Below are 71,611 nucleotides of genomic sequence, written 5' to 3'. Positions count from 1 at the left end.
ACAGCAGTAAACATTGGATAGAGAGGAACTCAGTTCATTTGCTTTACCTTACCTTATTTATGGAAACTGAAACACTGCTAATGCAAGCAAAAGTGCAAGGGAGGGTACCAGCTCACAGCAATCCCCTCTCCATGGTCACCATGGCTATTTGTGCTTTGTTTCACTCTATTTACAAATTATTAAGCATATTGACCATGGCTCCGTGTTTTGAAGCCAAGAATCCAAAGAATCCATATTTATTCCTTTATTAACCTTTTTTATTTAACCTGATAATAAAACTACTCAGCTGTGTGGTGAAATCTCAATTAAAATTTGCCTCTCCAGGAGCCACAGAGCCAAATGCTCCAGCAGTTATGAAAGTTGTTTCCCTGTAAAAGCAGTGCTCAGTTATCAGATTCTGTTATCCAGTACACAGATCCCTCCTTTCCAGCAAGCATCGTTTCAGGAGGTGCTCTGAAAGCTTTCTGGCTCTCCCAATGATTGCCTCTCTTTTCTTTCACAGCAATTACAGTCTCTTCATTTAATTTCAATGGAAACTTTAGTGTTTTAGACCTTGCCCATGGAGCTGAATGCTCATCTCTGGATCTTATTTCCAGTCCTCAGGAGGACCGGTTTTGATGACCTAGTCTGATTACAGCATCTTTGACAGCTTTAAAGGAATTTGCCCTGGGGAAGAAGACAGCTGCTGCCCTGATGAGGGATTTTTCTGAGCAGGCCTCCCAAGCCAGACACGTCAGTGTGAGATGCTGCCTACATTTTTCATCCTGACCAACAGGTACGTCCAAAAAAGGTTGTGTGTTCTAGGCTGCACAGGCCAGTGTAGAGAGAGCCTCTGTTGTTGAACTGCTTAACCTCTTCCTGTCAAAACACTGCAGCTTCTTGACTTCTTTTCCCTAATGTTCTATATTCAGCCTCTCTGAAAGCTGTGGGCCAGATCTTTGTGCTGGTGTAAAAAAAAATGTGGCATTGCTCCTTCAGTTTATACAGACTGCAGAGTAGGAGCAGCCTCTTTGCCAGTGTCTGCAGCTCTTGTACAGCTCTGGTCTTAAACAAGGCTGATGAAATTGAGCAAATTATTTATGAACAACAGTAACCCTTGTTAGGAGCTGCAATAAAATAACTCATCAGATTTTTAGAGTTGAATCAGTATAAAAGCAATATGGTAATCAGTTTCTCTGGAGCCTGTTTTTTTCATGAATGTTGAAAAGAAGATTACTAGCATTTCAAATCCCAAATAACTCATTTTTCCTCCAGAAAGGAGGTTTGATCTGCTTAACATGGTGCGGATCAGGAAAGCTCCATGTTCCCTTCCTAATGGCATACCCAAACCTGGAAATTAAACTCTATTTTGCTCAGATAAAGTACCTAGAATGAATGGATCATGATTCAGATGAGCATGTTTTGCAATAAAAGATTTTGAGAAGTATCTGAATTTACAAAGTTCTAGATATTCATCCTGGAGCAGCTACTTTACCTTTTGGGGAACAAATAAAGTAAAGATTTCAGATAGAGAGGCCAGAACTACCACTGCATGAGCTGGGACAGTGCCAAGATTTAGAAGAAATCATCCCCAAGACATTTTCAGCCTTGGTTTTGTAAAAGAGAAAAGTAGATAGCTTGGAGTGCTGTGAGGTGTTTGCTACATGGAGCACTAACTTCTCTCCAGTGCCAGCCCATTTCTACCACATGCTGCCCCAAAATCAAACTCTGAACTGACAAGTAAAGGTGGCAGTTACCAATGCCACCTGCTCTAAATTCTCCAAATTCACTTTTTCGTCCTCTGTATTTTTAATTTATTTTTCATATTTTAAAAATTATATTTCATAGGAAAAAAAAAAAGAAAAAAAAAAAGGAGTGTCATGGTGTCATTTTGCTGCCTTGCAGTTATTTGATTTGTATCTGGTAAAGGCAAAAGAGCTGAAGGTCTCCTTTCTGAAATGGCAATGGAGAGCACAGAAAAGAGCAAACCCACCAGCTTTGATTAACCTGGCACTTCTTAGTCTAAATCTCTGACACTGATGCTGGCTCACACTGGATCCTCCTGAAAGACAGGACAGTGGTGGCTCCTGGAGCATCCCTTGCAAATAACCTTTTGGTTTGGTCTGTCAAATGTACCACTGAAGAAACTAATAGTATTTCCCAGTTCTGGCATTATCCACACAGCAAGTAACAAACCTTGCCAAAAGCAGGAGTGTCAGGAAAATGTGTTTCATATCTACAGAGGTGTCACAAAGGCAGGAGAGAACTTCTGGGAAGAAGGAGTGGTGGTGTCACTTCTCCATCATCTTCACTTTTAAGTTTCAAAGAGCATTTTGGCCCAGTACGCTCTGGAAAGAATCCAATATTTTCCCAGATTTCCAAACATAGGAAGAAATGCTTCCAACTACAGGCTGGAAGTATAAGAACACTCCAGTCTCAAAACTTCTCCCAGAAACACTTGCTGGAGTGGGTATAATGCATGAAAGAGAGAATGCAAGACACTGCGCCAGCTCAGTGTACCCAGAAGTTTTGTCTTTGTCAGGGAACAGCCATGTAGTCAGAATCATATAATAGAACAAGAGCTCTGCTTCCATGCTTCTCCCTTCAGACACCATGATTTCAGCATCTCCACAGCAGCCCCATGAAGCTTCATTCCTTGCCTTTGCATTTCTCTGCCTTTAAAAGAAAAAGCAATTTCCATTGTTTCATTGAGGAGACTGATTTAAGGGCTCGTACATTTGAGATGATGAAAAATATAGCCATGAAAATGCTCCACATTAGAAAAAAATATGCATTTGTTGAGGCAGAGATGATTCTGAGCAGCATATTAATTTAAGCTGAGAGGTTTCCTGGTCCTGGACCAAATTTCTGATAAGAATGAAGGAGGGAATGGGGCAAAGAGAGAGACAGCTGAGCTGTTAGCAGGCAGCTAATAAGAAACTGCATCTTAGGGGCATTGCACTTGAAGGTTCTGATTCAAATCTGCCAGGGGTCAAAGCTGGACCACTCCGCTCTCAAAGCACATCCTGCTCTCAGCTACCCCATTGTAAGACACAAATTGTCTTGGTGTGAGCAGGATCCTACAATCTCTTGCAGGGATGCCAAAGGATGCTCTGCTTTGGGATGAAAGCACAACTTAAATATTCAGTTTGCCTCTGCAAAACATAACTGGCTTTCAACCTGACTTATCTGTATAACCTGATGCCAACAAGTGCACTTTGATGTTCTGCCTGAATTTTCCCTTGCTTATTTTCTTTGCCTCAGCTTAAACTGAAACGAAATTGAATATAAACTCCAGAAGCTCTCAGCCAGTTTTGAAAATTGTACCAATTACTTTTTGTTAAACCTATTTGTTTTTCTCTGAAATCACCAGTCTCCAGGGCTTGGAGAGGTGGAGAAGAGAGATTTACATGCTAATTAGAAAAACAAATATCATCATTAATAGACTTAACATTAATGTAAAGCAGCTGCCAATGACAGAGGAATTTGCCACTTTCTTTTTATAATTTTTATCATCCAATATCATCATCCAAATGCTTTCCAATTCACGGGGGTTTTTTACTCATTTGGGGTTTCGTTACACTTCAATCTGCTCTTTTCTCCATTTTTCTGCTCTTTCATGTCATTAATCTAATCTAATCCTCTTCCAAGGTGACACTACAAATGGAGCTCAAGTGCATTTACATCAGTGCCCTCAAATCATGTTGTGCAGTTGCCTGTGTCTTGGTGCTTTGTGATTCCCTTGGCTCCTTCCCTTCCCATTGCTGTCAGCCCTGCTTGTTGCCCCTCTTAGGGACAGTTTGGCATTAATGGCTGCCAGGTTTCTAAAATCCTTTTTAGGGGAGGCACGGTGGCTCACAGAAGTCAATTGGAGTCTTTTGATACCTGGGATTAAGACAAAACCACTAATCCCCTTTTCAGGCTGTAACCTGCAGTCATCCTTGCTGGATTTCTCCTCAGGTCAAAGCTCACCAAGGAATGTGGGCAGTGAACACAACATCAAGCACAGAGTGATTACTGCTAAAATACAACTCCTGAAGATAATTCCACTTTCCCTGTTTTTAAGGAGTTTTCTTTGCATGCCTTTTCTCTTTCATGCCAGCTCAGATGTCCTCCTGCTGGCAGTGGTTTCTCCTAATTCATCTCATGGCTGATGGCAGCCCTGCCATCAACAGCAGCCCAAATGCTGTGGGCAGAAGTTACAGCTCCACTAGATTTCATTCCTAAAATACAAAGAGTGTGTAACAAAAGCTGACTAAGAATGACCTCACTCACTCCAGCCCTGTTCATCTCCCACATCCCACATCAACAGGACTGATTGATTTGGAATCAGTGAGACAACAGCAGAAATTAGCATTTTGTTCCTTGGTAACTCTTACTCGATCAATACATATTTTACATTTTAGGTCCCAGTGACAGGATGATCAGAACAAATTAGAAAATCTCAGGTGGAATAAACCTAATGGCTGTGGGACATTTCTAAAATAAAAATGCACGTTGAATCACAAATAATAGCTTGGCTGCAATCTCAGGAGTCTAATTATGAAATGGATGTGGAATCATTCTGTAATTATTTAGAAAGTTCATTTCAGCAGCCAGAAATTCTCTCTATGTTTAATATACATCATCACAAGTCCTCTGTGGTTATTTGTAACATCTACCTGGAAAGACACATGAATAAGAGAGGTAATTTTAAGAAATGGAGACAGATTCATGCCTTTTATAAGTCAATGAACTCATGCCAGGAATAAATTGAGACCAAATTCCTCAACAGAGTTAAATCACTTCCAGTCAGTCCAAATAAAGCAGAGTTTGCTCTGCCCTGCAGCAGGGATGTTCTCACCATAATGCAAAACCCTGCAACACTTCTCCTCAGTGCTTCTATCTTTGTCTTAAAAAAGAGCCCAGTTTAAAACAAGGAAAAACCTGTGCACAATATGGATTTTAAACTGGTGCCACAGCTCCAGGAGCATGATCATCACTTTGAAGAATTTGCTACATGGTCCCCCTGTACTCAGGGCTGGTAAGGCTACACCGTGAATCCTGTTTCAGTTTTAGGCCCCTCACTACAAGAAAGGCATTGAGGTGCTGGAACAGGTCCAGAGAAGGACAATGGAGCTGAGGAGGGGTCTGGAGCACAAGATTTATGCTGAGGAAGCAGCTCCAGTTTTGACTGGAGAAAATTAGGCTCAGGGGAAACCATCTCACACCCTACAACTACCTGGAAAAATATTGTAGATGGGGGGTGTTGGCCTCTTCTCCCAATTAACAACAAATAGAACAAGAGGAAAAGGCCTCAGATTGCACCAGGGAAGGTTTAGATTGGATATAAGGAAAAATTTCTTCACCAAAAAGGTTGTTAAACACTGGAATAGACTGCCCACAGAAGCTGTTGGGTCACAGTCCCTGAAGATATTTCAAAGACATTTTGATGTGGCACTTGGGGATGTGGTTTAGTGGTGGCCTTGGCAGGGCTGGGTTAACACTTGTACTCACTGACCTTAAAGATCTTTTCCAACCAAAACTATCCTGAGATGCTACATCTGCAAATAGGGCCATGACTCTGCCTTCAGAAGTGAGTTCTGCTGTGATGGATCAGATGGCCACATGCAGTACCACGGCTCCAACCCAATTTTTACAAACTTCAGCAATCCAAGCCCACACGTCCTGGGTGAATGGCCCAGGTCTGCCCACCTCCATCCAAGGGGTACTTACAGAACATGAAAACTTCCAGCACAGAGCAGTAATAACTGAAGGGCAAAAAGGTCCCACTGGGAGGGTAATCCTGTGGGTCCTTCATGGAGCACCACAGGGATTGTTGGTGCTGCACTTTGCACTGATCACAACTGCACTTCCCTGGGAAAAAACACTCCTGGATTCACAGCTCTCTGGCCATCACAGGAACTAGCAGATATACAGGAAGCAAAACTGATTGCTTTCATCCTGGCTGGCTACACACACCAAGTGTTACCAGATCATCTTCCCATTCAGTGCTCTGTTTCCATTATGCTTTGCTGTTGATTTTTTTTTCACCAACTCCATGAAAAAAACCCATTTTGGATTGACCAACAGACAACAGATTAATCATGATCCTTCTGGACGTGGAATGGAAACATGCAATCCAAAGAACTGATTTTTGTCTTGAGGCTGGGATTTACACAGTGCTTTCTTTACTGGAAGGTTGAGGAGAAGAAATGGTGCTGTATGATATCTCATGGGTGTCCCAGAACTCTCAGCAGTAAATCTGTTTCTCCAGAGGCAGAAAAAGGAAGGAGGCAACAGCCAATTATACTTTGTGGGGCAATTTGCTGTTTTATTTCCTGATGTACTCGCTGACTAGTGGAAAATCACTCTTGGCAAACACAAAATTTACCCTGCTTCCAAAAGGTGCACCTCTAAATTATTAATCAAGAGTACACAGAACCGCGAAAGGTGGAATACTGAACAAAGGCTCAATTGACACCCTGGAAGTTGAGGAAGATATGGAAGACTCCCCTCTAATTTATTTATTCCTTTCTGTTCTGTTATCCTGATATGCTGCTTCCAGTTACCACTGCACCCCACACTGTATGGGATTACGTGATTTTGTTTTCAGATTGTTGGAGATAAAGTTACTTCATTATTAATATATATGCACTGTGCATATCCATAAATATTGAATATATACGCGTGTGTGTGTGTAAACCTACTGCAAGTGTTAATAGTTAAGATAAACGAAGTCCATTATTGCAATGAGTGACTATTTCTATGACCCTATTTGCAATAAAAGCAGATTCAATGATATGAGAAAATTGCCGGGTTTCAGAATAATTGAACCAGGCCAGACGAATCCCCACAAAGGCATCATTTACAAAGTACTTTGCTTGTCTAAAATATTTATTCCCACAGAAGGAAATGGAAAAAGAGTTCATATGGTTACACGGCTATCCTCTGAGTGCAAAATTGTTTTATCATGTTATGTTTATTTCCTAGACATCTTCCACTGAGGTATTGCAGAAAAATATACTGGCTGTGCAGTTAATTCCTTTGCGTGGACTGTTCATATTTATTCTCTGGGAAGTCAATCATGTTTTGTTTAGGCATGTTTTGTTTTTCTGCTGAGCAAACACTTAAGCTTCCCTTTTCTTGTAAAAACTTATTTGCATATACAATGTGCACCATTCAATGTCAGTGCTACACAAAGAGTTTAAATGTTTTTGCTTTCTCTCCTATGTAGCATGGGAAGTAGTGGATTTCTTGATTAAAATGTTGGTGTTGCTCTTTAAAACTGCATTATATTGTTCGTGTTTAGGGGCTACATCAGTAGTTATAGATAATTTTAGTTTGTCTTTTATTGAAAGCCTGGATAGATTTTTACTATTAAATGTTCACAGCAAAATGATTCCAAGCAATCTACGGACAAAGAATTACTCCCAGCAATTATCCACTGAATAAATCTGAATAATGAATACATTGACAAAAGTCACTATCTATTTGTGAACAATTAGCTGAAAGAAATAGAGGTGACACTCACAAGCTAAATAATTCATTTATGAATTATTTGTCCAGCTTTGTTTCTGACGTACTTTGCATGAAATGAGATCAAATCTTAGATGAAAAATTACTTTAAAAAGAAGGGCAATATTAAAGGAAATTCTTACAGCTTTTAATGCAGAAATCATCCCACTATAGTAACTATTATTTATTATCAGTGATTTCAGAGGCTAGAGAAGTTATTTTCCTGGATTCTTTTACTTTAGGCATTTGGGCTGTGTTTTATTCCTAACATATATCCAATTTTAGGTTGTTAAACTACAATCAAAAGCACTTAGTAGGAATGGAACTGTCCCTGTCATGAGATTTGAACTCCTGACATCTTTATCCACTGAAACTTGAGTGCCCAGGTAACTACTAATTATTCAAGCATTTACAACCATTACTATCAATATAATTAGCACATCTTGAGATAAAAGTGAAAATGCCATGATGAAATTATCATCCCTGGCATTTAAATAGCAATCTTTCATGAAAACATTTATAAGCTGCCCAATTATTTTTCAATCAAATGAACAAAAAAAAAATGTTTACATTTAAGGGGAATCTAGAACTGAAAAGAAATTATTTCTGGCATGAAAAATTATAAATGTTGTCTCCCTATGTCCATTTCTTGAATACAGTAAATCCCATTTGGGGTTTTTTTGTGTTTTTGTGGTTTTTTTTTTAATTACCAAAATATCTTTGACCAAATACTTAGAAAACTGTAAAACCTTGCTTTGAACAAAGTCAGGTTCAGTGAAGAAGACATGAACAAGGTTTTTTATTCAGATGTAAAAGCTGACAAATGCATTGTCCCACTCTGCAGAATAAGAGGCTGCACAAGACCTTCTTATGTGCCTTGCTGGGTGACACTAATAAAATAAATGAGACAATTCCCAGGGACAAAGCCAGAGCTAGATGATTACTAGACTTTGACTTCCCTAACCACACCTTCATCAGTTTTGCTGGCCAAAGCAGGCAGGTAAATTCCTTCTTACATGAATTAGTAGTAGGTGATTATCACAACAGGAGGAAGGAGGAGCCAGAGAAGCCAGGGACCATGGTTTGACAGGTTTTGTCACCTTTCTGTCTAGGATATACTATGAACAAAATTTAAAAGACTGTCTTTTCCCCACCAAAAGATTTCCTGAAATAACTTCTGTGGAACACTTGCAGGACACAGCAGAGAGGGGATTTTGGAAGCATTTCACAAGGCTTGCAGCTGTGAGCTGGTTTCAGCATGAGGAAAAGCCCTCCATCACCCCAATGCACAGGAAAGAGAAGGTAAGGTAACTTTCTTCAGGGGACTTTTTAATGTGGTGCATTCAGTGGAGAGCCCTAGACCAGCAAAATGTATTCCTCTCCACGTGGATGCTGATGTCATCAAGGACAGGTTTGAGGACTGCACCCATGCAGAGGCTGAGCTGCAGGAGGGCAGCAAGTCCTGAGGGGTTTGCTGACCCCACAGCAGCCTCAGAAACCACCTCTGCTGCTCTGGCCCAGTTTTCTCTGGAGGAGGATCCCAACTCTTTCCATCTACTCACCCATTCCCCAAATCCCTGAAAGAAAGTGAGTGAGTAGTAAAACCCACAGAGCAGCTGTGCCCTCTGGTTCCCAGTGCCAGTATGAGCATCTTGCCACCCTCTCTGCCCTGCAGAGCAAGGGCCAGCCTCAACATGACATGGAAATATCCATCCAACCACCTGCTATAAAACCAAACCATGTCCATTACACATGGCACTGCAAATAAATAGCTCCAGAAAAAGAACAAAATAAAAACACAAGGTTGTGCTTGCAGGGACAACAAACCAGTATATATCAGCAATCATGGCAGGTATTTCTAACTAGAAATTGTATATTTGATGATGCCCAGCCTCCAGTATTTGACAAGGGACTGTTAAAGTCTCTTGAACAGTAAATCACCTCTCTTTCTATCAATAATCTTATTATAATATGAGTAGAAATGTCAAATGTTTAAATCCCACTTTATTACTATAATAATGGATTTAATTTGTAAAACATATAAAGTGAGGCCATAATTGTTCTGGAGGGAGATATCTGTCTTCCCACTATATTTGTATAATTTGCTGGTGACTTTACCCACATCTTTTGAACAGAAGAAGGATTAAAAGCAATCCCACTTGCAAGGTTTTTGTGATTGGGAATGGATTCTGGAAAGGAATCCAACATAATCACAGAAATGCAGCAATTGCTATTAAAAAACCACCCCCAATTCACATTCCGGCAGAACAAACACGTAGGTGTTTATCTGTGACTTGCTCCATTCAGGCCCTCTCCCGCTGCCAGAGCAGCCCTGCTTCCAGCTGCACAGCCAGTGTTATCACTGGGTGCTATTTTTGGCTCCTGAGTACATCTCATCCTTCCCACGCCAGCCCTGGTACAAAGGACACAAACTCCTCTTCCCCCTCCTCATCCTCCTCTCCGCTCCCGTCTGCGCGGTGTCACTGCTGGCTCCATCCCCCTGCTCAAGGGGCTCCTGAAGCTTTTCCCTGCTCCCTCTCTTTCTGGGCAAGAGGCTTTCCATCCAAATCTTCATGTGGGAGGCTTCATGTTGGCATCCAGAGTACATGTCCCAAGTATGTCCAGCCTCACTTCCTGATCCTAGTGCCAAAGAGCTGCAGGTAAGTCATCTTCTCATGGGGGATGAGGTCCCTGTGTGCAGTGCCCACAGCTTGTTACAGATGGGTTGTTTTTAGGGTCATAAAACTGCCCAGCTATCACTTTGGTAGGTTTCTAACTCTTGTCACACTATGCTAACACCAGATTTCTGTCTGAGGGGGCAGTGTTCTGTTCATTCTGACAATGCGTAGCTTTGATTTCTGTAAGCTATTAAAGTAGTGAATATCATGAAATCACTTCCTTTTTAAGGTCTGCCTTGGCTAGGTACTATCCAACCAGCCAGCTGTTTCATGTTTTTCTCTTCTGATGTTCTGTCACTGCTAAGTGTTTGGAAAAGCTCATATGGGCAACAGCTGCACTTGGAGTTATAAATTTCTTCAAATACAAGGTTCAGTTTCCTTGGTCGTGCCACAGGAGAAGCCCTTATAGCTATAACCACCCCCAGCCTGAGCTAGGCTGTGTCTCCCTAAACCTGCTTCATTTTACACAGAATAATCAAATATTCATTATGTGAGTAATGTGTGTGTGTGGCTGTTGCAGAGGGATTGGGGTGTTCACCTGGCAGATGAGAGACCCTGTTCCCAGTGACCGCTCCAATGAATATTTAAGTATCACATATTAAGTATTCATTGGAGCAAGGATAGGAGCAGGCTTCTGCCACCCCCAAGGGAGCACCCAAACACGAGGCTGTAAAGTCATTCTTTCTTTCTTTCTTTAGCTCAATGAATATTTAATTATTCAAGGCCAAACAAGACAGCTCCAGTGGCAGAGACTGAGATTCCCTGCTCCCATGTGTGCACCATAACCCTGATGATGAAGGCGTGTATATAGACATAGCTTTGTATTTCTTTGGACTCAGAAAGAAGTGAAATCCAGGTTTCCCATAACCTGAATGGAGCTTCCAGACTCTTAGCTGCTGAATGAAAAACACAGAGCTCCAACACACACTGTACCCAGTCATGAGACAGAGGTGATATGACCTCTGGATCAGAGAAATCATCCTTATCAGTGATGAGGTTGGATTTATGAATCTCTTAGGAGAAGGGATCAAAGACATTGCTCACCCCATGGCAGTTCCTGCTAGCTATGCAATATGTCTTTTGAGGTTATCCAGAATGTGATGTGTAAGAAAACCTATTTATCCCCTTTACTCTGGGGTCTGACACCCCCGAATTGCAGTCACTGGGACCTAATCCTGCTCCTGCAGCCCAAGGAGTGGGTGTGTGAAATGGTGAGCATGGGGAAAGCATCCAACAAGAAGGAAAGGAAATGGCATTTGGGTCAAAAAAAGGATAAAAGTAGATAATTGAGGAGTAGAAAGATTAAAGCAAGGAGAAGAATTAAAGTAAGGAGCATGCATTCACTGAGTGGGGGAACAAACTACAAAGTGGGGAAAAAGGGAGCAGAGAGAAATCCAGAGGAAATAATAACCTTTATCTAGCACAGGAACAGAGGGGAGAGATGGAAAGAGCTAGAGAAGATTACTTCAGTCTTAAAATAAAATGTTAAGAATCTCTAGCCCTCACTTTGAAAAGCAGAAAATTTGCCATCTGCTCTCTACTGCCAGAGGACAGTGGGTGTCTGAATCAAGTTTCTTTGGATTCACTTTGGGCAGTTGACTGTGGGAGCACTCCCATGCAGAACAGTGAGTTATTAATGTTATTGCAGCTCTGTTTATTGTAATTTCAAAGAATCCACAGCATTATGATTCTGTTGTCAAAGACTAAATGTGGTTTCCAAGCAAAAACCAGAGCAACATCATAATTGTTATATTGAAATGCAAATAAATTACCTTCTTGTACCCATCAGGAGTGTCTAAACCCAAGTCAGCACAGTCCCAGTTGTTGAAATTGTAATGCTGCATTCTGAGTAGAACTGCTTAGCTCAGAACATTTCAAAGGTGCTCCAAATGATATGGTTCATATATTTCATATCACATTTATGTTCTTCTAAGAAGAGCCCAAGGCTGTTGAGCAGCCACCTTCAGCAAATATTTGTTACAATTTAGGAGAAATCCTTTCTGAACATTTTGCTGTCCATTGCTTTACCTATCCTTTTCCCTAAGAATACAGCTTTAAGTACTGCAGATCTATGGCAATGTAGAAATATCCCTTTTGTTTGGCTGTAAATATGACAGTGGTCTGTCCAAGAAGAGGTGTTACACATCGTATCCTTCAAGGGACACAGTAACACATCCACCAAAGATCAAAACTTCACCCAAATGCTTCACCCTGTTTGGATGGTGACATGTTTTGTGTTTTGATCAACTCTTTAGGCAGATGACAGCAGCTCTCCTCCTTCCATACTGAGGAAAAGGCCACCTGTGGACCCAGCTGTGGGGGAGAAGCGGAGAGCAGAGCGCAGGGTTCGGTTTCGTGAGCCAGAAGAAGTCATTGAACATGGTATGCTCAAGCTATCAGGAATTTTGGCATGACCTTTCCAGCTTTTAACATCCAGCCTGTCTGTCCACATCAGCTTCCCCCTGTGATAATTTGTGATTTTCAGCTCAGCACAGAGCAGAGGATGGATGATGTTTGCTCTGTGCTCTGCAGAACTGCATCTGGTCCATTTGCCTGCCTGCCCTGGGATGGACAGACTCCTGCCTCACCCTCAGCTGCTGTCACAGTGACTCCTGAGCCAGCCCCCACAGGGGTCATTGTGCACTCTGGGCCTGGCTGGGCCCCAGGGCTTCCCCAGAACAATGTTTCCACTCAGACCAAATTTAAACATAATTATGTCACTGTGTATAATGAGGATGCCACAGAATACAGCAGCAGAGGTCTGAGCCTAGCAGCCAGGATGTAATAACTTCTGCCAACAGAGGCAACCAAGGACTGACACAGCTAACAAAACCTTTCATTCATGAGCCAAAATATTGCAATTAGGTCAGCTGGGAGTGACCTTCAGCAGAGGTCTGGCACAAGGATCCAGTTTGCACCTCTGCACGTGCTGTATGCCATACCAAATAATAATTGGTGTTACCTTCTGACTTTCCCAAACCCATCCAGCCAAGAAAATTGTATTTATTGGTAGAGAACTAAAATTATATGGGTTTGATATGTCAGTTGGTCAAAACACAGGTGACAGAATGGTAAAATTTCTGTCAGCCACCTGTTTGGACTGCTGCAGCTTCTGAAAATAAGGCTTGGCATCTGCTGTGTCTATAAACAGAACTCTCACTTGTTTGGCAATGCATTGTTTGGGATGCCTCCTGATGCATGAAGGGGAAGCTGTTTCTTGATGAGCTTGTTGACATGGCCTGGGCTTTCCCATCAAAATTGAGCTCCTGGAGAGACTCAGTGAGTCAGCCTTAAATTCCTCAAAGCTCATCTGAGTGCTCAAGAGCAGGATTCTGATGGGAATAATAACTCCCTCAGCTCTGTGCCAGAGTCCATGCCCCACATCAGCACTGGGAATCCTGCAGTCAGTCCAGGGGACCAGGTTGGTGTCCCCCTGGCTCTGAGCTCAGCAAAGCCACGCTGGAGCTCATGCAGGGAGCTGTGAGCATGGAGAAAACTCTGAGACTCCTTTTCATGGAGACAGGAGAAATGTTCCAACCCATAATTAGTATTCTGTGTTGCAAACAGTCTGTGATTGAGATTGTTTGCTGTTTGTCCACACAATATTACTCACATTAAGGCTGGTAAAATGAAGGTTTCTGGCACCACTGAAATTTTTCCGTTTCCAATCCAGGACTTTTCATCCTGGATTGTGTCTGGGCCTGGCTGCCAAGCAGACACATTTCCAGGATATTGTTGATGAAAGTTAGCCTGACAGTGCTTTCTTAACTTTCATTCTTTCAGCCTGCTGGTCTAAATCCTTTCCTTTCTAGGAATTATGTGGAATAGGGAGGGGTTTTAGCAGAGCTGTTTCGTGACCTCTCTGCAACAGCAGCAATCCTGCCTCTGAATTCTCTCACACAATAATTTTTCCTCACTTTCCTGAAGTGCATCTGCATGTTTGCATGGATTGGGTAGGTGCTCACCCAGAGCCAAAAGTGGTGTAAGAGGTTGCCCAGCATCTCCAAGGTGGCAGCAATTTCAGATACACTGCTTGGTCCTGGCTTTTCTTGTTCACCCGCTGCCAAGAGACCTTTCCAGACAAGTAAAAACATTTTCCTTTTGTTTTCCAGTAATTTCCTGCTGTGACTACGTAGTGGGTAAGTTGAATTTTTCACATTATAACTGTGAGCCATCCATAGCATTAACCTGAGTTTGCTTTTGCAGCTGGTGGGATGCACTGTGCAAATACACCCTCCATATGCACAGCAGTTTGTGCTGTCAGTGGTTGCTGCTTTTTCTTCTCAGCATAAGCAGCACAAGGTGCTGATGAGGTCTGGTGCATTTTTAAACAAGACATCTAGTAAGACAAATAGTGGAAACAAAAATTAAATCCCTGAAGCTATTTTTAATTTAAATATAATTAATATATTTTATGGCATTGGAATAGGTGCAGGTTTCTCACTAAGATATGCAAGAAAAGCACCCCAAGCTAAACAATAGCTCTCCCTGCTGAGCTTTGTATGAGGGGAAGAGACAATTCATTTATATGCTAACAGCAGGGTAGAAATAACAAAAATAATCGGGTTTTGAGGCCTGGCAGCCTCACAGACCCCCAAGATGAGTGTATGTGGATATTCTGATGATGGTGATAATTTCTAGAGGGCCTGGGCAACATGTAGCCCTTGCTGTAGGCAGTGAAGGGGAGAGGGGCACCTATAACATGTATATATACATACACAGAGCTGTACTTTTGGGAGGACAAAAATCCTCTCAGGGAGATGTCCCCATATCCCTCAGCTTTTGCTCTTGTCCAGAAATGGGGGCTGTGTGTTCATGACAATGGTGGCATCATCTAGGGTTGTTATTGGGCTGGAATCAGGGTACTACAGCCAGAAAGGGCCTGGGGGAAAGCAAATATCAAATATTCTTCAGGGCACGGCAGAAATGTGTACCCAAGGCAGGAACTGAAACAAAATCTCCCGTATTCAGGTCCAGTGCTCCTCTCAGATGAGTTGCCATGAGACTGGGCACAGATCTGTGCTCTTCCAACAAGCAATTAACTAACAAATTTAAGCATTAAATTTCTAATTGTAATCTAGAAAAGCAAATTTGATTTTCAACATCTAAATGTAGTGATGGGCTGAAGCTGTTGTGAGCTTAACTCATCACAATTTTGCAAGTGGAATTATCCTTCTGCATTATTTTCTTCCGTTCATAGATAGAACATATTTCATGACTGAGAGGATATATGGAAAACCCAATTTTACATTTGAGATTGCCCAGAAATCTCACATGGAAAGTAACTTTTAAAAAGTTGAAACAGGTTACAAGCACTTCATATGAAAGGGTTGATGTGAAAAGCTGTTCAGCTTCCCCAGGAAGGTTTCCCTGCTCCCACATGTGCTCATCAACCAAGCCCCACATTGGAAAAGGCAGGTGGGGCGCCCAGTCAGGAGCTGCAGCCTGTGGTGTGGGAAATCTCACAAAGGGAAACACCAATTCCCAACTCACAAATCTCTGCAAATCCAGAAAGTGGTGAGCAATTCCCTGGCTAAACACCTTCATATCAACCCTGCATAGAGTAATGCCAAATAAACAAATTTATAAAATCTGAAGCCTGCACATGGATAATTTGAAAACAGAAAGAAGGGCTAAATTCAAATGAATAAATTACTTGCTGCAAATAATTCACTCAGGTCTATTATGGGACATTGATTTGGTTTCTGGTTAGCTATAAAATGACTGCCTATTAACATTTTACCTTTTCCCCATACACTTTTTGATACATTATTATGTGTTTCTGGCTTGGTTTTATGACTTTTACCTTCCTCTCTGTACATCTGTGTGACAGTTTAATTGACTGGTGTGTATTCCAGGGCTCGGAGTGGAAGCTAATTTAAATATGTTACAGCTAATGTTGGCCCTTTACCCATAATAATACACTCCACATTTTTATCTCCTTATTGATTATGTGCATATGGCAAGAAAATAGCTGCACACTATGGGTTTTATTCAGGCATGAATTTGGCTTTATACTGCATGTTTAATACTCTAAGTGCTTTATGAAATAGCGCCGAGTGTGCAATGGCCATGCAGTCAGACAGAGCAGCCAGGGCTGAATCAAAACTGGGTCCCCAAGGCCCAGGGATGGATACACAGGCAAGGGCTGGGACACAGCAGTCAGCAGGTTGAATGCAGCCCTCTGGTTTCCACATGTGTGCTGTGCCCAACCTTTAAACACGTTTGAAAAATATTTTGAAGGCAGGAAAAATCTTCACAGCGTCCTCTTGCTGAAGAGGAAGTGCAGAGGATGTTGTGGTGTAATTAGCACACATAGCACTCAAACACAGTGGTTCAAACTGCCAGAGTTTTCTGAACATGCCTCTTGGTTAATGGAGCCACGTTTGGGTTCTTCCCAGAATTAGCAGGAGTCCCGAACAAGCTGACTTACCAGGGAAAAGGACAGAAATCTATAGCTTCTCTCTTTTATGGGGCATTTGTGAACATTAAATAATTAGACCAAGTAGCTTCATATTCTCCTATCATTCAACTTAACATTTAGGGTAAAGGTATAAAAATAATTGCTGTAGGGGAAGTTGAGATCATGCATTAGCTATGCTAATCCTGTTCTTATTGTATATAATTAAACTCTCTAAATGCTCCATTAGATGATATCTTTCATACTCACCACCTTCCATGAGGAGGTGTGACTCACTATCACTTAACTGATGCCTAGAGAAGTGCTCACCACCAGAGCCCTCTGTACCCTGCTGCTGCCACAAAACTGGGACAAAGGCATCAGCAGGGGATCAAATTTGGGAAGCATTTAAGATGGCACTAAAATAATGCTGCTTCCTTTTTTTCTTCTCATCACCGTTCAGCAGATGACAGGACATCATCTGGATTGCCTGTGCTCCTGTGGCTCTTGCTTTGTGCACTGCTGATCCTTGCTGTGAGTCTCTACTACACCAGCATGAAGCAGGATGTCACAGTCCTGGAGGAATTTCAATCCCGACTTGTCATCTTCTTTCTGCACATAAGACACGTTGCTCAGAGGTGCTGGACTTGGTTTCTGAGGCAGTAGCAGCATCCTGCAGCCTGGCACTGCTGAGAAGCATCAATGCAAAGCTCCCAGCCTACTGCAGCCACATGCAAGGAACACATGAGCATCCACCTCAAAGAGCAAGGAAATCAGCCCTGCTGTGCACCATCCAGCAAACACTTGTTCTCCTTTTTCCTTCTTTGTTGTTTTTCTTTGTTTCACATCAATGAACATTCAAACTAATGCCTTGAGGTCCCACCAAGCTCGTGCTCCATCCACCCTGAACAGCAAACAAGTATCTGGATTTGGTTACCCAGAGTTTATAAGCTGCTGATATGAGGAGCAAAAGCAGAAAGAGGAATAAATTGATCTGTGCCGGCAGCAGCAAACTCAGACAAAAATTCTTCTGGGTCAAGACTTTAGATACCAAACCATCTTTCTCCTCAAGTCTCCAAAGAATTACTCTGCAAAGATTAAAATAAAGCTGAGCCATTGCACAGACACTGCTCTGGTGGCCAAAGGCTTGGCAAGCTGCTATATTTATACACCTGAAATGATTATTTGTAAAATCCCAGCAAATGGCTTTCTTGTTTCCTTTCACGCATTTTATTCATCCGTGGGCAAAAGCTGGTTCTTAATGCTTCACTTGACTCCCAGGTGTTGAAAAGAACATGGAAACTCATTTAAACAGAAAATAGTTTATTTGCCTAACATAATAAATAGCAGCATTGAAACCCAGGTTAATCACAACAGCAGTTTAATCCTCTGGGTTTGATTCAGTCCATAAACCCCACAGGGTGACATGCAAGGTTTATGACAGTGCTTGTATTCAGACAGAGGCTATGCCTGAGTATCCAAGGCCTTATGTCATGATAATATGGACTGCTTATGAAGGTGTTGGATGCACAGTTCCTTTATCATTGTCCCACCATACTATGCATTTCTCTGGAAGGAATCCTTTTAATGGAGATCATGTGAAACGCTGCTCTGGGTATCTGAGAGGAGAACAAATGACTGCAAGTTCATGAGCTTCAAAGAACCAGCTCGACCAGCTTTTTAGATCTTAGATTCTGCTCAGCTAGCACCTGATGTGTGCTTGGGGTTATTTTGTATAGTGAGATTGACATCAGAACCTGTAAGTAAAAGAAAAAGGGAAAAAAAGTGTGGGGGGGAACACTGCAGAGAAGATGAAGAGATGTCTGCAAGACCTTGGCTTATATTCCCCCTGCCATTGCAACCATCAAAAAGAAAAAATGGTGCTTTATTTCTAGGTTGTTTTTTTTTTTAACTGAGGGCCATACATCTGCCCCAGCCACCTTCTCCCAAGCAGTCCAAGAACTTTAACCAAGAGAGGATAAACAGGAGCACAACCTGCAACCTCCTCTCAGGAGCAGAGGGGGCAGCAGCTTGATTGAAACAAGTCAGAAAAATTGCAGCCAAGACAGAAAGAAAGAAATGCCTTCAGTGACTGCTCTCCTGCCCCTCCTAAGCCGTCAAAGCCCCAGGCAGGCATTGGGCACAGCTGGCCTGGGAAGCAGGGATTGCTCTGGCCAGGGAAGCAGAGGGTGCTGCAGGAGGAGCAGGGTTTGGCTCGTGGGCTGTGTGCAGATCACTCAGGTACCCCAGCTCAGAGGGTGAATCCCACCCCTGCCTCCCTCCCTTCTACCCTGCCTCAGCCCTGCTGTTTAGGTAATAAAGAAGAAAGGTTCTAAACCTGTGTGCTGGTGAATCTCTGGGGAAAAGGTTTAGATTGGTACCTGCATGGAGCAGGGGAGTGATTTCGACTTCTGTTCGCATTTTTGGAATATTTGTGATCTTTTTAATGTCCAGGTTGAAACTCTTTGGCAAATCAGTGGTGTTTCTTTCTGGGTCTGGGCTGACTCCTCTTAGGACTGTGAGGGAAAACATGGAGGTGGTGTGAGGACCATCCATGTGCTCACCTTCCTGCACAGCTCCCCAGTGCATGGAGAGAGGACCACATTTACACTGAGCCTGCTATAAAAGGAAAATGTCCACATTCTTCTTGTTGGAGCACAATTTGTTGGTGGGAGGGAGAACTGCTATCACATCTGGGCTGTCAGGGATATTCAGCAGAGGAACAGCTAATTTTGGCTTTTGTGTTGGCTCTGTTTGGGACGGTTTTGGGCATGGGAAAAGGCAGCACTCGAGTTATCTTGAGACCACTGCTGAGGTCTCACCATGGCTTTACAAGGTCTCCTGGGTCAGGATTGTTTACTGTGCTCAGTCAGATACTTGGCAGGCAGCAGAAAGCCAAACTAAAATTGCCTTGAAGCCAGAAGGTTTGAAATAAATGAAGGCTAAAACCTGTTTCTGGCAGAGCAGTGGCATCTTGTAGGTGAAGAAACTGAAGTTAAGAAAGCCATTGCATGTGGGAGTGAATGAAGTGGGTCAATAACATGACTGAGAATTGGAGAAAAAAATTCCATTCCTGGGCCTGCATTTCTTTACTGCTGCACAACTTCACTGTGGACTTACCTCTTTTATTTCCTTCTCACACTGAAGCTCTTTTTCCATTCATCCATACTGTATAAACACACATAACCCCCTTTCCCTCTCTGCACCTTCATTCTTTAGCCATCACAGCTTTATCCTCACCACTGTGAGCTGGATGTGATCTCTCCTTATTCTTGTTAAACAATGGTTTTTTTGGGTATGACACCTTTGGGAGTTTGGCTCTCTAAAGTTAAATAAAATTATCTGTGTTGGGTAATAATCCCCTTGCTGGCCATGCTGGGCAATATTTGCCTTCAGTACAACTCCTGAGAATTTCCCAATAGAGGGTAAAAAAGATAGAGAGTTCATAATTTATTGCAAAAGGTGGAGATGCTCACCTGAATTCACACTGGAGCCACCCTGGTGAATTGCTTCAGAAGTCAAAAGTGCTGCAGCCAACCAGCTCTGGGCAATTGTATAATGAATGCAATTGCACTGTAAATATATGAATTGTAAACGGCTGTGTTTTAGATAGAAAGGGCTGAAAGAGTGAGTGATGTAGGACAGGACCTGTGGTGCAGTTTTTGAAGCAGACAGTGGTAGAGGCATTCCCAGGAGCAGTGTCAGGGTGGCAGTAGACAAAAAAGGCCAGGGAAGGGCAGCAGGTCTGTGCATGACAATGGACTAATTGCAGTCCCTAGGGGTAGAAGTGCTGCTTAAATCCCCTGATGCAGAGAGTATGTAACTAACACACAGCAGAAACAAGCAGACCACAGCAGAAGAAGGGTAAGTGTTGTTTTGACAGTGTTCAGCACATTCCTGCAGTGTGAACGGATGGAGGGCAGCTGCCAACACCCTCTCCAGGCACATCAACAGCACCTGATTGCAGCAGCAGCAGGATCCATACCCACAGGATCAGAGGAGACAGAAAAAGACACAGGGAGATGACACTGGATGGTTTTGCATTAACCTTTTGATGCACTCAGCATTAGCACCAGTGAAAGGCAGTCCCAAAGATTGCCTCGAGTCCCCTTCCTTCCCTTCATCTCTCCAACCCTGATAGTCTGGAAATGAGCCCACAGCAGCAATTGTAATTGTCATTTCTGCCTTTTGTCACTTAGAAACAAGCAGAAGTGCTGGCAGCTTGTGACTATAAATGCGACTATAACTGCCCTCAAGGAATAACTCAGGAACCTCTAAGATAATAGTGTGGACTTGTTTCTTGTTAATTCTTTGCTCCAAGATAGCTGTTGGGAACCTTTATGCCCACCTCTGAAGAGAAAGACTGATGCTACATGAAGGAAATTAACCAGCTGGCATTTGGAAAAATGGCCTGACCATGCAGTCTGTGGTCTCCCCTTACATTTGGTAACAAACCAGCTGTGTGTTGACACAGGACCATTTTCTCCTTGTCTCCAATGGCATTAGGGTGAACTGCTGGAAGAGGATCCAAAAGGGCTCAGGCAGCTGAGGATGGTTGGACGTACCCTTAACTACACAAGTTGTGGCATGGAGAGGCTGAGGAATGACTACAAAGACTCTACCACTGACTTTGAGAACATTTTTTTAATATTATAACAATTTAAACTCACCTTCAAGAACAGGCACAGAAACAATGAATTTTCAAATAATTTATTTTTATATTTCACCAAATCATAAAAAGCCGATGCACTGTTCAGCAAAAAGCATCAATATATAAAACACATTAACTCATCATCAGTAATGCTGGAGAGTACCACATACACTGAACCCAGCCCAGCTCCTACTAAAGCCACAGGAAACTCAGTGACTGCACTAGCAGAAGGATTGGATTCAGTATTTTTCTTTGCTGGGTGTTTACAAAGGGCTGTATTAAAATGCTAGTAAAAAGCTTCCCTTTTGAGACTGTATCAAAACAATAATAAACCTCACTCCCTTTCTGGTTTTGTCAAACACATGCAATTAAAGCAGTCATTACACTGCAAAACACCATACAAATAGAGATAATATTCAAAACAGGCCAGGCTCTACCCTCAGCTTCTGTGGACTGGTGTAGCTGCTCACAGGATAATCTATGTACACTGGTGAGGGATCTGCTCCTCAACTGCTTTCAGTGGTTAAACAAATTATGAAAAAGTGTTCTGTTTTCTCCCCAAATACCCACTGTAGGAACTTCTTAAGCAGCATTAAAAAAAAAATTTAAACATTTAAAATTGGATCATCTAGACTCTTACAAAGCTTTTCCCAGGTGGCTGTAAGAGACAGGAGCTCTTGAGTTCATACATCAGAGGATGCATATTTCAGAGAGGCTGAAATGCTTTCAGGCTCTGAACTGACTTACAAGCAAGAAAGATCTGCTTCAGATCTTTGCAGGTGGTACACACAAAACCACTAAACCTTTTAAAATTATGGGAGCTAATGAGCTGTCCTCACAAATGCCAACTCTACAGAGATTTGGGAACCGTCAGCGCTTCCCTGTGCAAATCACGAGCTGCACTGGACAAAGGGCAGCAGGGTATCTGGATCTGCTTTCCTCCAAACCTGGTGGCAATGTCAGCACCTTCACACCAGATACCTGCACAGCTGGCACAGCTGGCTCTCTCCAGAAGCTGACTTAAGGTCAGCACATGCTTCAAGAGGATGCTCTGCAGTTTGTGAGGCCACACAAGCAGGTAGGGGCTGAGCAGGCCAAGCAGAGGCTGAAAAAAGTGTCAATACCACTCCCTCCTGTCACAGCCCAAAAGCTGAAATCCCTCACAGGAAATGCACTGTACAGACTGATGCCACTGTCGTGTCATACCTCTGTTAGGAAGGGATGTGAGAGACAAGACCCAATCAGCTTGATAGCAATAAAATCCTCTCTGAAGTTTGCAGAAATGTTTTTGAAGATTTAAGGATGCAGAGGGAGGAAAGTTCAGTGGAACTGTTGGGGTGTTTTGTTATTTTTATTTTGGTTATAAACATTCAAAAACCTCTCTGGAGTGTACTTCAGATCATCATATATTGATTCCTCAGTTGTGTAGCTTGGGCTGTTTTAATTAGAGTGTGTTTGACCAGAGTTGCTCTGATGCCATCAGTGTGCACTGGCTGTGGACCCCAGTGGAGTGGTGCCCCCCAGAAGGATTCTGTTGAGTACAAAATTTCTCAGCACCCCAGAGCAAAGGGGCTGCCTGCTGCTCTCAAAGAATGGGGTTTAATAAGGAGGCTGCCAGAAGCTTATGAAGGCAAATGCTGAACCCTGTTTCAATAACCATGGCTAAAAGTGTTGCAGCAGCCTAGAAAATAGAATGGATTCACTGATGCAACCCAGATCCTGCGTGTTCCAGGAAGATGTGCTGTGTTTCAGACACAGACTGCTGGATTTCAGTGTTAATTGGGAGAAGAAATTCTCTCTGCTGCAGGAGAGATGGGCTGAAGAGGTCTGGACTGTGTAATGTGGGATACCATGACAGTTTTCAAACAGTTTTTTTATGGTTTAACATAGCACTCATTTAATTCCACCAGGTTCCTGGAGAGACTGGTGGCACCAGCCTTGGACACCTCCCAAGGCAACACACCACCCAAATCAGGCCTGGCTTATGTAAAGGGAAGGGTTCAGTGGCACAATCCAGAGAGGTTGAATGAGAACAGGGAAAATCCTTGACTGCTTTTCTTAATTTTTTGACAAAATTTTCCACAGAGACTGCGATTTTTCTCACATTCATAAATACACTTCAGAGTCTGTATCCACAGTGGAGTCAAATTTGCCCAAATCTAGGGGGAAACAAGGAGAAAATAAGGAGGAGATAAAGAGTAGTTTAGTCTCAGGACAGTTTACCCACTTGTGTGAGAAATCATCCAAGATGCCAACAGTACTTACAAATCATCATTCTCACCTCCTGGCAGGTTGGCTCAACCCTCACTTTACAACACAGTCAAGTGGCAAGGGGGAACAAAACCTTCTCACGTTGGGTTTCCACCACATACAAATAATTCCAGCTATTTCAGTGAGCAGCTCTTGCTTCCAAGTAGTTTATCTCCCTGATAAACACCAGAGCCAGCACTTTAAATAATTGTTATTTAGGAATTTCATTCCAAGTAGAAGAGCTCCAGCAGGAGGATTCAAGGGGGATCAAGGATAGCCTGTCACATCTAACAAATTGCTGTTGATGTCTTTTTATTTTGGTGAGAAAAAAAAAATTAAAAAATCCCAAACTAAAATTATATCATTATTTGACCAATGCAAAGTGCTATTCACAAGCACTTCTCAGGTACTTATGCCTGGTTTTTAGCAATGAGGATTTTACAGCAAGCTAATAAGCATGAAATCCTAAATCCTTTAGCTGTCTATGGAAATAGGATTTAAACTCTCACATGGATTCAGGGTTTTTTTTCTTTTTTTTCAAGCAGTTTCAGTAGCTGTGAGAGGTAGAGACCTTTAAGCACTGGGGTGCATACATTCACATTAATTTATGTTTGCAATAGCAGTTCAATTACACTCTTTGGCATGGACAAAAAAAAAAAACTAAAGAGAAAGCATGGCTATGCTAATACTCTTCCCAACAACAGGATGCAAAGACATTATTCATAAAGTACCTGCACTGAAATAAAGCAGTATTTACAATATCTTAAGTAAATTCTAGTTCTAACCTCCTGTTTGTTCAGAAACAAAGATAGTTTTTCTGAGAGAGTGCAGTTCCCTTCTACATCAAGAGAGCATCAAAGTCCTGTTTTCTGTGCAGTTCTTAACTTCATAAATCACAGGGTTGAATTTTGTCATTTAAAAAAATCAAACATTTAGGTGCATGTATGTGAGTACTAAAATACAACTCAGGATAGTTTTCCTCCTTCTTATGGAGGACAAAAATAGAAATATGTAATTCAAGGCACTAGTGCCATGAACAGAAATAGTCTGAAAAAAATTTCTGTGCTTAAGAAGTTACATGAGTATTTTGTCACTACAGGTAAAGCCTTCCTCTTTTCCCAGATTGCCTAACCAGAAGGAAAGGATATTTGTGGTCTCCTAAGCAAAGATTCCAAGAGATAAAAATGGGCTCTTTCCATCAGCAAAGGAAATGATCTGAGGCACAGATTTAGGATCTGGACACAGCCAGGATGCTCATTCACTCAAGGATACTCAGGCCATTGATACAGAAAAAAACCCAAAATTTTGCCATAATCCAGATTGGTTTTTCACAAGGTACTGACAGTCTTTCCAGTATAAATTACTGCCTGAATTTTTGCTAAAGTTATAATTTAAATGGTAAAAGTGATTTTACATACAATATGTTTGAGAAGGCTTTGAAAAAGGGAGATGACAAAACCCACATATACCCAATACCAGGTTTGTGTGCAACATGACTGTGAAGTGTCAGCTCCTCTTCCTTGCAACTCTGCTTCCATCCTGAACACTACACAGGTTAAATCAGCAATGTTCCATGCTGGGGAGTGAAGGCCTTGAAGGGAAATCTGACTTTGTTCCCACCTGGACTAATTTAGACTAGCAGCAGGATGTTATTCAGATAAAAGGGAAGAATTAAAACACCTGCAAACCTGCATTAGAAACTCATCTCAGCCTTTGGCAGGTTATGCATTGGCCAGTGCTCTCCTACTCTGCCCACATCAATTCCACCTCTGGGTATCATAATAACTATTGTCATCTTTTTCATTGTCATTGCACAAGTCCCAGTGCTGAGTAAAAGGAAATGTAGAAATTTAAGGCATTCTAACAACTAGTCCAGCCAAAGCTGCTTGTTCAGAGAAGAACTTGTATCCACATCACAGAAGAGCAGTGGAACTGGCATTTATCTGTGTACATTGTACACACACTGAGAATGCTTTCATGACAAGGTCTGTACACTCAATCATTCATCACTGGTTTTTATAACACCTCCTTTTTTAAGGGGCCATAGAATCACTGATATAGTACAAATGTGTCCTGCAGTTTTTACAGTAAATCATCATGCTCTTATTTTTGTGATTCCCACTGAAATTTCCCAGCTCAAAGATGCCTCATGAGTTAGTGGTATAAGATGTTTTGAGCATGAATGCACTCATGAGGAAGTTCTGTTCCAAAAGATGGCTCCAATTGTTTCTCCATTATAAAAAATAATAAGAAACAGCATTAGTCTAAAAGCTCAGATGATACTTGTTAGTTCAGATTCTCCCAGCCCAATGAGGACTGTTGGCAGGGAATTGGTGGGGAATTTAACCGCAGATGATAGCCAGAAAATTTATTTGGTACAACAGAGTAATAGTGTGGCAACAGCCCAGTGCCTTGGAAAGGCCACAAAGCTTTTTCCCCTTGCACCATGTGACAATAAATAAATAAATACAGTATAAGTACCATACAGTGTTCTAGTTCTTTGAATACAACTCTTGCTAGAGTGTTCCCTGCCTTTGGACATGGCAAATTAAAGGTATTGAAATGTCACAGAAATGCAAAATTTGATTCAGCCCCACGATATGCTGACTGGCAATGGGTGACTAAAATCAGGCGTCAGAAATGTACAAAAGAGAGAAGTGCATGAGAGAGAGCACAGGTAGGTATGTGTGTATGCATAAATTATACCACAGGTAGGTATGGATGTGTGCACAAATTATAACACAGGTAGGTATGTGTGTATGCATAAATTATACCACAGGTAGGTATGGATGTGTGCATAAATTATAACACAGGTAGGTATGTGTTTGTGTATAAATTACACCACAATTCTTACACATTTCCAGCTTGGCACCACCAGCTTGGCCTGAGTGCCTAAGCTTTAGGAGAAGATGTTGCAGAAAACTTAGTGCAAATAAAAAAACACCAAGTGTGTCCAAAAACTGGGAGTTGCAAGATACCCTTCCTCCCTTTGGGTCAGCCTTCTCACTACATGCTCGGCCTTCTGACTCACACAGGTGCTTCCATCAAAAACAGTTCTGCTTTTAAGCATCACTGATCTTGTCAGGAGGTACCAGCTCTGGTGAAGGCAGGGAAGCTGTGAAAACCAGACTGGTATGGGAAAGCTGTGAAAAACAGCCCCATTCACATGGGACTCATAGGAGAGCTTCAGCCTCTTTCCATTTTGCATGGCAACTCCAAACCCAGGACCAGCATTTGCTGTTCCTCAGGGAAGTGGAAAGGAGGAAAAAGACCTTGGGACAGGAGAGGTAGAAGAGAGCACAAGCTCCAGACAGCCTCACCCACAAGCAGCATCCTCTCTTTCAGAAGCAAAGTTTGGGCCTTGGTACCTCAGAGCAAGAACCACAAGAAGACACCTGTTATCTTCTGTCTCATGGTTCTTCAAACCCTCAGGAAACACCAGGAACAGTGGTCTCAACCCACCCCTCACTTCAGCTTAAGTCTGATTTGGCATATTCATAAAATATATTATACAAAGCAGCATCATGGTTCCACACAAGGAGTAAGGCATGCATGGAGGTAATTTGTGGCAAGAGCCATCACTGCTGAGTGAAAGTGAGACTGTCTTTCACAGCTGGAAAAACTGGGGCAACTGGGGAAACTGGGAAAACAGGCTAACTTGCAAGACCCAAGCTCTTCTTCAGGGTATGAAGAAGAACATTCCCTGGCAAGGGACTCAGGTACTTACAAGAGTGTATCTCCTACTAGAGACAGAGTAATTTAGGTTGAAAAAGACCTCTAGGATCATCCAGTCAAACCATTAACCTGGCACTGCAAAGGCCAGCACTGAAACATGTCCCTCAGTACCACATCCACCTTTCCTTTAAATACACCCAGGGATGGTGACTCCACCACTTCCCCGGGCAGCCTGTTCCAGTGCTTGACAACCCTTTCAGTGAAGAGACTTTTCTTAATATCCAAATTATTAGACAAAATGAATTTTTAAAAAGGCACTCTGACAGTCCTGATATCCGAATTTTAAACTGGCAAATAATTAACTTGATCTCTGATTCCCTCTCCAAGAGTCCTCCTCTGATGTCAACTCCCAACTACAAAAAAAAATAATAAAAATATGCCACTGCTGCAAAGCTTTCAGAGGAATTGCATTCTCTTGAGGGCAGAAATCATGCTGAAGAACAAGGCCTCTCTACAGAGAGCTGTGGCTATAAGCAGTGTTCAGCTGGGGCTGTAAGCAATATTCACAGGGCTGGATTACTGCTTAGGGCCCATGGAGGGTTTTTTCTCTAAACCTATGAGAACATTTTGGCACTTAAATACAATGTCAGATTTTATGCCCTAAAATGCTTCATAATTGAGGGATTTGTCATGACATGAAATTCTGTTGCAATGAAATGCTTAAGTTGGTACTTAGCTAAGCATCAGAGAGTCCCTAGAAGCCAACAGTAAATCTGCATGGTTGTGCTAACCCCAGGCTTGAGCTCTGCTGTGGGAGAAGCCTGCTGTCCTCTCTCCCCTCATTCTGATTTACCAGGTCATATAATCATGTGTGGTTTGCACTTCTGTTACAATAAATTCAGTCTCAACTCAAACACAGGTACCACAGGCAGTGTCAGTGTACTCCCAAAAAAATCTTCAGTCCAAACTTAGTTGTTTGCCTAAGTTTTCTGCTGATTTGGGGCCTTCTGTGCAATGGTACCTGGGGATAAATGCTTAATCCTAGCACAGCTTTACTTCTCTGCCATGCAAATCCCACACTCCTCTGAGTGACTCTTCTTAATTATCAGAGCTACCTCTGATCTCAACAATCCACCTGATTTGTTGAAGCACTGGCCAAATAAAACTGAAAGCAACAACACAGTCACCAGTGAGCTTTGTGTAAACAGCAATTCTTTATCCTTTTCACAGCAAAATTTATCTGCCCTGGAACTCCTGCCCATGAGTGGGGAGAATGGACTCATTCAGCACTGAACTATCAATAAAATAACTCAGCTCTTTGAACTCCTTGCTATGTTTATATATAGAAACCTACAATGCAAATGCTTACAGTAATTTTGCACACCCTATATGAAATAAATATCACAAATAAATTCTAATATTCAAAACAGAATAGTATACAATGTTAGGGACCAAGTTACATTTATAAATGCACAAGCATTATTACTATCTATTCAGCTTAATTTCTTAGTATGCAAGCTTCAGCAATTTCTAGCTACAGTTCACTTCAGGAGTCATAATAAATGCTGCTCATGCCAAAATCTAAGAAGAAACAAAGCCACAACCAGACAAAAATGTTCTCCTTCATCCTTCCATATTATACACAGTTTTTGACAGGTGCTATAGTAATACACAGGTTTCATGGAATTCATTAACACTGTCCAATATTAAATATCAAGTCTGGAACATAGGTCTCTATGTTTGAAATAAAATCAGAGCAGGAGCAACATGTTTGTCAGCACTGTATCCACACATGGCAAAAGCAGAGACAGTGAGAGCATCCCAACCAGAGCTGCAGCTTCCCAGGATAAAAACACCACAAGGGGCAGCTCCACTGGCAAAAGGGAGGAGAGGGAGAGAGCAGGGACTGAATGCAGCTCCAGTTACATCTATTGTTGAAGAATGGTTTGAAGAAATAGCCTGGATGCTGTAGCCTGGTCTTGCCAGCTCAGTCCTCAGAAATGTCCCAAAAGCCAGCGATGGCACGTGGGAGCTCTGCTGACAAGGGCAGGTTACAAATTTTGCCTGCACAGGACAGAAATTTTGCTGTGTCACAGGCACATAGGGTAGTTCATTCTCTTTATCTTAATATCAGTATTTCTGCCAACAATTTCTCATGGGGGAAGTGAGTAATTCACAATTACGTTTCATTTCAGGAAAAGAAAAGATCTCACACACTCAATACCCTGACTCAACTTCAGCTCACATTACTGAATAATAAAATCTAGATCCTGCCCTGGAAATTTGCTTACACTTTAGATCATGCCACTTTTGTCATCTTGCAAAGAGGATCGTGAAGGGGATCTTCCTAGCAGCAGCTCCTTCTCATGGATCAGGCTGTCTAGCAGATCCTCCTGCCTGTAGTTGTGATAAACCTTCAGGAAAGCCAGGATGGTAATTGCCAGCCAAGTCAGCCAGGCAGCCCAGAGACCAAACTGGAGAAGCAAAGAAATCATAAAGAGGTCAGTACAGTATTGTGTTTCCACAGTATTGTGGAAACAAAGTCAGCTGTCCAGGTGATTATGCAAAACTCAGCTGCACCAAAACCCATGGAGTCATGCCAAGCTAAATCCTGGGAGTCCTGGGTTCTTCATACAAAGGCATATTTCATTCCTAAATGCAGTTATGCCTGCGCTGGGCATCTAGATGCCAATGTTGGCAACAAAGACAAAAAACTGGCTCATGCCCAAGAGGCAGGGTTACCTACAAGGAATGTTCCAGACAGGCTAATGCCTCTGTCCATGTGGGATAACATAAGCTTTTGTAAGGGTACAGCCCTGCAAGGATGGGCCTGTCATCCCTGCAAAATTAGTATGTGCTCATGTCCCAGTGTTCACTGGCTGATCATTGGCTTGGAGCTAGAATATTCAATAGAAAGGTCTGACAGCCTTAGGGGTCTAATTCTCATGGATCCATCAGAAAACAGCCCTATCTGAATGAATAAATCTTTGATTATTTTCAATGGTCTGATATTTATAGAGCTTACGTGATCTCAAAGTCAAGGAAGGTAAAACTAGGAACCCAACAATGTGGTGCAGGTCAGAAGTTATTTTGAACAGTAATTGAGAGACTCAGGACACCAAAGTGCTGCAACTCTTGCAGATCTCATCCTTTGGATGAACAATGAATTTTCTGTCATGATTAACAAAGATTAGTGGTAGGGCGAAGCTTTAACACACCTGTATTCAAAACTGTCTGTTTTGAATTTAAAAGGCAAATGTGCCCATCACTATCATTCTGATTCAGCACTTACTGAAGTCAGTGGAAACATTCCCATTGATTTCTGAGAATGGTAGTTCAGCTCCAGCAATCCCAGGTCAATAAGCAAATGGCAAATTAACAGGAACAGAACCATGACTTAGTCTGACCTACCTGTGCAATAGCAAACTGGTCATAGAAAGCAGAGTTTTCCAAGTTCAGCTCAAGATCTATATCCTGCAACTCTTCACAGCTACTCAGAAAGGCATTTGGAAGGGAAAAACAAAAGAAAAAAATTTAAAATATTCTAGGTAAACCAAATATAAAATGAAAAAACATATTAAATATATTTTGAACAGCCACAATGGCACATTCTATCAAAAGATGATTAAGTTATTGCAATCATCAGGTCGTTTGCTGATCTTCTCTAAAACTAAGATAAGAATTACTTTCCTTTACAAAAAAAAAAAAAAATCTTGTAAGTGATAACACAAATCTTTCATAAGTGGAATTGTGATAGTTATTATGAACAGCATCCTTAATCCCCTCTTTCCCACTGCCCCCTCGCCTCCCACAGATTTGCCCCTGGCATCACCCCAGGTTGGTTGTTTCACCCCTCAATGAAACGAAGTGTATGATCCTCTGTTACCTTTTGACTTCATCAGGAAAAGCCTCAGAAGAAGGAATTGTGTTTTTGTTTCGGATGCTCCAGCAAGGAGACGATACTCTGATGGTAAGATAGGGGCTGCCTACAGATTTTACAAGTAACTTGGACCATTATTGGTGTGAAAAATATCCCAGGATTTTGAGATTGTCATTCTACCTCTTGGTTGATTTCTGCAGCCTCTTCTCTCTCCTTTTCAGTGCTGTCGGTCATCTCGGGTTCTTACCCGAATATTCGATTAGATGCTTTTTGGAATTGAATTTTTAACCGAATATTCGAGTAATTCGATTAATCGTTGCAGCCCTAAACAGAACATTCACTATGGCATTTTACAACATATGACAATGTGCAGCAACATAAATGTATGCTTCAAGTAGTACATTTATTCAATATCATATGACATAAAATGTCACATTTTCCTCTCTTTTCATCATTATTTCTTTGACAGGAGCAAATCTTCTTTGGCTTATCATGTTCCCTATAAGGAGCATAAGCATTGTGGGATACACTGGGCCATTTTAGGAGCTGTGCATTTTGTGACTGTAACAAAGCATCAGCCATCTGTACTTGGCACTTACAATGTGCTTTCCATCCTGTGTCTCTCAGGGCATCCACAGCATCACTACAAGGCAAGGAACTCTACCCCAAATGTTTTGTCTGATGATGAGCTGTGGCACAGGCAGGATAAGTGACTTGCCTGGTGTCACACAGTGGGTTGGGGGCAGAACCAAGACTGCAAGCCAGGAATCCTGGCCTCCAGCCCCCTGCCCTGCTCACAAGGCCACACTCCCCCTATTCTTAGAAAAACTCTTAAGTCTAGCATTCCTCTGGAAACAAAAAAATTTAACACAATGGATTTGTTTTTCATGTTATCATGACCACAAAATATGATGGAAACACATTTTTCTTTGTGGGCTTCTAAATAAACAAACAAAAAGAAGTTTGATTTGCTTTGTTTTGTTCCACATGAAAAAACTCTGGATTTTCATATTACAGATGACTTCTCCCCCTTGCCCACCTTGCGTGTAATAACTACATTTTGTAACAGCACAGCTCAATTGTGCCTATATGAAAAAAAAATAAAAGGAATAAAATGTATTCTTCAATACTAACCTATTTGGCATGCTTCCTTTTTCAGTAATTGCATCACACCACATGTTAAATCCTACACTCACTATAGTGCTGGCAATAAATGTGATGAACACCACAAAGGCGCTGATCAGCAGATTCAGGAAGGCGTAAAAGAAAGAGCTGTAATAAAAAGGAAGAAAAATGTAACTCATAAACAGCTGAAACACAACATCAGCAGTCTCTGTAAGCAGCACAGAGTGGGCTCAAAGATATCAGTTTCCATTTAAAACACATCTTTAATTAACAACACCTAATACACTGAAACACTATGGGCTCGATTTTGAGTCACACTACCTTTGCTTGCAAATGCTTTTGATTTTGATTTCTTTTTTAAACATAAGAAGATGTGACTTTGTATAATGAGTGGTGATTGTTCATACACAATGTGGCTTTCATTAGCTGTAATGATGAAAATCACCATTGTTAAAATAAATGTCATTAGCTCAAGTTATGTAGTAACTGCAGCTAAAATTATTACATGACTTAAGTGATAATTGGGACAAAAATTGCCTAGAAGAGAGAAACTAAAAATAAAAAACACAGAACTGATAGCTACAATCACTTTAAGCAATGTAACACAAGGTACTGCCATCATAGGACACGAATCTCAGTTTTATGGGCAATTTGCAGAGCAGGCCAGATTCTCCCAGGATTTCTCTGGCTTTGGTGTCAGTATGCTGTGTCTGCCTGCTGAATATCAACTTATCATCTCAGCCCCATTAAATCTGCCCCAGCAGGGCCTGCCCTCAGCACAAGCAGTGTTTGGAAAGGGATGGGTGGGATGCTTACAGATTTCCCATAAGGCCATGGAATCTCTCACTCATTTTCACTCTTTAACTCCTCACCTGAATTTTAGCTGTGAAAAGTTTCTAATCCCAGTCACCCAGCAAAGCCCTTCTCTACTTGAAACTTCTCTAAGTGGCTGTTTACAATAGGACACCTTGGAATGTGACATTATGTAAAAACTGGGCATCTGCTCCAGGCTGGGGAAAGGCTGGCAGCTCCAGGAGGCAGGTCAACCTATTCAGTGAGTGGTAAAGATGAATATGACAAATTTCTCACCATTGTGCTGGTGATAGAATGATTCTACTTACCCTAGAGAAGAAAAAAACCCCTCAGTCATTTCTTTTCCCTGGTTGCTCATCAAATGAAAAGCCAAGAGGCTTTTTAAATGAGTGCCTGAGTCCTGGAAGGTTCTGGGCTGGACAATCCTAATTTCTACAGGTTATACATCATACACTTGTGACCTCAGGGGAGCTTCTTTAAAATGAGATGAGGAAGCAACTATCAGCAGAGTTAGGATGTTTGCTCTGGGTTGATGAGGCCCTAGAGGGACTGTCTAGGCTCTCTCCAAAGTAACAGTTGTTCCACCCCAAGACTGATAGAAAAGTGAAATAAACCACCTTCAAGAAGTGTCCCTAGAGACTGTAATGGGTGATGGATGCCAGGACACCTGACTTCTGGATGAACAATAAGCTGAATCCTGCTCTGGTTTAGCTGGGCTTGGTGAAGTAGATCAGCTCAGCTCTGCTGTGTGCTGAGGTCACCCATACAGTGAGAGCTGCTTAAGTTTCCAGAATTCTGCATGTTCTCTGCCCTGACTTCCACCTAGCCTGGATTTCATCCCAAGCATTGCTGAAGTCAGATCATATCCTCTGTGTGCACCTTAACATGGAATGCTGGCCTGGGAGGCAGAAAAGACTTGAGCTGTTCACAGAATAAAACAAAATTGTTTTAAAACAGAAGTGCACCAGAATTAGTAACAGCTCTAGAGAAGGAGCAGTAACCAGGACTGTTCAGTGGGTCATCAGAGCCCAGGATCTGCAGTTCTCCCTCTGTTTCCTACCCTGCAGCAAGAGAGGTTCCATGGCCCAGGATCTGACCTCACACTGACAAAGCAGGGCTAAGCCTTGCACCTGATTTGCATCTGGCAAGAAAAGCCATCACCAGTGCCAGGGCATCCTGACAGACTGCTTATTTGGATCTCTAGATTACCTGATTTTTCCTCCTTAGATTAGAACTTCAAGCTGTGCATTACAGATTGCGTGAATGCCCTTTAATAATGAATGTTTACACCTGAAGTTGCTTTGCAATCCTAGCAATGAAGTATCTGAGTTGTTCTTCTATCCTCCAACTGAGCTGAAGAGTCCCAGGCTGCTGAGGCAAGGGGTGCTGAGACCCTTTTAAGGTTTTTTAGCAGTCATAACTGCTAGATTGCATGTCAGCAATCATTCAAAGCCATTGGACATGGAAGATGCAAAGGGTGCTAACTAACCCTGACTGCCTTGGCTGGCTCACCCTGGAGCTGGCCCAGGAGCAGTGATCCTCCTCAACAGGATCACCAGTTATGGCATTCTGGCTCTCCCTCAGCTACCTCTAATCAGAACAGACAATTTTCATGGGTGGTGAGGAGCTCACATTTATCCCTCCATCCAAACAGAAATGGTTTTGCACCCATTTGAACTGTTAACAAACGGCTGTCTAAAATCAGGACAGTGTGAGCCTGGCCTGCTTTTCATATGGTGGCTGATGTGGAACAGGACAGACTTTCCTTCTTACCAAGAAAATGCTGTCCCCAAGCATCTTGCCATGTTGTACCATCCTGTGGCCTTCTGTGGTTTTCTCATCGTCCCAACCTGCTCCATCTTTGCTCCCCATGACCCCAGATCCCTCTGCCTTTCTTGCCTGGAGCAGATTTGAACAGTGCTATACAACTCTCAAAGGAGCCTGAAGGAGCTCCTGAAGGGACACTTTTCAGGGGCCTGCCCAACAGTTTTGAAGATAACAGCCACTTTTGGAAGCAGGCCAAACATCTAATCCAAATGTCACCATAACAGGGTTTTCACTGCTGGTTTCTTCTAAAAGTCAGCTAGCTCTGACCTGCAAAGCACTGAGGTTCAATTAACCCTCTACAGATATTGGATCACCTGAGGAACCTGAATTCAAAGATATTAAGAACTATGTGCTTGTATTTAGTGTAAGGTATGTTTTAATATGGAATAAGTTTCTGGTCCTCAGTTACGGCAGCATGTTTGAGTATTAGACAGGTTGAGAGTGGTTGGAAAGAGCCAGAAAGACAACACTGCTGCCCAGTCTCCAGGGTTACCAAGCCCAGATGTAACAGTCCCTTAACTCAAGAAACCTCTAGTCCAAATAGACCTGGATGGGAATGATTAACCCTTGGCATGGTTCCTAAACCATGGGGAAAATATTTTCCTAGTTTAGACAGGCACCAGTGCATTGTCCAGCCCTGGCCCTGCAGCACCTGGATTACCTGCACCAGGGTCTCTGCCCTCTCAGGCCACCAGAGAGGCAAGCACAGAACATCAGGACTCTCAGGCCACCAGAGAGGCAAGCACAGAACATCACAGCGCTCCTGAGCTGCTGCCTGGTCCACCAAGCCTCTGAGCACACCTGCTGGGGTGGGATGCTGTGGAATCCTTCCCCACACTGCTACAGGATTGTCCCTTGGCTTGTGTGACACAGGAGCCAGCCCTCAGTGCCACCCTGAGCTGCTGCAGGAGCTCTCAGCACTGCTCTCGTGCTGTAACCAAGCAATAGTTGTTGTGTGCAGTAGCTGCCATGTACACAGAAAAAGCAGCACCAAAATGAGAGGGGAGGCACCAACTTCTCCCTCATGGCCCCCCACACACAACCATGTTGTTTCAAGGTTTTTCACAGGCCCAGTGCACACCTGGGGAGGGCCTCCTTTGGCACGGGTGTGTTGTGGGACCGTGGTCAAGAGGCCCCTGTGAGCCCCAGCCTCCAGCATCACCCCACAGCCCCCAAATCCTCCCAGACCCACTCCCCACAGCTCCCAAATCCTCCCAGGCCCACTCCCCACAGCTCCCAAATCCTCCCAGGCCCACTCCCCACAGCTCCCAAATCCTCCCAGACCCACTCCCCACAGCCCCCAAATCCTCCCAGGCCCACTGCAGCTGGGTGCCCACACTGGACTGCCAAAGGCCTGTGGGTGGGTCTGACCCCTCACCCCACAGAAGCATCCCATGGTGAAGGTCCGGGACACGGCTGGGAGAGTGCCTGGTGTGTGACAGACAGACAGACAGACAGACAGACACGGGTGATACACCAGCTCTCCCCAAACCCCTCTGGGCAGCCCGATGACCTGGATGGTGAAAACCCCAGCGCTTCACCCCCGGGCTGCTCCCACATGCCCCAGGCTGTGGCAGCGACGGGCTGAGCCCCAGGGATACTCACTCCTCGTGCCCTTTGCAGAGGAAGAAGAGGGTCCTCCAGGCCTGCACTGTGGCCAGCAGCAGGGACAGGAGCCCGGTGAAGATGCTGAAGCGGCAGGCGGCCTCGGGCCCCCACTCCTGCACCGTGAAGCGCTGCCGCTCCACCGTCAGGTTGGCGTTGAGCCACATGCCCTCGGTGAAGAGCAGGCAGCGGCCGTGGAAGTCGTTGCCATTCTCGGAGAGTGGCACCACCACGATGAAGCTGAAGAGGAAGGCCAGGAAATAGCAGATGCACTGAGCGAAGAGGAAATTGCTGAGCGCCATGTCCGCGGCTCTGCGCAGGCAGAGGGAGGAGGGAAGGGTGGAGAGAGGGATGGAGGAGGAGGGATGCAGGAGGGAGGGGTGGAAAGAGGGATGCAGGAGGGAGGGGTGGAAAGAGGGATGCAGAAGGGAGGGATGCTGGAGGAGGGATACACGAGGGAGCGATGTAGGAGGGAGGGATGCAGGAGGGAGGAGTGGAGAGAGGGATGCTGGAGGAAGGATGCAGGAGGGAGAGATGCAGGAGGGAGGGATGTAGGAGGAGGGATACACGAGGGAGCGATGTGAGGTGGGAAGCGGGGAGGATGGAGGGATGGAGGGAGGAAGGCAGGCTGCAGCAGTAGGCGGTGGGGAGGGAAGGAGGGAGGGAGGATGCGCAGTGCAATGCAATGGATTGCGGTGCGGTCCGATGCCTCCTCCGGACACGGCTGCTCCCTCGCCCGCAGCCCGAGCTGCCCCTGTGAATGGTTTCAGGGCTTGTAGGGGAAGAGAGGAGAAGAGAGGAGAGAGGAACAGCTGTTGTGTTTTCTCTTCGGGAAAATCTGGCTGTCACTACCCTCTGGCGCCCAGGGGGTTAAATCAGTCCGTGCGTCTCCAGCAGGGCCGGGACCGCCAGCGGGGGATCCCCCAAATGACACAGGACACTGATGTCACTGATGTCAACACCCTGTTGATTGCCATCACACACACACAAATACCCCAAACCAGCAGACTGGCCTCATCCTAGCTGCTGGATCCCCGGAAATTTCGACCCAAGTTTGTAAACATCTGGCCAGCAGCCTCAAATGGTGGCAATAATAGACAGGGTGCACAGCCACTCCATCCAGCCCCTACAGACCCAGTGGGTTTGTTCCTAGCCCAGGCTGTCACACCCCTACCAAGCTATTGCAAGGGGACCAAAGGCTCACCAGAACTGGAATAACTTTTCCTGAGCCTTGGAAAAGTCATTTAGGGGCTGCCTGGGGTTGGGATCAGCTCTGTTATCCCCTGGCTGGCAGAAGGAGCAGGGCTGGAAGAAAATAACCTTAAGCAGGTTCCTGCTGGGCATCAAGCTGAGAACAGAGCAGCACAGCAAGGGGACATTGCTGTCCAATACATGGCAGGAACAGATGGCATTTCATTCCTGGGGCTGGGCAGCTGCCTGCCCCATACCATGCTTGGGAAGACACCAGAGCAGCCCCTCTGCTGTAGGGCCCAAAACTGCAAGGCCAGGATGCCAGAAAGCCAAAGGCACAAAAAAGGGGAATGTGAGTTGTGCTCAGATCACTCTGGCACAGAAATCCAAATTAAACTGTCCTCAAGTTATAGTTTCCCCACAATCCCAATTTCATTTTTCCATCTTGGCATGAATCCTCTGTCCAGCACAAGACACCACAATTAATGTCCAGTTCCAGGTAATTTCCTAATTTAATTTCCCAACCACATCCAATCTGAGATCAGCTGCAGGTCTCAAATCACTGCTCAATCCCAGGGCTGTTTATGCTCATTTTATCAGTGTGCCACTTCCCAGGCAGTGTTTAGAGAAGCAGATGAGTGACAGAGACCCCAAACATAATGCACATGGGAATTCAGGCTGGTGTTTCCATTGGGCAACCAAAAATTATTTCTGTGTGCTGGTAAGAGGTCACAGATACAGTCCAGATACAGAGGAGGGCACTGGGGGAATTCTCAGAAAAGACATTAATTCACAGCTTCATTACAAATCATTTGTCATGCATATTATCTTGAAATCTCACCCTATCTGTGCAGGGAAAGCATTTCTTTGTGAATGCCACATGTCTTCAATAAAAACTTTTGTCAGTAGAAATGAAATGTGTCAGGCCAGTTTTCTGATCCTTACCCAGCTCTCATCATCAAAAATTGTATTTCAGTTTTGTAAGATGAGTTATAGAGCACTGACCTGGCCCTGTGGGGATAGATGTGTGCTCCTAACAGAAAAGATATTTCAGTCTATTGGTAAGGAGGAAAGTTTATTGCTCTTAACCTTGCTTTCAAGAAGCGCTTGGTTCCCAAAGGGTTTTATCCTTTACCTGTAAAGAAATCAGACCTGGATTGAGGTGGGAAACTCTTTCCTTTGAAATGTGACACATCAGATTTGCCAGATAATGTTTTCTGAACTTAACTTGGGAGGTCAGCACCGACATAAAAGCCCAGTTACTGCTTACACTGGAGCCCAGAGAAGGGGCCAGCAGGCACCCAGGGCTCTTTGCCTGGGGCAAGCCCCGTGCTCAGATCTTGCCAGCAGCAGCCACAGGGCTCTGCTGCACCAGGGTGCTTGCACAGGGGAATGTGGGGCCACTTCTAGAGCAGATAAAGTTGTCTTGGCTGATGAACTAGCTCAAGAGAGCATTTATTGGAGAGTTTCAGAAAGCACAGCCAGGCATTTACAAATGTGAGCAGACATGTAAAACAGCTGCACTTAGCAGGCTGACAGCTACTGGAGATTGGTTTTAAGCAGTGAGCACACACTGGAGTGAGCAAAGGGATGGAGATAAAACCTGTCAGCCTTCACTTTGGAGCTGCCTCTCATGTAAATCCTAAAAAAAATCCTGCTAGGCTGCAATTGGTTTCAGAAACATGGAGTTATTTCAGTGGAGTAAATTTGATAGGCTTACGTTTCTCAGCATGGTGAAACTGAGGGAGAAAGGCAAGGTGAATGATGATTCATTCATTCATTCTTTTATCACAGGGAATGGAGAACATGAGATATACTTGTCACAGACATGTTTTATGAAAAATCCTTTCCTTGGGATTTTTTCTCCTGAGAAGCTGAGAGGCCTCAGGAACAAAATGTAAACAATGATTATCTGATGCTGTGGAATGCAGCAAGTAGATCTTTGATTGGTCTCATGTAGTTGTTTTCAATTAATAGTCAATCACAGTCCAGCTGTCTCAGACTCGCTGGTCAGTCACAAGATTTTGTGATCCTTCCATTCTTTTCCTTTCCTTTCAAGCCTTCTGATGAAATCCTTTCTTCTATTCTTTTAATATAGTTTTAATGTAATATATATATATCATGAAATAATAAATCAACCTTCTGAAATATGGAGTCAAATTCTCATCTCCTCCCTAGTCCTGAGACCCCTACAAACATCACCACATATACTGGCCAAGCAGAAACTCTGAAACACAGGAAAAGATGCACATTTTTCTCACTTCAATAATTGTTCTGTGGCACACATCATGGGACACTGCAGAGGGCAAAAAATAAATGCTGGTGCCAAAAGATATTAGATAAATAAATGGTAAAAAGAGTTCCATAAAGACCTGAGAAATGCAGAGCTGGGGAATGTCACAGACATCTTTTCACTGAAAATCCTTTCTTAGGATTTTTTCCCTTCTGAAGAGCTGAAGCCTCAGAAACAAAATGTAAACAATGGTTATCTGCTGCTGTGGAATGCAACAGGTGCATCTGTGATTGGTCTCCTGTGGATTTTTGGATTTGGTGACCAGTCACGGCAGAGCTGACTCTCGCTCTCTGTCCAAGCCAGCTGCCTTTGTTATCATCTTTTCTATTCTATGCTTAGCCAGCCTTCTGAGAGAAAACCTTTCCTTCTATTCTTTTTAGTTAGCTATAATGTAATATATATATCATAAAATAATAAATCAAGCCTTCTGAACATGAGTCAACATTCTCGTCTCTCCCCTCATCCAAGAGCCCCTGTGACAGTGGTGAATTAAACTTCAGCTCAGGATTCCCTCAAAGCAGGTTGCTGGGAAGGTGGAGTCACAAAATGATCCCTCTACATCTCCAGCATCCTCTATTGTTCCCTAAAGCAAGCAGCTGCTCCTGGCAGCCTTGGAGATAGGATCCCCAAGGAGATCACCCCTTGGTCTGACCCCCTTTGGCAGTTCAGGCTCTCATTACAACACTGGCAGCCCCAGCCTGGTGTCTCAGCTTCCCATCCAAGTGGGGAGAGCTGTTCCCCCAAAGCATCCCCCACACCCTGGCTCCTGTGAATGCCCTCAGGAGGGACCTGCCCCAGAGCAGACACTGCAGGAGTCAGTGGGGCAGTTCTTGCAGCTGCACAGCACTGGGAGAAGCAATGAGCATGATGAGAGGAGGCTACACATTCCCCCAGCTCTGGTGGTGCCACCACAGGAAGAACAGTTCAGATGTGCTCCTGCTGCAGCCCCCCATGACCATCCCCCTGATTGCATCCAGTTCTGGGCCCCTCACTTTAGGAGGGACGTTGAGATGCTTGAGAGTCTCCAAAGGAGAGCAACGAGGCTGGTGAGAGGCTTGGAGCACAAGCCGTATGAAGAACGACTGAGGGAGCTGGGGTTGTTCAGCCTGGAGAAAAGGAGACTCAGGGGTGACCTTATCACTCTCTACAACTCCCTGAAGGGTGGCTGTCGGCCGACCCCCCCGAGCTGGGGGTCGGCCTCTTTCTCCGGCCAACAACAGACAGAACAAGAGGACACAGTCTCAAGCTGCACCAAGGGAGATACAGGCTAGAATTAAGGAGGAAGCTTTTCACAGAAAGAGTGGTCAAGTACTGTAATCATCTACCCAGGGAGGTAGTGGAGTCACCATCCCTCAAAGAGTTTAAAAAAAGACTGGATGTGGCACTTGGTGCCCTGATCTAGTCGAGGTGTTAGAACATGGGTTGGACTCGATGATCTTAAAGGTCTCTTCCAACCTAGAAATCCTGGCATTCTGTGATCCACCTGACCACAGCATCCCCTCTCACTGTTGCCGGGCTTGCAAGGGTTCCTCGGGGGTGAAGAGATAGACGAGAATCTTGACTCCATGATCAGAAGGCTGGATTTATTAATTTATGATATATGTTACATTAAGACTATACTAAAAGGAATAGAGAGAGAAGTTCAGAAGCTGCTAAGCTAAGAATAGAAAAGGAATCAATCAACAAAGGAGCTCTCTCTGATTCTCTCAGAGAGAGCTTGGTCTTTGATTGGCCCTTAGTTGTACACACGCAACATGGGTCAATCACAGGGGCACCTGTTGCGTTCCACAGCAGCAGATAACCATTGTTTACATTCTTTCTCTGGGGCCTCAGGTTCCCAGAAGAGGGAAAAATCCTAAAGAAAGGATTTTTCACAAAAGATGTCTGTGACACTCTCACCACAGCACAGAGAGGTCTCACCTGCTCTGTGCTCTGTGCACCCCCCAGGCCTGCTGAACAGGAGCTGAACCCCAAGAGGACCTTGTTCTGACAGGGGGCTGAAGATGGCTTGCTCAGCATCAGGGAGGGTGAAGTTCAAAGTTTGTAAATCTTATTTCTCTGGGAAAAAAAAGAAAAACCACAAAAAGAAAACACAATGCACGACCAACTTCCATGGCACCTCGGTGATAAGCAGGAAACCAGCCAGGATAAATCAAGATTAGATATACCACATTTGCCTGCATTCCCTTCAGCCCCATATCTCCTTCTAGCTGCCTGGCTAATCCTCTGTAGATCAAGTATCATGGATGAGTTGGGCTGATGTGGAATGACTGATGGGGATGGTGTTTTTGGCTGTGCTGCTCCATGCTCCCTCTCAAGTCATTAATTATGCCATCTGACATGAGCAGTGCTCTCAAGTTGATATTTGTGAGGTAAGTGATGAATTTCCTCTCCTCCTGGTAGCTCATTAGGACATGTTTTATGATGAGAAAATTTGCTGAGGAATTAATTATTGAGACAAAAACATTTTTGAGAGCAGTTTTATTTGTTTTTATATTTACTCTACCTTGGATATATCATTTCTGTGGTCCAAGAAAAATAGCAGCAGCATGTCTAGAAGGCAGCTACCACCTTGCTACCAGTAATGCTCTGCTTATTTCTGCAGAGAAGCACAGAGCCACAGCAGTTCCTCTGCAGAAGGATGCCCAGGGAGCAATATGTCTGTATTCTGGGCAGTCCAAATGCTTTTGAGCCTGTCCTTCAATCACTCAAAGGCAACTTCTGCCTGATTTACTTTAGCACAAATATCTGCTGCAGCCCATTTTACCAAATGGTTTAGCAAATGCAGTTTGCCCCAGGCTTGGAGTCTGTTTTATTCAGACTCTGTTCTATTTTATTCAGGCTTGCTGGTCTGTTTTATTATTATATTAATCCATTGCTGATTGTTATTGTTGTTATTATTATTATTATTATTATTATTATTATTATTATTATTATTATTCCTCCAAAAGTCTTGACCCATGGTATTTGTCCTCTGAAAATAATGGAAAGGACCCAGGCCTGTCACTTATCATCTTATGATTGTTGATGTAAACAACACTTTTGGGGAGAGGTTTCTCATGGTAATCACTGTATTTAAGAAAATCTCTGCCACTAGTTCAGAAGGATTATAGACAAAGTAGCAAACTGTCAGCCGCCTGTCACATCTGCATTTCTTCACAGCTACCACTGTGTCATGAATCTCCCAGGGCACCTCATTTGGGAACATGCTGACATTTTGCCTTTTATTTTCTTGTATGTCCCTTCTGCTAGGAAAGCTGTCTGGTCTGTGTGGAGGTTATGAGCAGAGGGGGCCATGCTGACAGATGTTAATGGAGCAGTTATCAGGAAACAACTGACTATCATGAATGTGTCCAGACAGAATAACCTCTCTATTTTGATAGCCAAGGATAAACAAACATATTCACATTCTGAACTGAGCAAGCCCAGGCTGTGGCTAAGACATAAATTTAAAAAATTAAATAAAATAATAATAAAATTTAAAATTAGTAGTAATAATAATAAAATTAAATAAAATAATAATAATAATGAATTAAATTAAATTAAAATTAAATAAAATAATAGTAATAATAAATAATAGTAATAATAATAATAAAAAAGGGTGCTTGAGATTTTCAGCGCATTATTAATGCAAATCTGAGTGACTTGTGCATGTCAGACTCCACAGCACCCTACAGCCTGTGAGAGCTGTGGTATCTGGCAGGAATGTGTCCCCAAAAGGGTACATGAGTTGGTCATGCTGCCTCTGCTGTTCTCTGGAGGATGATAGAGGTAATGACAAGGGTAGGACAAACTCTAGTAAGGTTCTGATCCACATTCTGCACAGGTGAGGAGTGCATCAGAAAAACAGGTTTCAGGAGTGAATGTGAATTTTCTTCTGGCACCAAGGAGATGTTAGAGAAGCAAGGGAAAGTTGGAGACTGTTTAAAAGAATAAAAGGAATGAGTGGGGGGGAGGAAAGAAGGCAGAAGAGAGATCAGCAGATTAGGAACCCATAGCAATAAAACCCAGCCTGAGGGTAAATACAACTCTGCCCCACTTCAGATTAAATGGGGTCATTACATATTGACATCAACATCCTACATCTGCAGCTTAACCTGTGACTGCCAAGGACTCCAACATCACCACAACCACAAGTCAAGCAGTCACTGAGGTCTCGTGTCTGAGCAGCCCTGTGTCTGCTCAAAACTCTTCAGAGCTTGTGCCTTGTGTAGCTGCAGACATTCACCCCAAAAGGCCCCTGTGTGCTGCACCGAAGATTGTTCCAGTATCCTGCTCTATCTGAACTGCTGTTTCCTACCTGTGCAATCACTGGAAGGGATTATTTTCCCTGGTAAAAGGGCTGTGCTGTGCCCCTTTGCAATGTCCCTGCTGCTCTGAGAGGCACGGAGCAGAAGGGGCAGGCGAGGCTGTGCCTCACCAGCCACACAAAGGGCTACAGAGTCCCTTGGGCTGTCCCTGATCCCCCCTCACGGAAAAGTTTCCTTAACCAGGGTAACTCTCCCAGCATGCAGAACCCTAGGAGCAATGCTAGGTTAGACCTCCAAGCTGTTTTATCCTGAGGCCTCTACTTGTGATGGAAACTTGGCAGAAGGGAGGCTGGCCCCAAGTCTGGTGTGGGGGGTGCCCAGCACTTGCAAGACTGCTACTCCAACTCTGAACCTGTTGAAAATGATGTTCTAGCTTTTGGGGTTTTTCCTGAAGATTATTGAAAAAATTCCCAGCCCTAATATGACTTGGAAAATGAGCTTCAGTCTTTGCTGATTTGCTTTGCTTTGTAAACCCGTTTTTATGTGTAGCAACTAATTTGTGTCCTAAGACCAAATAACTTCCTTGGGAAATTTTCAAGTTCAATAATTAGGATTTGTCACAAAACAGCAGAAAAAAAAAAAAAAACCTGTCTAAATCACATCACGGTTTTAAATGGCCCATTGTGGTTAAAAAGGGTTTAGGGTTCAGGGGAACACATATCACAGAGTATCTCTGCTGTTCATTGTAACAATGCAGCTTGAATCACATTTTAGGTGGGGGAAAGCATCTCTAACCCTTATCCAAGCAACTGGGTGCTATGAATCAGAACACCTCAATTAGTTCCATCAGTGCTGCAAACCTTCATACCAGAGGATGTTCTGACCCACCTGATTTCAGCAGCTCCTGTTCCACTCACAGAGGCACACACTGAGGGCAGCTAATGGGTAGCATGCCAATTAATAACATGGAGCTGCTTTATGTGTGACATATTGTACCATGCACTGATTTTTAATCTGCTCATACCAGCATTTGTCATGCAGGGTGAAAGTCTGCTGTGAGAAATAGCCTCTTCATTTTCCCTGACAACTATTAACACTGAGCCAGTCTTCGGTGCTCGTGCCGCAGGCAACTGCTCCTGCCAAAAATAAATGCAAAGACTGAGGAGAGAGACATTTTGCAAAATTAAACTCTGTCTCAAAAGTGAATAAATCAGGACAGAAGCACATCCTTAATTCCTGGAGACAGGAGGAACTTCATGGTGGCTGTTTACTTCTGATGAGGCGGCAAGAAAAAACCCAGAACATTAAACTGTGGTTTTTCTACTGGTTGTAGATGGGGCACTGCAGCTGTAATGGGGAAAACCAGATTTAAACTGATTCTGGAACCATAGCTAAAGGGTGAAGTACAAGGGTCTTGTGGCTTCCTTATCATGCAATCATGTCACAGCCCACACTCAGCATTTTAAAGACTTTCAACTTCAGTCCCACCACCAAAATGCACATTAGGCAGGTGGCTGTGGAAGCTGAGAGCCAGCCCCAGTAAAACAGCAGATACAAAGATTTAGTGGGAAATCAGATGGGTGTGGCCCTCAAACAGCTCTGTCTTGTATGGTGGCTTCACTAGTGACATTGCTCACATGGGAGATGGAGACAGACGTTCCTCAGCTCAGCTTCCCAGCTGAAGGTGCTGGTACCAACTTAAAACAGCCAGCAGGTCTGACCTGGAGCATCATCTCTCAAGGCTACTGAGAAAGAAGGGGAAATTTATTTTTATTTCTTTTTAAATAGCCCCAGATCATCACATTCTTGGCTTGGTGCAGTTTTCAACTCAGCAGATGAAACCACAAAATCCAGGTGGTTTTGCAGAGATCAATTTCCATCTTTCAGCCCAAGCCCCAGCTACCTGCCAGGTACCCACACAGGCTGGCCACAGCTGTTCCTGCTCATGGATCAGTTGCTGTCACTTGATTTAGTTATTGTTAATCAACAGAAAATTGGATAAATCTATTTGTTTTGCAAACAATAAACCCATGGGCTTGCTGAAGGTCAGAGGACCCATAAATTTCTTGAGTCATTACTGCATTCTTATCATTAGCCTCTCTTGTAGTGTTATGAGGAATTTGAAAAATGTAGTCCCACTGAGGCTGTAGAAACATTAAAGATTCAGGTATTTATGCCCCTTCTCATTAGGGTGTTTTTTGTCTGTAATGTACAAAATGATGTGGTGGACTTTTAGTTTAAAGGTCTGTACAGGGAGGAAAACACCCACTGCTTGGGTAAATCCTGAGCACCCCAGAAGTTACTGCATGGCTGGGACACGACTGCATTAGGAGTTAATATTGCCAAAGGTCTCAGAGGCTCTGCAGAATGTTAGAAAAAAAAATAAGACAAATAAAGATAGGAGGAAGAAGAAGAAAAATAGGAAAAAACAGAAAAAAGAAAAAAAGGATCAATAAAAATAGAGTAAACCAATGATGAGTAACTCAGAGATTCACATGATATCTCAAAATTAACTACTCTGTAGGTTCAAACAGAGGTCCCACCTTATGTGAGGGGCACATGCAATTTACACTGATCAAAGCAGAGCTTTGAATACCTGACACAGGAGATGAAATATAAATATGTGATTTGTGAAGTAAAAAGACAACACCAACAATAATGAGACCTCAAAATAGATCTGGATGTCACACTCCTGGGTGCAACCATAATGATCCCTTCTCTTGTGACAGAGATGAAAAGGCAAAGAATACAAGATCATTATTGTAACAATTACTTTAATAAGCACGTAAAACTGGGACTTAGTGGAGGCTTTGCTGTTTGTTGTCATATTTGCTATTCATTCTCCTTGTGATTTTCAAAGATTGATACATAATGCCTTTTATTAAAATGCACAGTATGAGGAAGGTTTTCAAAGGTGCCCTGTGATGTTTGGATGTTTCTCTTGCACTGCCTCTGAAGAGTAACAGGCAGAATTTTGAGCATTTGACTGCCTGAACTCATAACTAGGGCAAATTTAGCAAATATTTCCATTTGAGGGTCTCCTGCTAGGACCTGCCATCCAGGACATGTTGGGACAAGGCTTGTAGAGCAGGAGCAGCCTGTGTCCAGCCTGCTTGGCAGGGAAATCCATGAACATCTGCATCCTCTGCTGCTGTGTCCTCATGCTTACCCTTCCAGAATGGGCAACTGAACAACCTCCAAAAATAAACCCTTCTAGGAAACTCAGACTGAGAATGGAAAAATGCAATGTTCCAAATATCAGCAATCTTGGCCCAAAAGATTTCTCTCCTCCAAAAGCTACCAAGCACAGCACAACCCAACTTCTGTGGGAACCCCAATCCCTACCTCTCTCCAAATGTGCATCTATAGGAGAAATGACAAAATAGTGAAGGAAACTGTACAAACAGGGCAATTGTTAGTGACACAGCTGCAGGAGGTCTAAATAAATCACTTAACATCAATTTCTCCTGCTGCAGAGGCCAGAAATGGCCATTGACAACAGCTGGCTGAACTCACTGTGTTGCTCTTTTCATGTCCAACTTCCAGTAAATTTTTGTTTATAAAAATTCTCTGCATTTGCTGTAAGTATGAAATTTGTCTCTTAATTAGGAAGTTTCTTCATTCTGGAGAAAATGTGAAATATTTTTATTAACATTTAATGGAGAATTGAGTTTGATATTGACACTAGGAAATGGACTGTATTATTTCCATACTGCAATATGCAAATACACTCATTGTTATTGCAGATTAGGAGACTGAATTTGCTAATTCTTTTTAATAATGCTTATTATATTTCTCTGACAAAGATACCCATTAAAATACCACTTAAAGAGCATGAAGATTGCAGACATCTGAAATTAATTCTGATTTTTTTTCTAGAAAGCAAGTTTTAAAAATTCAAATCTGCATTTTTCTGTTTTTACAAATAGCCGACCGAATCAATATTTCAGAAGGGTGAATCAATATTTCAGAACACTCTGATGTAAAATAAAAAAAAATTGGTCTATTAAGATCTTTTTATTAGCGTGTCAATTGCAGTGCACAAAATTTGCACATATGGGTAAAGAAATTGTTTCCTGAAAATGTGCAAATTGCTACTTCACTGAATGTAAATGAAGTGCTAATTGCTCTTTGCAAACAATATTTATGCAAATCATGCCCTACCATTACATTGCAGAGTGGAGTTTACATTTACATTTGATGCATTTTTTTCTCCACCCATTTGACAGTCCCTGGACAACAGGACTTGGGATATTATTCACTTTTTTTTCAAGACATTTTATGGAGACATGAGTGGGTGAAGAATGAGAAAAGACCTGCAGGCAGTAATAAATCATGACCTAGAAGGGCAGAAGATCTAAATCCATTCTGTTATTCTGGTTCATCATTCACTAAGCAAAGTATTTACAATAAATTATTTATATCAAATTTGCCTTTTATTCTGCTTGCCTTTTGACCTATGATACATTTGGAAATTCTCTACAAAAGTAATTCAAATAAAAATGTCTGCTCTCTAAAACAGGAAATAAAGTAGCTGGTGCCATCAGATAAAGCATTGAATTCAAAGATATATATTTGATCATGGTGGGGTTATTGATGTTATCTTGGTTTTAATAGCCTGTTTCTTTCTTTTTTATTTTTTTCCTGTTAATAGATCTCATTGATTTGGAGAAGTCAACACACCTTGTCTATAATTTCCCAGTCATAAGCAAGGAGAATCTTGAATCAGTTGAAGAACATCTGTTTTGCAATATTCCTGAACACCAACTGAAAATTTTCACTTTGAAACCTCTAAAATACCCTATACCCTTATTAGTATTGTATTTCCTGAGGTGAAATTCTCCTACATTTGATATTATTAGTTTTCCTACCACCTTCACAAAATCATAGAACAGTTTAGGTGGGAAAGATCTCTAAATTCATGAAGCCCAACCATTAACCCAGCACTGCCAAACCTCTCCTTGGGGTCAGATTAGCCTTTCATAGTTTGGTTTCCTAAAATTTGTCCTCTGCTCTAAAGTCTTCCAATGACCTTAACAGTGTTTAAGCCATTAACTATTTTGGTTTCTCCTCACACCCAGTCACTTCTTCCTCTCAGGAGAGATGGAAAACAGGAAACTTCTTCCTTTTTCAGAGAGCTTTCCATGATGGGTTACTTGAATTTCCCTTGAATATTTCTGTGTCTCTATTGCTGATAGAGACAGGCTGTGGAATACAGCTCATTTCGGAGACACATAAAACCTCTTCCCCCAGCATTAGAGATTGCTTCTCTGTCTCCTCAGGTGCATTCCAGGGAAATTCTCAAACATCCCTCAAATTTAGCAGCTGGAATTTCTTAAGACTTGGGCACAGAACTAAAATCCTCTGGCTCAATGAGTTGCCTCACCAAACTAAGCTGCACCAGCCACATCTGCCCAAACCCTTGAAATGCTTTAATTCAGATTTCCTTGAGAGTGCTTTAAGCTGATGGGTTTTACATCAAACACATCTCCCTCCTTTTTCCCAGTGTCTTTATTACTGATGCTGAATGCAAACTCTTGCACCCTTACCTGCACCTGGGATCCCAGGTAGGTGCTCACCTCTGAAGCACTGCCCTCAATTCAGTTTTTCCCTGATAACAACAATCTGCCTTCAGTGAGTCAGGCTCTGTTTATGATCACATTTTTAATTACTCCAGGGAACATATGTTAATGCTCATTCATCTTCAGTCTGAGGAGCGCTGTAAGAGTCAGGAGCCATATGGCTCCCATCTAGAGAGAAGGAAAAGGTGTGTCAAATTCCTCACTCCATTAGCTCCCAACAAGATTCAATTTACATCCCAGGCTGGGCACAGCTTTGGTGCCAGCAAGATGAGGGCTGGAAGCTGCAGCCAGCACAGCACGGGCATCCTTGTGAGCTGCAGGGCTCCCCAGGCATGGCTCGGGGCCACGGGGCACTGCAAGCCCTCCCTGCCACCCCCAGGGCAGAAAGCACAACCTGGATGCCAGCAGAACCTGTTTCAATAAGTTATTAAATTTGAGCATGTCATGTCTGAAATGCTCATGAACTGCTTGAGCAGTCTGTGTAATGGGGTGTCTCAGTCTGTTTTCTGTGGGGGTGTGTCACAGACATGTTTTATGAAAAATCCTTTCCTTGGGATTTTTTCTCCTAAGAAGCTGAGAGGCCTCAGGAACAAAATGTAAATAATGGTTATCTGCTGCTGTGGAATGCAACAGGTGGATCTGTCATTGGCCTTATGTGGTTGTTTCTAATTAATAGCCAATCACAGTCCAGCCGTCCAGACTGTCTCAGTCAGTCACAGAATTTTGTTATCATTCTTTTTCTATTCTTAGCTAGCCTTCTGATGAAATCTTTTCTTCTATTCTTTTATTATAGTTTTAATATAATATACAACATAAAATAATAAATCAAGCCTTCTGAAACATGGAGTCAGATCCTCATCTCTTCCCTCTTCCTGAGACCCCTGTGAACACCACCACAGGGGTGTGTGGATATTCTCAGTTCAGTCAAAGAAACAGAGATAATTTCTCCCAGGCCAAGCTTGGGAAACTTAGAGAAAAGAATTAAAACAATTATTATCTCTCTTTCTGTAGCCATTGTTGATAGATATGATTCTCCAGAGTTCATGGTTCACCAATAGTGTGAGAGGTTTTTACTTTGAGGCCAATCAAGTCTCACCTTAGTGAGTCACATTATAAAAAGATGTGCTACTTTTCATTAAAGCCTTCTGATTTACCTTCTGAAGACTGGAGTCTTTTGTTGCCATCCCTGACTCCACAGCATCAGGGGTGTCCTTCTGGGGCCAGGAAAGTGGTGTGAGGGGAGAGAATGAGCTACAGCCTAAGGGAGTGTCACTGGAGTTTGAATTCCTCGGGTTTAAAGCCATGGATTAGAGGCTTCAGAGTTTGTTTCCTCTGCTCCCTGGGCTTAAATGACAATTGTTGGGAACAGCAACTTTTGGCATTTGTCAGTTCACTAAAGGTGCACTAAAATGCAAAATTTTTCCCTAAAGACAAAATCAGCACTTTCTCAGCAGGTCAACAACACTGACGTAATATTACACCCAGTAACAGTGAGGTATAGCACGTGTAGTCACATCCCCATCCTTTTGATATTGTCTTGCACTTGGTTTTCTTTGGCTGTCGAGGAAGACAAAACACAAGGAGCAATCTGGGTCCTGCCCTTGCTCAGGCACCCAGGACAGAAGTGCTGACAGGATTCCAGCTGAGAGCTGATCACTGCAAATAAAGAGGTTGCAGAGGTGCCACCAAGGGCATGCTTTGATCTTTAGGATTTTATTACTGCTGAGGATATGTGAGAAGGACGTGGTTTGCTCTCAGAACTGAGATTGAATTTCTAGTGTTGGCACTTAGAGAGGAGTAAACCCAAACAAATCCTTGGGAACACAGAGCATCTCATCTGGCAATCAGAGGAATACAAAGGCATAATGCTATTTTTAAATCAGATTTTCCAAGAACAACTGCTATTTAAAATACATGTATAAACAGCAATCCCTAAAGCCTGGCAATGGTTCTCCTCTTGAATCAACAGCTTCCAAACAGTTTGTAGAAGGCATCAGATTCCCTGGTACCCCTCACACTGATGCAAAAAGAATCTCATGCACACATTCACAGGCAAAGCAGCTGTTTGGGATTTGTGCCTCACCACTGAGAACAAGCTCTGACCTGCAGTGCCCAAGTGTGAGAGAAATACATCTCTCAAAGACGTGAATATTTTATTTATCCCATGACAAGGACTCCAGCCTCATCACCCTGGAGCAGGGAGGATGCTGCCAGCTCCCCTCCCAGAGCTGGCTGCCAGTGTCCCAGCACGTGCCAGCTCTCAGCACCATCACCCCTCTGCTGCCAGCATGGAGGCAGGAAACTCTGAAGAGATGGCAAGCATAAAACAGGCCCAGGTCAGTGGATATTTGATGACACTTTGCAACTAGGATTCTCTAATTCAGCCTCTCTGCTCTCTGAGAGCTCTGTGGGTGAGGATGCTCTCACTGCATGAGTTTCCCTCTGCTCCCCACAGTGCACCAGGAGAGCAGCTTCAAACCAAGGCAGCCTCACCTTCCTTCCTGTCCTGCTAAAGCGATTCAGGATTTCAGGTTGTGGATACTTTTTTTGGAAAGAAATTGTTGAAGATTGCAATGCAAGATGTTTTCAATTACCATCTGTATGGCAGATTACCTTTGTCAAGTGGGCAGTTTGCTTTATCTCTCTCTTTGAGTGACCACATTCACACCTCCCTCGGGAGGGGACATTTGCTGATAACAGCTATTGAATGTCACTGCATGACTGATAAGAACTACAGCATCCCATTGTGAGATGCTCTGCCCAGAGGGAGGAGCCAAGCATTGCTACCCAGATATAATCCAGAGGTTTTTGAGACACCAGCGTGGTTTTCTCCACGGGATTCCCCAGAGGAACAGCAGCAGTCTCTCCTTCCACTGGATCTTCAGAGGAAGAATCCATCCTTCTCTACAGGACCCCCTGCTCCAACAGAACCACCCCTGACACTGCAGGAGGGCTGCAGCCACAATTCCAATGGGACTGCCACCAACACCCCACAGGGTGTCAGGTTGGGTTCTGACTCTGTCAGTGTTATTCTAGTGTACTGCATTGTTTATTTTATCCTTTTATTTTTTTTCCTTCCCTATTAAAGAACTGTTATTTCTACTCCCATATTTTTACCTGAGAGGTCTTAATTTGAAATTTATAGCAATTGGGAGGGGTGGGGAGGGTTTACATTCTCCATTTCAGGGGAGGCTCCTGCCTTCCTTAGCAGACTCCTGTCTTTCCAAACCAAGACAGAAACCAAGAGAGGGTCCTAAAGGAGCAATGTTCAGTGATCCAGGCAGTGTGAGGGAGGTGTTGGATGCCCAGCCAGTAGTGGGATTGCCTGCTCCATGGCAGGGGCTGTGCTGCCTCTGAGGAGGAGGGAATGGGATGCCTGAAAGCTGAGAGCATTGAGTTTTTTGAGATGTTTGACTGAATTAAAACACCCTGCACTTCATTGCTCTTGTGTCAATTCCTGACCACTGGAAAAAGAATTACCTGGCATGGCAAACGCCTCCCACTTCCCCAAAGGTATTTTTCTAAATGGACACTGTGAGTACTGCAGAGATTGTTCCCATTGCCTTTCTTTCCCCTGCCATGCTGCAATTTTACTGCTTTGTTTGACTTTGCACCAGAAATTAACAAAAATGTGATGCTGGTAATGTTGCTTTGCTGATGTGACTCAGGGTCTTCAATCTAGTGATAACTTTTCCAGTGTAGTTTATCATTTGGAGGCCAACCCTGTCAAAACCCAGCACAAAAAAATTCCAAGACATTATGTAATTAATGTAATTTATTCAAATGTCACATTAGGCCACAGGGTTTTATTTATTCCAGTAAAATCTGCCTCTTTTCTCCATTTCCATTTGTGAGCTGAAATCCTGGAGATGTTTTAAAACAAATATAAAACCTACTCATCACTGCTGGCAAACAGCCACCAAAATCCAAATTTAGTCTTGGAACAAACATACAAATGACCCATTCCCAAAGGATGGTGTAGCTTTAATTAGCCCAAATTTTTAGTATTTAACAGGACATTATTTTCCAAAAGCCACTGTTTGTCTTGTAACCTTTTAATTTCCAGGCAATGATCATAGGCTAGAAACCATTTGCCTGAGCTCAGAAACTTTGACTTTCCCCCAGTGTATCTAGTGAATATTGGGCAGATTGGTCCCATACAGCCCCTTAGGGCACAGTTTGTTCTTCCCTTCCAAGCACTTCCAGGAGAGATTCACCAGGACTGGAAAGGGCCACAAGGCTCAGTAAAGTCTCTTCTCCCAGTGCATTTCCTTGGCCATCAAAACAACTCCACCACAAGGCTGCCTCTCAGCATCCCAAAAGTTCTGTTCTCAACTAAACTGCTCAGAGGTCACATTTTCTTCTCCCTAGAGGGGAAGAAAGTGGATGGAGAGAAAAATATATAAGGTACAAGGACTGTCAGTGGCTAAGGGGCAACTTGCTGAGATGTGCAATGGAAAATTTGCCTCATAAAATCATATTGTCCATATAGAGAAGCTATAAAACCTTGCTAGGCTTCCCCCAGCATCCTGCCTCACAGTGTTTTTATTTTCTCCATAACAGTAGATGGCTGCACTTCAGCCCCACATATGAAGCATTTAAAATAATGTTGTGATGATTTCTGCTAGCTGAGGTTTGTGTTTTATAAGTTTTAATCTCCATAGTCAACTGTTTGTGTTGACTTTACTCAAACCACATAAGGATGCATTGAATTTAGAATATTCCCAATTGACACATATGGGGTTTTGTTTGTTTTACATAAAGCAATCCAGGCAGATTCCAGTCTATTTAGTTGTTTTTCTACTCTCCTTTTCTTTGTATAAATCTTCCTTACTCTGTAGGATGCAGGGCACAAATACAAAACCTTTCATGCAAAGTAAGACAGCCCGGAAGGTTATTTCCACCCCAGATACCCCAGCAGTGGCAGCAGGGAGACAGAGGAGGGGAAGAGATGTGAACAAGAGGATGGCACTTTCAGAATCCCTCCCATCTCCCCCATTTTCAGTGAAAACTTCAGGATATTTTGTTACCTACTCTTTTGAAATAGAAATGTCATGGATGACAGCAAGCATCTTTTCCAACCTGCTCTAACAAGCAGCCATGAGGTAACTACCTTTGCTAGCTGGGGACTGAATTCCTAAAGTGCCTCCCTGTACTCCTGGCAAAGAAACAATTTTGCTGTCATTGTTCCTGCAGCAGAGCTCACAAGAAAAATGCTCTGCAAGCTTCCTTAGTGTGAGTTGTATTTTTGTACTTTTTATGATGCTGTCTTCATTTCAAATAAAAAACATTTTAGCTGAAAACATGGAGCTGTTCTTTGTGTCTAGAAAACATAATGCTACAGCACTTTCTTTGACTATAATGTACACCTATAAATACCTTTACCAGGCACTCAGCACAGGCTATTGTTTCTCCCACAGCAGCAGAAACTGCCTCAGATTTGAACCTTGGAAGCCAGGGAAATGTGAAGTGGATACAGAAAAGCAGCATATTTCTCCCCAGCTGACAACTCAAGGTTATTTCTGAAGTAAATAATGTGTTGCTAAAGAGATTTCGTTCTGTTTTCTGATAATAAAGTTGCAGCATGCTGAATTTGACTGCTTCTCATTCCAGCAGAGCTGCACAGGTCAGAGGGTGGGCAGGTTCAATTTGTTGTTTTGCTGTGTGATGCCAAAGAGCTTCTTCCAGCTCTGCTGAGAGTTAAACCTTCAACCCCCCCAGTGCAGACCACACAGGGCACCTTTGGCAGGAGAAAGGTGAATTCTGCAAACCTCCCTTCACACAGAATATCCCCTCATTTCCATGGGTTATGAAAGTTGGAAAAAAGGACTGAAGATCAAAATTTCAAAGGTCTGGGAGCCTTTCCAGCTGTAAAGGATGAAGAGAAGCACTCAGAGAGAGTCAGGGTTATCTCTGCTGCAACAGGACAGCTGTGACAGACTCCTCAAGCACAGCTGAGAGACCCCAGGTCCTGTTCTGAGCATTGGGCAGCACCTGACTGACTGACACACATCATTTACTGATGTCCAGAGCCACTGAATGATTTTTCTTTTGCACCCTACAGGCTTTTCCTGTAAAAGGAGGAATATATAACCCTTCAGGTTGTGGTGTTGTGTGATGGTGTTCAGGTTGAGGGAAGAGACGAGGATCTGACTCCATGTTTCAGAAGGCTTGATTTATTATTTCTTAAAACTATACTAAAAGGATAGAAGAAAGGATTTCATCAGAAGGCTAGCTAAGAATAGAAAAAGAAAGAATGATAACAAAGACTTGCGTCTCGGACTCTCTCTCTGAGCCAGCTGACTGTGATTGGCCATTAATTACAAACATCCAACATGGGCCAATCACAGATGCACCTGTTGCATTCCACAGCAGCAGATAACCATAGTTTACATTTTGTTCCTGAGGCCTCTCAGCTTGTCAGGAGGAAAAATCCTAAGGAAAGGATTTTTCATAAAAGATGTCTGTGACAGTGTTGTATCACCCCCTTCACAGCAGAGTGTGCCAGGAAGGAGCTAAAGGTGAATATTTATCTCTACGATCAGTCAGTAGAGGCATAGAGTGACCAGAGAGCATTGCCCATGCAGAAAGGTCTCTTGTGAAGGAGTTTGTATTGCCATTTTTCTCCTTTTCTGCAGATTTTGTAGTTACTAATGGAAAAGAAAATTAAATATAACCTGATTGATTGACTTTTCCATCTAGGTCTGAGTTCCAGCCCTCCAAGTGGGTAAGAAATAGTTCAAAAGCACAGATGGGCTGCATCAGTGGTTCACTGACTTGGGAAGGGGTGATCCTGCAATGTCTACCCCATGACTCCTTTCTCCTGCTCCAGGGAGGATCTCTTGCTGATCTCACACAACAAGCAGAAAATCAAGCTGGGTAATTTATAGATATACATCAATATTTGGAGTTTTCTGGATGAGTGGATCAAGCTCTGGGTCTACCAGCAGCAGCAACAGCAACAACAGCAGCCAGCCAGTTCAATCCTACTGGTAACCCACAGAGAAAAGGTTCTCCCTCAGGTTGGTTTACAGAGACAGGAGTAGGAGGTGAGAAAAACAGGTTCACAAGGATATAAAGCACTGGCTAAAAGTGGATTCCCTACTCTTGGCAGGCAGCTCCCCCTTGCACCACACCCCAACCTCCTGGCCCTGTGTGTGACTCACTCAGCCCAGCCTGGAGGCTGGAGCCCTGCACTGGGATAAATGCACCAAATTCCCCACTGTCAGAACCAAGAACATCCCTCTGGCTGTCCTGAGCAGCCAGGACCCCTGCCAGGGGGCTCAGAGACCCTGGCACAGAGCCCAAAACACCTGTGGGTTTGATTAGGACCCGTGGAGCAAGTTACCAACCTTATATGAAAATCAGCAAGCCACAACAATTTAGGTAGAATAATAGTGAAGTTATCACGAGGTGAAAAAGTAGATTTTGGGGTTTTTGTATGGGGGTTCAGGAGGCAAGATGGAGGGGACTTTCTCCTTCTTCTCCTTGGCCTCCATCTTCTGCTGTGATGTTGGCACTTTTAGATTGGTTTAGAGTAGAAGCTCACTGTCTAACATAGGTGATAGGTATTGGGAAGTAATTGTAAACATTGTATAGGTAGTTTTTAGTATAAAGACATAACACTTCCCCAGGGGCAGGCAGAGTGCCTGGAACTGTCCTGCTGAGCAGACCTCAGCTGGACAGGAGAAATTTTTTTATAGATAAGGAACAATAAACAACCTTGAGACCGAGAAATGAAGAGCTCTGACTCCTTCTTCAAGCCAGGCTGGGAAAAGAGACTTTCCAACTTTTCTTGGGGTCACTCTGACCAAGCAGAGATCCTGACACCCCACCAGGGGAAAAGGCAGAACTCCCTGTTCTGGGAAAGCAATGAGGTTTTCTGTGTAATGCAGGGCTGGTGGCTCATCTGGGAGCTGCCATGTGGGGAAGAGGGCCAGGGGACAGAGCAGCCACGAGGCCACCCCAGCCCTGCACTGTGGCCTCTGCCACAGCCCTGGCCAGAGCCACCAGGACAGGCTGCTGACACCTGGGCTCCCTCCCTGCCCCAGTGCTGAGCTCCAGCACTGCAGGGGCTGAAGGACCTTGCTGTCAGTAAAAGGTCACATCAGGAAGGGCCATTAAATTTACAGATAACAATGAAATGGAGAAAGGCAGGATCACTGGAGGTCAAAGATGTGGAATGAGCAATTCCTTACTGAATTTTTTTAGAGCATTCCTAGGCTGCATGGAAAAAAACAATTATGTGGTCTACCTCCAGTATCTAATGTTTTAAGTTTGCTTTAATAGTCCTTTAGATCATTACGATCTAGTGCTGCAAGTGCATAAATATCCCCATCTTTTCAACATTTTCTTCTTGACAGGTTAGTTTTCTACCCACAGAGATATTGATGAGACACTTTTGTGCTCCAGATATGTGCATTTTTCTGCATTTTCAAACAGGAACCACCATTATCTTTTTGCAAGCTGAATATTTTTTATACATCATTTACTAGTGACTAATGTGTGCTTCAGCCATGGGCTCCAAGGACTGTCATTTATCTTCCATAATGACCACAAGTTCTTAAAAAACCAGCAACACACTGTCTGCAAAAGATGATCACACAAGACTCTTAGTTAGAGCCCATGGAAACAGAGCAAAATGAATATTTTGCTTTGAAAACAAGAAAGAAACCTCTTATTTCTCTTGTGTGAAATGCAATACAAAATAAAAGAAGGTTTCAAATAATGCCAAAATATATAGAGCTTTTTCTCTGTTCCTGAAGTCAGCTTGTCATCTGAAAACACCCCAGTGTAACTCTAGTGAAAATCAAAAGCAGCCTACAACAGTCAACTTTCTAGTGCACTGACTGCCTGGGATTTCCCACTGCCACTGAATACTTTCTATATCAATGTTCTCAGCAGCTGGGTTTGTGTGTTACACTCAGGAAAAAATCACTGCAGCCACAGGACACAAAGTGCTTATGCTGAGCCAGTGCTTCCACATGAAAGCAAATTGGATGCAGTTTTCTTCAGCAGAAGATGCATCCTTTAAAGCAGCCAGATTAGCCATAGAGTCTTCCAGTGCCCTGCATTGCAGCAGCTGGCCAGGGCTGTGCCAGAGCATGCTGCCACATCTCCTGGATGGAGGGTGGTGGGCAGGGAAATATCCCCTTGGGTTAAATATGAGCAAGAGTGGCACTACTGCAGGCACAGCTCACCCTTCAGGCCACACCAGTTGAATTTTGGGAACTCTGCCCCAGCCATGAGAATCAGAATGCTCAAGAAATAAATCCTGGGCAGTTCCATGAGTGGCAGAAAGTTTTTGGGTCCTTACAAATGTGATTACTACAACAAACATTGAATTTCCAATTGTTGTCTGAGTCATTCCAGTGACAATATGATCTGTTCTTTCACTTATTTCTAATGATTTCAAATGCTCTATTTGACATTGATTTTCATGGGAAGGAAGCTCAGTGCTTGTTTAGATCCCTTCTTATAAGCATTTCCTCTTCTGCACTTTTACTGGCAGCTCAACAAACATTTTCCCTAGTGCCAAATAAGTTCCAGCTATGCAACAATTTTTCCACATGCTTTCAGCTGCTATAAAACAGCTTTATCTCCATTCTGTGTCTTGGGGTTGAGTTATTTTTTAGTATCTTTCCTCCTATTAATAAAAAGCAATGGAGTGATAAATGTGTGTTTTACTCAATACACATCACTGTGCATGTGTCTTGCTGCTTCCAAGGGCTCAGCCAGCTCCTGCTTCATGCAGGCTCCACTCAGCCTCCTCCTGTCAGCAGGAAAACCTGCTGGAAGCATAACCCCAAAACCCCTTTGTCAGTGCCATCACCTGCTGAAGGGGCAGGTTCTCTACAGGGAGAGACCACAGCCAAATTAACAGAAATCATTCACGTCTTTGAAGATATTACCCTTTGGTAATATTCACAGAAAGGCAGCAAAGCTTTCCCTGTCAGGCATGCCTATAATCAGTAGTGTTAAAAATAATATTCACATCAGATTGTTACAAAAATGGTCACACTTTACCTCTGTAAACTTGGCCAATTTCTGGTTTCAAGTACCTCACAGTTTGATTGCTGATATCCCTAAATTCTCACCCTCTCCAGCTTTCCAAGCCTGTCCATTGGAGCAATGTGTCTGATCAAGACTCTTTTTTTCCTACCTACACAGACATCATTCATTGCTTTTGGGTGCAGAGGTCCACAGCAGTAGATTAGGATGGACATTTTCTAAGCTGATTTGCAATTCTGCTTGATTCATTTACAGGTTGTATACCCACAATACCTATAAGAGATCAAAGAGATGTGATTTTTAGAGCCTGAGAATTTGGAAAGTGAAGATCATGGCAATTCAATGTCCCTGAAATAAACTTTTCCCATCTTTAAAAGTTACTGATTGGAAAATGTAATTGCAGTGAGGCATGTGTTCATATCAGAGCTCGTGAGTGTGTTTGCCCAGGTGTGCTCCTCCAAAATAGTCACTGATAAAGATGGATGGCTTCTGACAGGGAACATCAGTCATTTTCAGAAATCTGATGAGGCAACTGTGTGCTCAAATGGCTTTGCAAGAGCCCAACAAATGCTGAGCTTGGAGAATATCCTTGTCTCCTTGTGCATTTTGTAGCATCAGTAACACGTGCCTTGGGAGCATTTAATCTATAGTATCAACTGTATTTATGGTGTCTGGAGTTTTACATGGCTAAAGTAATTACTATGATAAATGCCAGCAATATTTTAAAATTAACATTGAAGTTTCTTTCCATTTAGAAGCAGAAGACACTTAATTGGCAACTATGGGATTACAGTAAATTCTTTTGCTGTTTAGGGTCTGGTTTTACATAGATGATGCACAGAGGAAAATATGCTTGAAGTCAGTTTGTTTTCTTGATTTCTGGAGTGCTGTAGTGGCCAAAAGATCTGGTTTGGTGACTGTTTTGCTTGTTCTCCTCCTCAGTGATTTCAGCTTCATCTTTTCCTCACGGTGGAAGAGTCAAGTCTTCTTTGCCTCAGAGTGTAGCCTACAGCTTAGCTGCCAGATGGACAGAGAAATCCCACTCCAGCTACTCCTCCTCTCCTGTAACAACACACAACCAACAACAGAGAAACCCAAGGATGGTCCCCAGGTTCCTCCAAGCAGAATCCAAAGCACTTAGGTGTAGCCCTAACTCAAAACAAAGAGGGTTCTCATCACCCAGAGGTCACCAGAGGACTGGGAAAATTCCCTGGCATCTTGGAAGGTATCACCACCATCAATGAGAGAGCATAACCGAACAAAGGAGCAGGCTCAGCCTCTGCCAGGACTGCTCTGGTGCTCCAACAGATCATTTGCAACCCAGGAGAGTTTTTCCAGATAAAATGTTATAGTATCTCAGTCTGATTCTGTTGGTCATTGCATCCTGTCTCCTTTTTCCCATTCTCCCAGCTATGTGTTCCTCTTCTTTGTGACTGGGGTGGATTTCCTTGTTGGACTGAGTGAATTCACCATCCTGGCAGAAAATTAATGCAGCAAAAAATCTACATTGGCTCATGCAAAGGTCAGGCTGGCAGACCAGGTCTGCTGCTGGGCTGCAGGTAGGGGTGAGGAGAAAACAAAAAGAGGAAGAAAGGAAGGAGGGAGAGGTCTCTTATTAGTGAAAATTAATAATTGGGTCAGCTTGATGTGATGTGGGATCATGCCTTCCATTGGGGAAGGGAAATTTCTGTTTCAGGGAACAGCCAAGGAATGCAAAGTCTTTTCCACCTTCATGATTTCAAATCTACTGTGAAGTCAAATGAGCTAAGAACTGTGTTGTAGCAGTAAGATAATTTTGGGGAATACTCTATTATTTCTGCAAAAGGTACAGATATTTATGCTGTAAAGGCAGAATGGGGAACTCTTCACTGCTCTTACTTCATCTCTTTTCAGGAAGATCTACAGCTGCTTAAAATCCAGGGGGGAAAAAAAAGAAAATATTGGTTTCTTTATTTTGTCAAACTTTTGATCCTGCTTGTAGTACATTCTTGTTCCATCCTTTAAGATCACAGGCTCTAGGCACAAAATCCCTTGAAATCAGGGGAGTATTGCTAACATAAAAACTGCATTACAAAGTGAATATTAAGTTACATAGAGGGATAATTTCCATTCCCCCCTCTTTACCAACAGTGAGTAAAAGGAGCCCATTTTTCACAAGTTTGTCAAAGGCTATAGTTCATGCCTGGGAGAAAACTACAGGCCAGTTTTTATAGCAATTCAGGAAAGGGACCCTCACTATGCAAATAAAACACAGCACATCCATGCAACACTTAATGAGAGCCTCAGCTCCTGCAGAGTCATCAACAGGCTCCAGGTCTCCTGGAGGTTCCTACCTGGAACAACTTCAGCCCATGGGAGAAGACAGGCTGCAAAAAGTGGGAGAAAACAGAAAATGGACCTGACATCTGCCATGTCCATTCCCTGACCCTGCTCTCTGTGCTGCCTGAGCTCAACCAAGGGTATTAAACATGAGCTGGCCAAGTTACAGATTGTGCTTTCTACTCAGTGTCCTCCATCCCTGAGCCCTGCTCACAGCCCCTGGTATTGTTAACAAAGATCTGTCTGTGCTGTTTCAAAATGAGTGAAACTTCAGGTGTTGAATGGAGTCAGCAGACACCTGATATATATTCAGCTACAAGGTCTTCATTTAACCTGAACAGAAACTGCTGGGCCTTTTCCTCTCTTCCTCAGAAATTACTCCTGTTTTGCATTCCAGAACACTTGTCACTCTGGTGAATATTAATTAAAACTTGCAATTAATTAAAATGTCAATTAATTCCTTTATTTTATTCTTCAGGGTAATCTTGCATTCTGTGCAAGAGAGAGCATCGAGTGAGTTTAACAGAATGAAATAGAACAAATTTCAGTGTAAGTGCTGCTCTGTGGATCCTGGAAGAACTGATTGTCTGGCCAGGGGGAGAGAGAGGTTTAGAGAGTGCATCCATGACAGCAGACAGACCAGCACATTGCAACAGTCTGGGGACCACCTATGGCAAATTTAGGTATTCCAGCTCTTATTTTATGAGCACTCTGTGCATTCATGAGCTGGGATGATCATTTGTTGGAGGCTCACATCCTATCCTAGAGGGATGGGATTGCAACTCGATGCCCGTCTCTGAAACAGGAGGTGGTCAGGACCATGAAAACCCTGATGCAGCAGAGCAACATCTGTTTATGGCCTCAGCAAAACTATTTTTCCAGTCCTAAATTCTACCAGGGTAGAAACCAAGCAGGAAATCACCATTTTGGCCACAGTGATCACAAAACAGGAAGGGGGTAGAAACTGAAACTACAGATTTTTTGTTTTCCACTGGACCTGAAAACTTTTTGAATCAAGGAAAACATGAAAGAATGTGGGGAAAAAACTGCAAGAGTCAGCAAAAGTGCAGTAGTTACACCAAAAAGTAAAGGAGTTTGTTTTAGGGTAGCAAACAGCTTTGCTCTGTGGTATAGACTTATCCCAGGTGTTACCAAAACAAAAATAATCATGTTGGCATGTTTGCACATGGAAATTGAAAAGAAATTAACTTTCTATCCAGACTGTCACCATGAGAATCATATTTTTGTATTTAATATGGGAATTCTGATCAATGCCTTCCACAGACACTACAGCTAATCTTTACCTTGATTTGAAAGGAGAAAACAAATCACAGCATTAGCTGTGGGACCTTAATAACATACAGATGAAAATTCCCATATATATGTAAAATCAACATATTGACATTTTTTTTACCAAGAATTGTTGAGCCTTCTACTCTGCTATTGTTTCATTTCCTTGCAAAGTTTCTCAGAAACCATAGTTATTGTGTCTTGCTTCCTCCTCTTCCTCTCCAGGGGCAGGTCTTTGCAGATCAAGGCAAACAATGAATTTGCACAGCATCCTCACCAGACACAATGAAAACATGATGAAATGCTGCTCTGTAAACCTTTCCTGTCAGCTCACACAGATGATTCTTTTGAGAGACCTGAACTGCTTTTCAGAACATGCATTTGCCTTTAATAATAACTGACCACAAAATGCAGTTCAATATAAATGCAGCCTTTCCTTCTCTGGTTTGTGTTTTGCTACAATATTTTTCTAAATCCAGTCATATCATCACCACAAACAGGATTGTTCTTGCCAAAGAAAGTCAGCAATGTGAATATGGTATCTAAGCAAGTAACCTTGACTCTTTCTACAGGCACAGAAACATTTTTAAGACATCACTCATCTTGTTCTAAAATAGATTATATGAATATTTGTCTTCAAGATCTTCTTTCCATTCACTGTGACTTTGCATGACAGCTCTGAGGAAGACTCAGGCATTACAGGCCAGGTGTCAGAGAACCTTTTCTAGGAGTCTTTACTGGACAGAGAAAATCCAGGAACCAGCTTCATTTTTGCTTCTGATTTCGCATCTGTCATGTCAGTTCTCTAATGGCTGGGTTTCCCACAATACAGGACATTAATTTGGTAAAAATCCATAACTACTTTTCTTTCTGCTCATTTTGGCTTTTATTCAAAAATGAGGACATAAAAATAATCTGAGGTTTTTAAGATGGTTTGTTCTCAAATTCAGACTGTCCCAATGCTGTGGTTACAGGTCAGCAAGCAGAAGTTGTGTTGGGTTTGTCCTTGTATGATTTCAGTCAGGAATTGCATCCATCTCACAGAGAAACAAGGGGGCATCATGTCCAAGGGGGCATTAGTCCCAAAGACCAGCTGTGAGTTCCTCTCAGCAAGGCCAGCTCTGTATATTTCCAGATAGGAAGGAGAGAAGATGCCCGTACAAATGGTGACTTTTTAACTTTCAAAGCCTGGATTGGGAGATCTGCTCCAACCAGCACAGCTGCTGAGAAAGCCACATAAAACTGGACTATAGTAGGTGCTGCTTCTGAGTCTGAGTTTTAGTGGCTGAGCATTCATAGTTGCTGTATCTAAAATTCTAGCTGGGATGCCAAAGGATCTCAGGAGCAGCTAGCCCTGTGGATTGGCTGGCAGATCCTTTCTCATATAACTAAAAGCATAATGCACATACAAAAATATGGTATTTGCAAGTTATGCCACAATTCACGCCAATCTCCCAGCAAGCTGGAGGCCCAGGTAGGTGGAGATTTCTGGAGTGCAGTTCAGGCTGTGTGTTCCTTTTGCTGTCACCTCTAAGCAGCCTCTGTCTCCCCCGCAAGGTTTCTTGCCTGCTCTTTTGAGGCAATCCACCCTGACAATGCCCAGGGAGTAGTGGGAAAGCAAAGCATGGATTGTCTTGACAGAACTCTTTAAATAGAGTCAATTGACTGGAAAAGTGAGTATCTGCCTCAGGCTCCTCACTCTGGAAGGACCCAGGCAACTTTGATGCACATTCTTATCACAGCATTTGTCCAAGCTTCCTCCTGTGATAGCAAAAACCGACTGTAATTGGGGAGGGCAGAGCAGCAGATTAGCCCAGAGCACACTGAACAACATCCCAGCATCTGCTGCCACAGACTTGCTGACAGCTGTTTCTGCAGAGTAGCTGGAAATCTGATAATCCTAAACATGAAATTTCTTTTTATCTGTGCAAGGGCAAGTGCCAGCCTCTAACATGACCCTAAAGGACAATCTGCAGTTTTGGGCAAATGCTGCCAGCTACACCTGGACCTCTCCTTCAGCACCTCCCAGAGAGCACACAGCTGGACACAGCTGCAGCAGGGCTGCCTCCTACAAGGTGACACTTCCAGCAGCCTTCCCATAACTGGAGGGGCTAAAAAACAACCAGAGAGACTTTTGGCAAGGACATGGACTAAAAGGACAAGAGGTAATGCTTTAAACTGAAAGAGTTTAGATTTGACAGTAGGAAAAAAATTCTTTGCTGTAAGGGTGGTGAGAAAGTGACAGATTTTTCCTAGAGAAGCTTTGGTGCCCCATCCCTGGAAATACTCAAGGTCAGGCTGGATGGGGCTTTGAGGAATCTGGTCAGGTATGAGGTGTCCCTGGACATGGCAAGTGGGCTGGAATTAAAACCTTCAACCTCCCTTCAACCTACACCATTTTAACATCCTAGGACATATGGAGAGGCACTCTTGGTCCCCAAGGGGTTTTTTTTCACACTACAGAGTTTTATCCTATTGGAAGCTTCAGAGAGGATCCAGGGTGAAGACTTCTGCCAAAGTAAACCCAGGAAAGACACGATTGATGTGGAGACTCCATAAAAGCCTCTGGAATATTTACAAAACCTTTCCTTTCTCTGAGTCCTGGGTACCATGGGTGGGAGTAAGTCAATGTGCTCTCTCCTCAATGAACCCATGCCCAGACTGTAAGGAACAGTGGAATTAAGCACAAACTACATCCAGACTTATTCTGCAGTGGAGACCCACTGTTGCAGGCATTCAGAGGGTGCAAGTGAGCAGGGATGGAAACCAGACACACATTGAATTCTGCTCCCCCCAGTCCAGGTTTAGCAGAGATGTGCTCATGGACCTTACCAGGGCATTAGTGCTGTCAAACATTTGCTTTCTCATTAACCCAGTCCTGTGCTGAAACCTGGTATAGAAACTGGTGGCTTTAACTTATTTTAAATTCAGTGGTGAAGAATGAGAGCAGGAAAAAACTCTGAAGCTTTTCCCTTAATTAAAATGCCTGCTCTTACTGTAAATGTATTTTTACAAACAAGAATAATAGCAAGAGCCAATCCTGACAACAATTGGGCACCTTTGCAAATCACAGTTCCCTGCATGGCAGCCCACAATCAGCAACAACCCCACACACTGTGAAATCCTGACTGCAGGCATTTCTGAACAGGCCCATTAAACACAATTCTCATTCTTGGTTTCACAGACTGGTGAGTAGCTGCCATGCCCAGATGCCATTTAATAGCCAGGTAACACCAAGGGAAAAGCACAAGTTCCCCCTGTGGTGGATGAACTGGGACCTGACAGCTGAGATCATGTGTGACACTTAAAAACACAAAAATCCTATGGAAAAAAGTTTAATATCCATGAAGAGCAGTATTAAAAATTACCAAGCACTGTTGCAGTGGGTCTGTCAGAGGACAGATAATGGAATTATTTCTGCTCTTGGTGTTTTTCCAGTTAAGGCCACAGTCCTGTAGAGCTGCCTATTGCCCAGTGCTGTAAATTTTGGATTTTTTACTGGGGAGACATGGGGATATTGCTCCAAATGCAATTTTAACAAACAGGTTGATGCCACAGGCACTTCTAAGTGTGGTTTTAAAGGCAGGATTTGCATGTTACAGATCCAATTTATGTTTCTTCAGGACACACCTCGTGGAAGGAAATGGCCAGTGCCCTGTCAGCTGGTGCCTTTGTTTCCCCAGATACATTAGCTCCTGTCAGCAAGGCAAATCTGACTCTGCCTGGCTGCATTATCAGTGAAAACTGCTGTCCTCATTACATTTATAATACATCCAGTGCATGCAGAAGAGACACCAAGCATGCTATTTTCTTGCTCTAACAGGTGCCAATTTCAGAAGTCTAAACACTGATTTTTACAAGTCAAATGCATGAAACCGATGTATTAAGGCCTGTTTTTCAAAGACACAAAAAAACCCCAAATAAAACAAAAACAATAACAACAGCAAACACAAACAAACAAACGCCAAAATAAACCAAAAAACTTAAACAAATAAAAGCATTTCAGGTGCCTGGGTGTCCATGGTGTCTTTGCATACACAGCCATATTTCCCATTCCCTCCTTTTGCCAACTCTCCAGCCTTTGCAGGGGTATGAGAGGTGGAACAAAACAGTTCACATAGGTGTCCCCTTCACAAAACAAAGGACTAAAAGGCAGAAGGAAACTGCATTTCATGGTTCCTATATAGAAATCATCACTGTCTCCAACACACCTGAATATTTCCCATTCGAGTTCACATTGTAGCAGAGGCAGCACTGACCAACTCACAAGCCCCACATGGCTCCTACAGGAGCAGGTCCTTGCGAGGTGGATGGGGGCTCTCTGCATGGAGCTCCTCCTGTGGCCTTACAGTGACAGGGATGACACCTGCAGCACGTGCTACAAGTGACTTGGGGAAAGGTCCCACATGGTGCCCCACTGTGACGGTGTTCACAGGGGTCTTAGGATGAGGGAAGAGATGAGGATCTGACTCCATGTTTCAGAAGGCTTGATTTATTATTTTAAGATATATGTTACATTAAAACTATACTAAAAGAATAGAAGAAAAGCTTTCATCTCAGAAGGCTAGCTAAGCTAAGAATAGAAAGGAATGAATAAGAAAGGCAGCTGTCCCAGACTCTCTGTCTGAGCCAGCTGGGCTGCAATTGACCATTAATTACAAACATCCACCATGGGCCAATCACAGATGCACCTGTTGCATTCCACAGAAGCAGATAAGCATTGTTTACCTTTTGTTCCTGAGGCTTCTCAGCTTCTCAGAAGGAAAAAGTCCTAAGGAAAGGATTTTCATAAAAAGATGTCAGTGTCACCCCACAGTCACCATCACTGCAGAGCTTGGATCCACATCCACAGCACATGGCTCAGATCCACATCCACAGCACATGGCTCGCCCCAAGAACACAACAGAAGAGGATGAGACAGCTGGGAGTGTTGGAGTGGTGATGCAGAATCACAGAATCACAGGCTGGATCAGGTTGGAGGAGACTACAGGAGGTCATCTGGTCCAGCCTCTGTTCAAGCAGGGACATCCCAGAGCACATGGCACAGGATTGTGTCCTGATCTGTGTTCTGGGATCTCTCCAATGAAGAAGAATTCACACTCTCTTTGGGCAGTCTGTTCCCATGCACAGTCACCTGCACAGGAAAGTTCTTCCTCATATTCAGTGGGAGCTCCTGTGCATCAGTTTATGCCCCTTGCCTCTTGCCCTGTTGCTGGGCACCACAGAGCAGAGCCTGGTCCATGCTCTGGCACCTCCCTTCAGGCACTGACAGACACTGATGAGGTTCCCTCTCAGCCATCTCCTCTCCAGGCTGGACAAGCCCAGCTCCCTCAGCCTTTCCCCATAAGAGAAATGCTCCAGTCCCTTCAGCATCTTTGTTGCCCTCCACTGGATCCTCTCCCCACACAACAGGAGACTTTCCATGTAGTATTCCGATTTTCCCAGGTCTGGCTCACTGTAAACAGAATCATAAAATTCTAACATTTTAAAATATCCTGAGATGGAAGGGATCCACAGGACCACTGAAGTTCAATCCAACTGGGCTAATATCCCACAGCAGTGGGGAATTTCACATTTCACAGAGACAAATAAACTTGTTGGAAGTGTTATACAAATAAGGACTTTTTTTATTCCTCATGCAATTAGGATCTGACCTCAGAAACAGAGCAGCACAGCAGAAGTCACCATTACCATCCCATACCTCACACTGTAATTAGTCCCCCTACACAGGTTAATGTTTGGATTTCTCAACTTCTTTAATTTCAGCAAAACATATTTCACTTCACTAGTTTATTACAGTGATTATTTTTGTTATTTCACATTTTTAGTGATTTTTAATTCACTCAGGAGCTGTGAAAGAGTGTAACTTACAGCACAGCACCTCATGCTTGTGAGTTCTTAACTGGGAGCCTAAAGACCAAGTGCCACTGAGTGTGGGAAGTATGAATTTATTGGGCTTTAAATTATACCCTTGTGTGTCTTATTGAGAAGATAAACCAGCTCACAAAGCAGAACTTTTCAGCACTAAGGATAAAAACCTGCACTGATCCCTGGACTGAACTCTGGACCACAGAGTCAGAAGGCATTAAAAGGATGCTACTGCTTCCCTGTTGCCCCAGAAACATTATCACAAACTCCTGATTTATGCTTTTTTTCAGTGGTATACCCAAAATACTCTGGAAGTAAAGTCATGAAGTTTCAGCATTCCAGAATTTATTTATTGTGCTCTCTGTTTTTCCATCAGAATCTGAGTGGCCCTGGCCATCCATCTGGGAGGAATATGGTGACAATCTTTCCAGCTGTGAAGTTAGACTGATTTTCTAATCACAGTCTCACAGACCTGACAGAATTCAAAGGAAATGTAATTTTAAGGCACATAGACAGTTAAATCCCATTTAAGGTTTAAGTGTCTGAGCCTCTCCAGCCTCACAGGCAGTTGGGGTTCAGGACCCTGACAGTGACCATCACAGTATGTGTTCCCCCTTAACTTATGCAGCCAGGGGTTTGTTTAGCCATATTAATAAAAGGTATACTTTATCCCATTGATTTAGGATGATTCTCAGTTTCCAAATCAAATCAGTGCTTAGTACTTCAGCTTGATGACTTTGCAAAGGTTAGAAGTAAAGCAAACTGACCCTCTGTGTGCTTTAACCCATTTCTCATGTGAGATACAATCAGACACTTAATATATCCTTCAGGGGGACCTGTGTTCATATATTTTATTTGAGATTTGTCCCAGTTAAGAGCATGGACACACTCAGACAGACCCTGGATTCCCATGATCCCAGCAATATCCTTTCCACACCCCTGGGTATCCTAACCACAGCTTGGAAATGAGGCTAAGCCTCCTGGCTGAGCTAAGAAGAAATCATTATATTGCTCTGAATAAAATGAAAAATTACATTGAAAAGGGGATGGGGTGGGGGATCAACTCCTCTAAAGTTTTATCCACTTGTGTAAATATGAAGTCAAATTTTAGCACTTTGTGATTAACTGCAAATTTTGTTGCAAAGGTCAGCAGCATTCCATAAACCACACAGGCAGTGCAGGGATCCCCAGGATTCCTTCCAAGCAAACAGCCTCACCCATGTGCAGAGCTGGAAGGAACTTCCTCCCCATCTCTAGGTAATTTCAGCCTTGCCTTGACAAAACCCAAGACAAAACCAAGACAAAAGCTCCACATTAACCCAGGTCTTGTCCCTTCACTGTGTCTCAGCAAGTGGCTGTCAACACTCCCTACCACAGAGCTGTCTTTGTGGCTTTGGGAAACAAACACCTCATTTATGCTCTTATGAAGTATCCCTGTTTTATATATGATGCATTCAGGCCAATCAATCTTCCATCTTGGTGGCCTGCTCAGAGACTTAGGGAGCTGGCATTGATTAAATGCCTATAATAGAGAGCATTAATTCACCCGTCAGTGGAAAAATCACCATTGTAAATTGTCCCAGTCGGTTTGTACATCACCAAAGGATGTGCAGCATGTTCTGGGTGTGTGCTGAACTGCTCCTGCACATAAAGCACATTCAATTAGCAGCACCAGCATTGCTTCAGCAGCACCAGCACTGCTTCCCCTGGCCATAGGCAAAGGTCTGGGTTTGATTCTGCTGCCCTCTTTAGGATTTGTGCCTGGGACTCCACAGTTTAATAATAGATTAAGTGCAAGATCACTCAGTGTCTCAAGACCCATAGGGAGACTATAGCATCCCATGGGACTGGAGAAAAAAATCAGCATATTCCATCCTTTGCTTATCATGCTGCACTGTTTGTAACAGTAATGTGGAGAAAAATATTCTGTGGTTTTGGAACTGCTGGAGGTCCCTTCATCTGTCGAGTTCATGGTCACAGCTGAAATATCACATATTATGCCCTTGGAGCATGAGGAAGCAGATCACAGTGCTGTAAGGGAGGTAGGAACGAGTTTTCTCTTGAGCAGTGAGCCAACATTAGATTTGCATTGCCCTAATAAAAAAATGTTCAGACTCAGACTGTAGGTAGCTATCTCAAGAGAAGGTATCCAGATCCTTATTGTGGCTGTACAGGAGAGCATGAGGGTGAGACAGGAATCAGCTGAGTAAGGAATAACTGGTTTTGACAAAGGAAAAGCAAGGAATTGCCCTCTATAGGTGACTCAGGTCACTGAGGACAGAGATGGTCAGAAGCAGTGTTGGGGGAGAGGTGAGGAGAATGAATGAACCATGGCAGAAAGAAAGAGGTGATGAGCAAAGGAAAAGCTCCAGCTGCTTAAAACTCTCACCCTGAGCCTCTGTCCAGGAAGGTTCATGCCCCCTGTGG

The 71,611-nt window shown here is 43.2% G+C and overlaps 2 protein-coding genes and 1 long non-coding RNA gene across 4 annotated transcripts in view; 2 read left to right on the top strand and 1 right to left on the bottom strand.

Annotated features, from left to right (window-relative positions):
- LOC134420100 (uncharacterized) overlaps nt 1-8,779 on the top strand; it is a 9,940-nt gene extending 1,161 nt beyond the window's left edge. The window contains exons 2-4 of the long non-coding RNA XR_010028247.1: nt 650-775; nt 7,762-7,862; nt 8,671-8,779. This is a non-coding gene — a long non-coding RNA (uncharacterized LOC134420100). The remainder of the gene's footprint in view (nt 1-649; nt 776-7,761; nt 7,863-8,670) is intronic.
- A 1,118-nt stretch (nt 8,780-9,897) lies between these two features.
- On the top strand, nt 9,898-18,600 carry C6H14orf180 (chromosome 6 C14orf180 homolog). 2 transcript variants are annotated; one of them, XM_063159834.1, is made up of 4 exons: nt 9,898-10,136; nt 12,410-12,536; nt 14,267-14,293; nt 17,021-18,600. In XM_063159834.1, exons 1-4 carry the CDS (start codon nt 10,050-10,052, stop codon nt 17,218-17,220), a joined length of 441 nt encoding a protein of 146 aa, XP_063015904.1. In that variant the 5' UTR covers nt 9,898-10,049; the 3' UTR covers nt 17,221-18,600. The 2 variants fall into 2 exon arrangements, with proteins under 2 accessions (XP_063015904.1, XP_063015903.1); XM_063159833.1 differs by having other exon boundaries at nt 17,018-18,600.
- Nucleotides 18,601-21,248: 2,648 nt separating this feature from the next.
- TMEM179 (transmembrane protein 179) lies at nt 21,249-37,025 on the bottom strand. Its single transcript, XM_063159832.1, has 4 exons — nt 36,381-37,025; nt 32,145-32,282; nt 30,542-30,620; nt 21,249-29,604 (listed from the first exon to the last, which is right to left on the bottom strand). The coding sequence occupies exons 1-4, from the start codon at nt 36,680-36,682 to the stop codon at nt 29,425-29,427; spliced, it is 699 nt and encodes a 232-aa protein (XP_063015902.1). The 5' UTR covers nt 36,683-37,025; the 3' UTR covers nt 21,249-29,424.
- Nucleotides 37,026-71,611: the final 34,586 nt, after the last annotated feature.

Source organism: Melospiza melodia, chromosome 6 (genome assembly GCF_035770615.1).
Source record: "Melospiza melodia melodia isolate bMelMel2 chromosome 6, bMelMel2.pri, whole genome shotgun sequence".
Classification (NCBI taxonomy): domain Eukaryota; kingdom Metazoa; phylum Chordata; class Aves; order Passeriformes; family Passerellidae; genus Melospiza; species Melospiza melodia.
Note: the sequence above shows the minus strand (reverse complement) of the source record. Positions and strands in the feature narration are given on the sequence as shown.

Excerpts from the sequence above, each read along its gene's own strand:
- C6H14orf180 (XM_063159833.1), top strand. The coding sequence starts at position 10,050 with ATGTGGGAGGCTTCATGTTGGCATCCAGAGTACATGTCCCAAGTATGT. Across the intron at positions 10,137-12,409 it reads CTAGTGCCAAAGAGCTGCAG|GCAGATGACAGCAGCTCTCC; the intron begins GTAAGTCATCTT and ends TCAACTCTTTAG. Across the intron at positions 14,294-17,017 it reads CTGCTGTGACTACGTAGTGG|CAGATGACAGGACATCATCT; the intron begins GTAAGTTGAATT and ends ATCACCGTTCAG.
- TMEM179 (XM_063159832.1), bottom strand. The coding sequence starts at position 36,682 with ATGGCGCTCAGCAATTTCCTCTTCGCTCAGTGCATCTGCTATTTCCTG. Across the intron at positions 30,621-32,144 it reads AAAGGAAGCATGCCAAATAG|CTGTGAAGAGTTGCAGGATA; the intron begins GTTAGTATTGAA and ends CTTTCTGAGTAG. Across the intron at positions 29,605-30,541 it reads ACCAGTTTGCTATTGCACAG|TTTGGTCTCTGGGCTGCCTG; the intron begins GTAGGTCAGACT and ends TTGCTTCTCCAG.